Genomic DNA, 72089 nt, shown 5'->3' on the forward strand with positions numbered 1-72089 from the left:
AAACAAAACCAGATAGCAGCCCTAAGATATTTTAAAGTGTATGTTCTGTATCCACAGGTAGTACACAGAGAATAGCATGCCTACACAGCAAGAAGGTGTTCTTCCTATATAGGACCAAAAATGCTTTCACATGGGACAAAAAAAATTTGGATCTATTGGGATAATGTTTGATAGGACAATAAAAATGTTTTGATTTTGCATGTCTGCTATTATATATCAGTTCTAATGAGAGAGTTGAAATTCAAAGTGAGTGATGATTTAAATGGACCAATGTCCATTTCCAACAGCATCCCACCAAGCTATATCAATATTTCACTTCCATTGCTAGTAAGGCTGAAACTCCTATGACTATACAGTGATATTGGCAAGAAAGATACTCTGGTCTTATCTGCTAATGTATGGCAAGAGTGTTTTTCATTATTTTTATCATAATAAAACAAGAGATTCCTATATAAATGTAACATATTCCCAATCACAACAGCTTTAACATCTTTATTGGTTGCTAAATCATAACCAAAATTCCAATATTTTGTAAATGGCTTTCATATCCAGACATTATTTCATTCATTACACTAATGAACGTGACAGTGAAATATTTCATTCAGCTTTTTACATCACTATTGAGTGCAAACCTTTTTCAGCCAGACCACGTAAAAGGTTTTAAATGTGTCAAAACAGTTTCAAATAAGTTTTCTCTTTCAACCCGGAGTTGAAGTTTCTGGATAAAGCCCTATTTTTTTTTCAGCTATATTGTAAGCCACTATGCTTTTTTCTTGCTCTACTAGATCAAGGTCATTAAGTCACAAGAAAACACCAGAGATGGAAGTAAATCTGTTAAGCAGGGTTTCACTTTCATGCTCATATGATAGTTCAAATGAATGTTCAGGAAAAAAACCTTGCATTTGTGAACACTTTGGAAAAAACGGCAGGTATTTTTGATAGCTATATCATATCAGAATGGAGGTAAGAGATCATATTCACAAACCATATCATTACAGAAAGTTGAAAATACATGTAACTTCATCGGTCAAGCTTTGATAAGGCCAATTCTCTTCATTGCAGCATTCAAAACACTTTTTATATAGCCCGGCATTCTCCTCCTCACAGTGGGTGTTTTTTTTTTGTGAATACTACAAAGCTCTTAGGAAATATTAGTGACCATTTTTTGAATTCAGCAAGACCAGCACAGCAAGACTTGTCGACACTGAACATGCACCATCCGTGAAATTCTGATGCACTGGCCCTAGTCCGTATCATTTTCCTGTACAAAACTATTACTCACATTGTCTGTGTATATAAATATATATATATATGTCCACACTCAAGTAGGAAAAGGGTGACAATACAGACATAGCTTCCAATGACTCACATTTTAATTTTTATTTAAATAATAAAATTAACAGTAAAACCTCTATAGTCTTATCTAGCTGCAAAATAGAGTAGAGATTATTTTAATAGTAACTGAAAACAGTATCTTTTTGGCCATGTCTTGAAAATACTGAGTATTGATATTATCTGCAAGAGCTATTAAATTAGCTTGCTTGAATACAACTTTTTATCCACCATAGGAATTTCCTCTTTTCTGCTGCAAGGTAGTTACTGCTCTCCTGTGCCTTTGTGATCTTTTCTAATATTCATAATTTGGTGGCTCATACAAAGAGATTATTTGAGTGCTTCTGTATTCACAGGAGCAGTTCAACAGGAAATTTTTTCCCGTTGTCATTTTTTTCCAGTTCATTCAATTTATGCTTGAAGGAATTATCCCTATTGTCTTTGAAATTAAGGTGCCTTCTTTCAAGGAAGGGTTAAAGATCAAATAGTTTCATTTTTCCATTAGCAAATACTTCGTAACACAGCTTTGAAATTACTGTTCATCAGTTGACACAGTCTAAGTAAAGCCCATTTAAACATAATTTAGTCTATATGACCTGGTTTTCTTTTAGGGTTCTCATACCATTGATCTTTTTGCTTTTAATAATAATAGAAGTTCAGAGATTATTTCAGGGTTTTTTCTGAATAGTACTTACAGCTAAATGTTCATTGCTAAAAGACAGTAAAAATGAAAATTTTCCTCATTATTCCTTTCTTTAGCCACTGGCCCACTGTCAGTCACAAGATGAACAAGCAGAGTTTTTGGTGGCTAAACTACTGGAAGTGACTCAAAGCTGACAGCCCTGTTATAATAATAGGAAATATATAGTTATATATTGAAATACAAAGAATTATGTCTACTGCCATGTTGTCATTAGTGCCAGCCAAATAAAAGAATAAATAGCTGAAAATGTAGAAAACCATGGCTACGGTCTCTTTGATTCTAACCAACTCTGTAACTGTACCTCAAAACTGGAACAAAATAATGGTCCCAACTCAAAGCTGTGACAACTGTGTGACAAACCAAGAAAGACCTGCTTTTCTTACTACTATCAGAATTAAGCCATTCCTCTGGATTGTCCCTTCCTCTCATGTGACCCAACAGTTTTCTGATTTTTAAACCAAAAATAATTAAGCAACTTTTCAGACATGTCTTCTGAACCCTGGAGGCACATAAAGTGTCATTTTTTAAACTGGATGAGATACTAATGCAAATTTGAGATGTGATTGAACAGCAGAACTATAGAACATCTTGTACAATTTCATCAAATTTCAGATAGCCAAATTTTTATTAATCTTCTACAGATTCCTAAGAAATATTCCATGGGTTTTTTTAGATTCATTAACAACAATTTGAAAGCTAGAGGACTGTATGAACCTTTAAAGTACCCTCTAGTTCTACTTTCATATAATTCTGTTATTAACATTTTCCTAACTTAACTTTACTGGAAAATGTGGCAGCAAAAATAGGTGACTGTCTGCAAGTCAAAACTGGTTTTGCAGGATATGATAGGTTTATTATAGTGATGTCTGAGAATAAGCTGTAGATTACTCAACATTACCTCAGATAATATGCCGTGAAGTCTGGGTTTAGGCATATAGCCTACATACTGTGGGCTACTGGAAATCAGTGTCAGAATAATAAACAGATATTGAAAGCCTGCAGGGTGAAGTAGTAAGGTATTTAATGTCATTACCTTGCAGGAAGAGCACCAAAGACTCACTGACTGACACCTACTGATAACTCTATTTAACAGACATTTCAGATCAAGAATATCTGTAATATGAGAAACTGTATTAGCTGAATTGGAAATTTACACATGTTTAAAAACACAGCTGAAGGCAAACAGAAGTGTCAGTGTAATGTGGAGTGCCAGGAGCTGCTATGCACATGATTTATGTTCAGTATGAGACACAACATCAGTATTACCATATGAAGTTATCCAGCTGCCTTATGAAATGGTCAACAAAAAAAGTACATAATAAGGACTAATAGAGGAAAAGTGCTTCACTTTCCAAAAGACAGGAAAAGAAAGGCTCTTGGCACCATGGCAATATATTACCAGATATTGTTATAGAAATCCATAAAAATAACTTAATTTGCATTACATAAATGGCTATTATTCCACAATATAGCAGAAATCCATTAAATAATTCAGTGATTACTATATATTACATAAAGCACAACTACAGAGATGACTGCATAGTTTTTCCCATGAAAGAAATTCTTATGTGGGACTAAACCCTTCCTTCTGCAATTCTAATACACAGGTTCGCAAAATCAGCAATTATTACTTGTAGAAGATAAGCTCTGATTTCTCAGGACTTCTCAGTACAGAGTACAAAAATCACTTGAATAATTTTATGACCAAATTGTTTATCTATGAAATATTCATTAGAAACATCAAGATTTGTGAAATTCTGGGTGCTCATATCTCTATAAATATATGTTTACATATATATACACACATGCATACATATATGACAAACCTATGTGTATATATTATGCATATGTGCCTCATATATTTTTTTTACTTAAATTGGTACATTTTTAGACCTTTATAGCTTAATGAGAAATAATAATAAGGGAACTAAATTATTTCTATATGAAATTTCTAAGTTACCTCTTTATGCCATGCAATGTAGACAGTGATTCCAGTATGTCTGACACATCCAGAATATTTTCCATTCATTGCAAATTAGTCACCTTCCTGAATTTTAAAATCAATCAAGGTCAATACACAACCTGGAATCTATCAAGTTCTAAGATGTGCTTAACATAGCAACAAGTTAGCGAATTCTTATTTAATCAAGTAGCTTAAGAAGCATAATTTCCTATACTGTAGAGACTAATAGGTACGTCTCACCTTTAAAAATAATAAAGGAACCACAGTGAAGAAACTGGCATGGCTTCCAAAGGTTAGGAGATCTTGAGGTGTAATGGAGGACAGGGAAAATTAGGAAGTCAGAGCTTTGTCATGGGGTTAAACAAAACCCACTGGAATTCTTGTTGTTGATTTACTTGAGATTCATGCCTTATCATTCCAGGTCTGTGCTCTTCTATGCCTCATGCTGTGTTTCTGCTTCACAAATCCTCTGCTGTCATACCAGGTCTGCATATCTCTGTGCTACATCATTATCTTAGAGTCATAAATATCTCATTCTACATACAATAACTGCTTTATCTATATAAAACTATGTTTGGACCATACAAAGAGAAATAAAACTAAAACACATTAGCTGTGGACACCTTGCCAATTAGAGAAATTGCTTTCACAGAGAAACCAAGTAAAAGAAAGCTACAGGCAGGTCAAGAAAAGTTCAAACAGAGCAAGCCTGACAAGTCTCAGTCCTGAGGCCCTCAAAAATCAGTAAAAAGTTTATGGTTTGTTTCTAGCAATGGCAATATGCTCCTGTATTCCATAATACAGAATTTGTTCTACTCTCTGCTGGTTTATTTCTGTTTCTACCCATTTGCCAAGTCTGTTCCATCTGATCTTTTTTCTCATGAATCATGCACTGAGTAGGGCTAGCAATTTGCAGAAAGAATGTCATAGTGTATAAATATTTGTTTTTATCAACAAAGCCTATGAGTGTAACAATGTCAATCCAACATTCATTATGATTGGTAGCACACTTTTAAAGCTATGTGCCATATGTTCCCTTCCATTAAAGAGACAGGGAAATTCCACTAATCCAATGCAAATCAGGGTAGGATATAATCATAGTAAGCCTGCAAAAAGGAGCAAGTGACACCAGGTGAGAAGTGATTGCCTTGAACATGTTGTATCCCTACTAGTATTCATCCCATGGTAACACCACTTGATAGCTTGTCTATAGAGGAAAATATGAATAGTGGGAGAAGGAAAAAGGCATAAAATATTACCTGGGAGGCCAGAGACTGTTATGTCAGCTTTACTGACAGTGTTCTAAAGACAGGGAAGGGTAGAAATTCACAACTTTTTCACAGGGTTAATTGAACAACACTGGGATTTCCTTACAACTCATTCCTTGAATATTTTTTCTGCTATGCAGTCCTTCAGCTGTGGGTTTTTTGCTTTCAGAGCAATAGTACAGTGGAACTCCCCAAAGCTTCACTGCAGGAGTTCTTATTCTGGATTCAAATAATATAAAACTTCAATTTTACTTGGAAGAACTACAAAAATTTACATGTGTTTCTGGTGAAACCTTCTTGAAACCAACAAAATAAATTTCCTCTGTAACCAACCACTTTATTAGAAGTGTGAAGTATTAACTTCGCAACCTCAATATTTTGAGAGTTTTCCTAATATGCAATCTAAATCACTGCTTACTTTAGTTTCATTCATTTTTATGTTGTTTCTGTGTGAAGAGGTGTCCTTACCCCTGTGGTCACTGAGATGATCAATCCTTTGTATCTTGTTTTACATTTCATAAAATTGAAGCCATATCTTTTCTCAACCTCCACTCATCTAGACTCAACAAATTAAATTATTTTTTTGTTTCTTATAAATCCAAGATTCTTTTCATATTGGCACACTACTCTAGGTTATTTTTTGGTGATATCACATTGGCAATATCTGAAATTAAATGGTGTTCTACAAAAATTATCATAAATGCTTAAAATAATAAAATAATAGTTTTCTGTTATCTTATATAAGGTTGCTTCTCTCCAAATTATTTCTTTCTTATGAAGAATGTGTGTTGTTTCACAGGAAAAACTGCTCAACTAATGTGATTCAAATCAAATTTAAGGAGCAGGCCATCCCTGTGTGCCAGAAGACTGATCTGGATGCACAGAGAGATTTGGCTGCAACTCAGGAAAAAGAAAGATGTTTTATGAGCTTTGGAAGAAGACATAAGCAGCTCAAGAGGACTACAAGGATGTAATGAAGTTATGAGGGAGAAAATGAGAAGAATCAAAACACAAGTAGAACTTGACTACTGTGGTAAAAGACAATTAAAAAAGTTTCTATAAATACATTCACATAAAGAGGGTTAAGGAGAATCTCCAACCTTTCTTGGATGCAGGGGGAAACAAAGTGACAAAGGACGTGGAAAAGATTAAGGTATTTAATGCCTCCTTTGACTCACTCTTTAATAATAAGACAATTTGTTCTTGGTGTATCCAGCCCCTTGATCTAGAAGACAGAGATGGGGAGAAGAATTAAACCCCCATGATTCAAGGGGAAATGGTTAGGGACCTGCTACACCATTTAGACACACACAAGTCTATGGGGTCACATGAGATCCACCCAAGGGTACTTAGGGAGCTAGTGGAAGTGCTCATCAAGCCACTTTCCATTAATTATCAGCAGCCTTGGTTAAGTAAGGAGGTCCCAGTTGACTGGAGGTTAACAAATGTGACACCCATCTACAAGAAGGGCCAGATGGAGGATCTGGGAAACTACAGGCCTGTCAATCTGACCTCAGTGCCAGGCAAAGTTATGAAGCAGATCATCCTGAGTGCTGTCAAATGGCACATGAAGGAAACCCAGGTGATCTGGCCCAGTCAGCATGGGTTTATGAAAGGCAGGTCCTGCTTGACTAATATGATCTCTGTCTATGACAAGGTGACCCACTTAGTGGATGAGGAAAAGGCTATGGATTTTGTTTACTTGGACTTTAGTAAAGCCTTTGACACCCTTTCCCACAGCATTCTCCTGGACAAACTGCCTGTTCATGGCTTAGAAGGATGTAAAATCTTTTACCTCGGAAGGGTAAAAAATTGACTGGATGACTGGGCTGAAAGAGTTGTGGTGAATGGAGTCAAATCCAGTTGGTGGTCTGTCAGAGGTGGTGTTCTCCAGTGCTCAGTGTTGGGGCCAGTTCTACTTAATATCTTTATCAATGATCTGGACAAGGGGATCAAGTGCACCCTCAGTAAGGTTGCAGATGAAACCAAGTTGGGCAGGAGTCTTGATCTGTTTTGTTACGATGTGGACTGAGAGACCAGGGAGTCATAAAGGTTTCATGATCCCCTCAGGTTAAATTAAGGTGAAATGACATCAAATGACTGGTTAAAATGTTTTGCTTGTGGTAGAAACAGTTTAAAGTTAGGAAAGGATAGTAAGCAATGTGGCCTCTTATTGATAAATCTATAAGAAAGAAAAGAAAAGAAGTAAATGAAAAGGAAATGAGAGAAAGAGAGTCAAAGAATCTGGATCACCACCTCAGGTACCAGTGTTGTCTCTGATCTAGTAATCTTGGGTGGTGGATGCACACCCAGCAAAGTTTTGTGCTGCATTTTAAGCTCATCTTATCTGCTGATTTGCATACTAAACAAAGAGAGACAGGTATTCCATGAACTCATTTGCATGAGAGATGAGGAAAATGGGGAGCATGGGTTCTGCATGTGCCTTGAGAAGGTATAGGGTGCATTTACCCTTTTGTCCAGTTGAGTCAGTGGCCATTCTCTTCCCCTGCCACCTTTACCTTTTCCCCAGTTTTTATTTCTTGGGCAATTCTCCAGACTTTGGCTTCATCTGATACAGGGTATATTCCTTCTTATTAATCTTCTAGCTCTTCTTCAAGGTTATAGTCGTAAATTAAAGTGTAGCCATTAACCCAAACATATGAGTTACATAAGAGTGTCTGGAAAGCTTCCCAGCAGAAAAAGACCTGGGGGCATTTGTCAACAGCTGGTTGAATATGAGCTGAGGCCATGATGCTGCAAGGATCATTCACAAAACGACAGCACCAAAAAATATTCTCACCTCAGCTGTGTTTCCCTTCCTCTCTCTTAACACTCAAAACATTTTTCTGCTTCTGGTTTGGGGTTTTTTGTTGTTTTTTTTTTGTTTTTTTTTTTTGGTTGGTTGGTTGGTTTGGTTTGGTTTTTTGAGCTGATTCTTTCTTTGTTTCAAAACTCCCCTGGTATCCCTTGTTACTGCAACCTTGTATGGTAGTACAAGCATCCTTCACTTATTAGTGAAGCATTCTTCTTTTTTTAGCATCATTCACTTTTGGCAAACCATCAGAACAGAAAGGTTTGGGTACTGTATACAAACACACTATGTAGATTCACATTCCCGTTGTATCATCTGTTGTTATCTAGTACATTTTACCAAGAGGGGCAGATATGCAGGCACCCCCACAGTATAAACTGTTGTTTCGTAGTTGGTTTGTGGTCCATTTCAGGCCTCTTATTCTCCATCTCATACTTCTGATATTATTTCTCTTGAAACATTGTGCTTTTTAATACTGTTATTACATTTTGTCTTAATTTTAGACCAGCATTTTAGTTTGTCATGGTCATTGTGCAATTCGATTCTGCCCTGTTTCTTGCCTTGGTATATGAGGAAACAGAACTATCTTTGTGTCATCCACAAATTTTATATAGAGGTTTCAAAGTACCCTCTCTGAAATGCCCAGTTGACTTAATCAGGAAATGTTGACACAGTACTATTATTCAACTAAATGTGTACCATCCTCCAATCAGTTTTACTTCTAGCTCTTATTTCCATAGTTTCAGGCCATTAACAGATAATTTCCTATCCAGTTTCGATGTTTGCATCGTTGTGGTTTTCCACAAAACTATTTTATCTAATACATTAATTTGCTTCAATGCTGTATTTGCAGTATATAAAACAATTTTCGTTGTAATAGCTGACTGATTAGAAAGTGCCTATTTTGTCTGGGCTGTAACTGTATTAGTGTATGAATTAGAATAGTCTTCTTCACTAGCAGAAAATCTCATTACTGAATTCTCTAATATTTTTCCATAAATCAGTATGTGTAATAGATGCCTATAGGAAAGTAGAGATTGAGGCTCATTAAAGCTCTTGCTGAGAAATATGGACAGAGCTTAATTATTTTCCTTCAGGTTCCCTGAATAATAAAATCTCTTAAAAATTTCAAACTCTGAGAAATTAATCTGCTGTAATTTTTAGTCCTAATTAGTAGTTTGGGAATATTTTAGTGTGTTCCTGGTTCAGATTTTTTTTATTTTTTTTTTTTTAGTTACAAACTTAAATTGATAGGGGTTTTTTAATTATATGAACATTGAAAACTATAAAATATGAGAGTAAATATAAAAGGGTAAATTAGCATCAGTCCTGTGTTATCATTCAGACTATCGTTTGTTATTCTGATGTACAATTTGCATAATAAGAATGCAACTGAACGATAAATTGAAGCTTTTACTGATCATCTATTACCTACATTATGAACTGAAGATAACTCTTCATAATGCTTTATAAAGTAAGACTTTTCAAACATACATAAGTAAAAATAATAAGAATAATTTATAATAATAATTTCACTTGTTGATGCTCAATGCAATACAAAGAAATACAGATGAAAGCATAGCCAATCCCCTTCAACCAGAAAAATGACAGTCCAAAACTGAGGCAGCAGTTTTCTGGATCAAACTAATTACTGATTTATATAGTCAAACCTCATATTTCTAACTGGCATTCCACATGCTTCAGTGGAAAATGCATACAATTGTTATGCACATAATTCCTAGAATACATAAGGTTAGTTTTAGAAAAATTGCTATGCATAATTTAAGTAATATTTAAGTTTATTATTTTTGCAATCACAATGTGTTAATATGTGTGTATATTTATATATTTTACAGTTGTTTCTTTGTACAGTTTTCATTCTTAAACATCAGCGACAGTATTGGGAGGAATAACAGAGAAGAAGAAAAGTAAATCAAGTTTGCAGTAGAACCTCTGTAAGACCAAGAGCTGAATAATCAGGTATTATATCCCACTAATTAGTCTAGATGAGTAGTAACTTATTCTAATAAAATTTGTTGCATTTATTATATGAGATTTTTAGGAACAGAATGATGTTAAAAAACTTAGCCTTTTTTAGTTTAACTTAATTTCTTATTTATTATCATCTTTTAAGTGTTGTTGCTGTTAACTGTTTCACCTCCAAGAAGTTTCAGCCTGTATAATGACTATACTCTTGGTTGTGACTCACACTGTAACATATAGGCAACATTATATTCACTGCAAGATTAGTTAGTTGAACTAAAATGGTGTAAGGGCAAGAACAGTCAGAAAGATAGCCTTTGAATGAATCCAAGAGAGAGAGATACTCACTGAGGTTTTTTTCTCCTATTCACCTAACTTTCTATCTACACATCCCATATGTGACTGTATATTTCCCTCTTATGCACTGTATTGATGAATAAATATTCTGAAGACTGATAACTCAGAGGTTTCATAGTGTATGTGTAGGTTTAAGAAATTAAATTAAGATAATCTGGATACACTCAGGAGAGAAAATAATGGAGGCCTTTATGTTCACCATTAGCCTCTCTCCCATTTTCTTGTTGTTGTGCTTGGACTATGTGAAGAATGGAAGTAAGTGTGTGGCTGCAACTCTGCTCAACAGTCATGCTGACTCTGTTTCAGCAGCCCTCCATTTCACTCAAGTCTGGTTTTGCCATGCAGTACAGACAGTAATCACTACATTGAGAAGGTTCCTCTCTTCTAAATCACAGTTGGGTTGCAACTGGACTTGAATATATTTTTTCTTAGGACAAGTGTTTCCATAAATTATTTAATCTTAAAAGTTGTCCCTTTTAAACAATTGAAACTGAATAGATTAGCAGTTTGTTTGAAAGAACTCCCAAATTGAGTAGACAGAATAATCCAAACAAGAAATCTTCAAGCGAAATAAAAGAAAATCCATGACTGGTATCCACTGTCACCAAACGGTAGCAGAAAGGAAAATGTATCAGCCTTGAAGTTCACGGATCACTTAGTGCTCTCTATGTCAAAACCAATTATGTGAACTTCATCCTGTAGTAAATACTCAGCTAGTGCAAATGGCTTTGTAACAATATAATGTACTAATGTGCTGAGCAAAATGTTCACTTATAAGGCATGATGATGAAGCAAGTATAATTGCAGTTACTTGATGGATATCAAGCACACTCAGGTGTACATATGTTGGCTATCCAAAATTTGTATGATGACACTCTTAGGCATCACCATTAGTGTAAAACAGCTCATTGTATTGTATCAGAATCAAAAAGAGAGAAAGAAAAAAATGTCTGTCTTGTTGAAGTACTGTAATGAAGAATGTTATGTTTATTAGAGATCTTTGCCACTATGATGAATTTGCCAAGGGACATGTAAGGGTGTTTTCTTGATCTGACAGCACATTTTTAGATTTAATGGCAATATGTAAAATAACTTACCCAACAAATAAATAAAGCTAAAATCACAAATGTTTTGTCAGGCAATAGGAAGATTACTAGTAACTCTCCCAGATCATTTCAGGATTTATGGATTATACTACACTCTCATACTGAACCTTATTGGAAGTTTATTGTATAGTGAAGTACAAAGTAATACTTCATATCACATATGACCATCAAGATGTAGAGAACTGAGATGACAAAGGTGCTGATAAAGGTGCTGTAATGGAAAGTTATACCTATAATTTATTAGGATACATTTTTTCTTTTATTTTTCAAACAGTTTGCTATTCTCCTTTTCTATATATTTTCTTTGCTCTTAGTGGTTGTGAGTGCAAAGTAACTATTCTTAAACCCACAAACTGTAAATGTCTAGTAATTCAGATATGGACATAAATGGATTACAATTTAAAAACTTCTATTGGGAACAAATTTTTTAGTTACTATTAGCTATCTATCAGAAAAATAAAAAACTTAGACTATGCAGACATATACATCTTCCATGCTCAACCTAAATTAGATAAAAGCATTATTTAGTACTTTGATTGATTTAAGCACCTAACTCAATTATAGCTCTGGGTATAGGAGAAAACTGAAGATAATAAGAAGTATGAAGGTAGATGGATGTGACAGGAAAAGATTTGGAAAGATATGGGAGTCGAAAAGTTATAGTTTACGTATATCTGTGACAGTGTGTGAATACAGGAAGTAGAAAGTTAGTTTAAATCTGTGTGATAAGACAGGATCTAATGATTTTCGGGTGAATGTTTGTGCTACAGGAATGTAGCATGGATGAAATTGCAAGGATGCAGAACAAGAGACATGAATAGTACTTAACAGTAGAGAAGCTTGAGACAGTGTAACAGCAAATTGAGACAAAATTTCCATAGTAGGTAACAGCACTATAACCAGAGTATTCAAAATATTTTATCCATAGGGTCTTAAGAATGTTTTTCCAGGAAAGAAAATAAAACACAACATTATGGAGGTCTCCTTTTTGCTTTTTGTGTTAATCAGAAGTCCTTAATTTTTCTCTCCTTCTCTCTTATTCCTTGAATCAGCCTCAACTGACAGAAATCAACATGAGAAATATATTTCATCAGTCTTAGTTCCAACGGTTCTACTGGTTGTTCTTTCACTGAAAATTTTTTACAACGGAAAAATTTTCATGACTGTTCAAAAATAATTACTTTGAATCATCAACACGCTGTCTGAACTCTTTCAAACAGCTGATTAAAACAAACTATATCCTGTTTTTCACTTAACTGTATTCCAATAACAATGATGTTTAGCTTCTAAATTTTGCTAACACATTTAGGTCCATTTCAGTTAATCTGTTAAATATAATCTAAAACATTTTTTAAATCTTCCAGCTAAGCTGAACAAATTCCTTTTTAATCAAGAATGCTGGAAATGCTTTCTCCTTTGCTCCTCAACGGACATTTACCAGATATGCATTCTGTTTAATCCACCAGTATGTGATGCTATAGATACATAGATTGTTATTATTTTAAAATCTAATTTTCTTTAACCTTTTAATGATTTTTTTATATTACCTATATGTCTAACACTACCAGATGTAATGTCCCAAACTCTTGGGAATCAGCACTGCTGACTGCATATCTTCTAAGACAATATACATAATATGAACATGTGCAGTTCACTCTTGAATAAAGTATAACAATTAAGAACAAATTTTATAGTCATTGAACAAAAATATAAGACTGTATTTGTGACAGAGATATTCAAGTGGCTGTCTGAAAGCTTCAGCTTTTCAGGAAAAGTATGGCCATGCCTGTTCTTAAGGTTTCTCAGATTTGGCTAGAAGGATTAGATATACTGCAAAGTGTGAACGGAGATGGCCAGCCTCAAACAGAACACACATAAGCCCATATCAATGTCATACAAAATCACAGAGTAGGTAATACAATTGGAGTTGTTTTCTGCCAGTTGTCTGTGTCTCTAGGTGAAACAACTGCAAGGACAGAAAACCCATTTAAGAAATCGGGAGGATAGAGAAGCAAGCATCAGGTGTGAGAAGCTGCAGTGGAGCAGAGTTGAGAGAGAGAGGAAAATTGAATATCTCTGTTCCAGAATTGACAGTGGAAAGCTGTGTTTGTGAGGCTTCCACATTCTTCAAATGTGGATAACTACAGGTTTGTGACACATTATAAAAGTGGATTTAGAGAAATTAATAAGAATAGTGATGTACATAATAAGTCTACAAAGATAATGGGGAGAGGTGTGTGCAGGTTTGTTTGATTGTTTGTTTGTTTTTTTAAGAAATTTATATAGTTGAAAAAAATGGAAAAACTTGTGCTATACAAAATTAAAATAATACAATTCTCCATAAAAAATTTCTTGCAAAGAATATGTGGAGGTTTTTCTTCATTACTTGGTTTTGACCTGAGAATAGATGATACAGAACATCTCAGTCTTGTTTGTAACTGGTGCCATAACATTTTAGTTGTGCACACTTGAACAGATAGGTATAATAGAGTAATTTGAAATACTTGTGACACACATGGATAAATTACAGTTGCTGCAGCTCACCTGTTCAATATACCTTATGATAAAAACATTACTCGTGCTGCCTAAGTCTGTATTTAACCATGTGATAGAGTGAATATAAGCAAGAACAGTATACCTAAATCCTAAATATTTCATCTTTGACTAAGAATGTATACTAGGACTGTCTCTTATAAACACACATTATAGGAGCCCGTGGTGGAAGTGGTTGTGGTCTCAGTGCTGCCTGCTGATGAGATAGAGTATAGGTGATAAAACCTTACGACATCATTAGGAAATGCTCATGAGGAAAAACACTTGAACAGATTACATTATCTTCTTTTATGATTTTCCAATACACTATAAACAAACAGATGACTATCAGCAGTAAAACCATGTCATAGGAACACTTCTTTTAAAAGAATTAAATCTGAGAAGTTGTTTATAGAAACAAATCAGATACACAGAAAATCACATTATCTTGGTCTTTCTGAATTATATGACATATTTTATTCAGCCTAAGCTAGCTATAACCTTTAGTGATTCCGAGTAAACAATGTAATGAAAAAATATAGATGTGATATTAGTCTGAAGACTGCTGAAGATATATATTTAAAGATATTTTCACTAACCTGCCTCAACTTTTTTTTCAACAATAATATAAAAACAAACCTTTTATTCTTTGTTTTCTCCTAATATTAGGCTCACTATTTATCTTTAAATTCTATATAATTTATATGGTAACTCCCTGAATATTGTTCTTACAGTTCGTTGACATTTTTAATAATTTTTTTGTAGGCATAGATGGATTCAAATTTAAATACTAGACTGGGAAAAACTCAGTTCAGCAGGAATTATTGATTCTGGCTTTGAGTTTGTTTATTTGTTTGTTTTTATATTTAACCAGGGCTGTCTTAAATTTCTTTAACTGTGAATTATAATATGTGTCCTATTTACTCAGAAACTTTGGGAAAGATGGCTGCAGATATGAACACAGATACTTCAAATGTGTGCACGTGTATATGTCATTTGCTTACATCAGAATTTGTGTCATTATTTAAAAAGGACATAACGACATAGATATATAATCAGTCCAGTTATATATAACATACAACTTTATGTAGACTATACTAATATGTGTACTTTTTTAATTAAAAATGCCTTTAAGGTATCAAAAATAATGTAAGTAATAATCTGATTTTGCACATCATTCAAAAATTAAAATATCCAGAATAATAACTTTTTATAGGTGGACACAGCATAGAAAGAAAGCATTGTTTTACAGTGACAACTGACCTGTGGTAATAAAAATAAAGTTTGTGTTCTGCTACCAAAACTCATGTTGAATGGAATTATTCTTCCAGGAGTGGTGTAGCTGAAGGTAGATCAAATAAGGAAAATTTAATCTTTACTCACATATAAACATACCAATTTTTAATTTTTGCTAAAGTCAAAAACCATAATGAGAACCAGAGAATTAAAATTTCTATTTAATGGACCTATACAATGACTACTTACCTCAAAATATGTTTTAATGACATAGGAATTGTGGTTTCATGAGAGAGGATTTTTACCAGTTGTCGATCTAAATATAAAATAAGTTGATTTATTTTAATTTTATTTAAATAATATAAATTATCTCTGGTGTTTAAGTGGCTCAGCAGAAAATTTCTCCTTTTTGTATAATGCAGAGAGAAAAGAAAATAAAATGATCATGTTTGATATTATTACGGATGAATCTGTATAAGTACAGGTTTAAATCTGTCAGTCCTGCACTAATGAGACAAAACACTGTTTGCAATGAAGATGCTGTTAAAAGCAAAATGAGTGCTGCAATGTTCTTTTAGCTCTAATTGTATTGTGCTGACATTTGGTGTAATTATCTGCAGTTGAGTATAATTTTATCTTTCATGCCACTCAGAGAAATTCTGGAGTATATTGAGGTAGCTATCTGTTTTCAGATGAATTTGTTCACTTTATTTTACTTCAGTCTCAGAATTTAGTTAGAGAGGTCTGAAACCCAGTATTTATCATAATCTGCTTCATTTGTTCAGTCCCCATGCGGCAATACCAATTAGAATTTTATCAAAGTCATCTTTACAGCAATAATGATAATCCTTTAACATCTATATGGATTAGGTCTCTGTTTTATTCTACTAATGAATACTCTAGAGGGGTCTGGGCAATTTTACAGAGCAAATTAACCTTAGAGCATAGCCATTTAAAGTGTTCATTATACTGGACACCTGCAAATTGTACTGGGCTTAAATGCAATTTAATAGACCCTTCTAGGCCTGTTTTAAAGTATCCTGAAGAGAGTATGAATAAGATGATATTCAAATTATGATGGTTAGAATGTTTTTTTCTATAATTTTCAATAAATATCAAATGTGCTATATATGAAATATCAGTTTTGGAGTACATCAAACTTCATCATGTATTTGCTGCCTTTGTAGTTTAAAAGTTTCAAAACACTGAAATCTGGAATTAATTTGTCTCTTCAAATCCACCTTTGTGTATTCTATGCTTAAAATGAATGTCTTACATGTGATACATTTTATTTCTTATTCAAAGACTTTTTATTGCAAAAATATTCTAACTGTAATTCTAATATATGTCCGTAATGGAAAGAGACTGGGGAAGAGAGGGCAGAAGAACAGAGGGAAATGGAGAAGCTAATTGGTATTCTCTGTTTTCAGCTATTCATATCCCCAAGCCTCTCTAAATTAAATAAATAAATAAATAAATAAATAAAGCACAGAGTCTCTTCATTATCTCATTATGCTACAATTATAACATACACCAATGCCAAGGCCCAAGAGTCATTCATTTACATTGTTCATCAGTCTAAACTTTTGCCTCTAGAACTAAATGCAAATCTAATCTGAACACATCAGATGCTGCCTGTGTGGCTATTAATGTCATATTAATTCAACAGGCAAATAATTTGGCCTTTATTAACAGTCATAAGAGTTAAATAAATAGAAATTATATTTGAATATTTTAAGTCAGCTTCTAAAATCATGAACAGCTTTTTTCAGACATGACCACATTGTGGCCCCTCCACGTTATAAAGCTTGCTGGCAACACTACATTGCAGGAAGACTTGCTATATCCTTGGCTAGAATGAGACACACAATGCAAACAAAACCCAGAAGCAAACAGCTTTGCATATCTTCTTAATTTATTTCAGAGCATAAAAACTTAAGCAAAAATGTAAGTATATATTTAGGTGTGGAAATGTATGTGTAAAATTAAGCCACGAAGTGTTTTCCTCATTGAAATCCCAAACAAGCTTATGTGGTAGAAAACAGTGATGAAGCTGAAAGCACAGAGAAGGTTAGGTTTTCTAAATTCAGAAGGCACTGGTGGGCAAACAGTAGAATGCTAGGACTGAGAATTTCTGAAAAAACTGATACAGTTATTCCAAAAATTCTGTTGGTATTTTTGCTTAGACCTGAAAAGAACTACTGTGATCTCACAGAGTTTTTCTTCATCCTATTAACAAATTCTTAAACTTTTGTTTATATAGAAAATACAAATTTTCCCTGTGTTTTTTTTTACTTTTTTTAATGTGTTACATATTTTAAAGAGTATTTTAGCTATCAATTAACATCTATTAATCTATTTCTACCATTTACAGAGAGTTTTCTCAGTACATTCTCAAAGATTGTTTGCATCCTCTGTCGATGCTGAAATCATGAAACTCTTCTTACTTCTTTGATCCACGCAGCTCACAGTGATGCACCAGCCACTAGTCTGCAAAGTAAGAATGTACAGAAATCTGTTGCTAATAAGATTTGGAGTTTCAGTCAAGTTTATAATTATCTGTGCGTCTTTCTTGTAACTAATATACATGTAAAGTCCTAATATAGGCACAGATGAGTTAGCTCAGGTACTGTGACATGCAAATTTGACTATCATGAAGATGAGACAGCAGTGAAATGGCTGTGAGTGCTGTGCAGATATGTCATGGGGGGACATAGAGTGGGGTTACAGCAAGAAAAGAACCACATCACTCAGTGACATAATCTGAAATTTATTTATTAATCAGGATGGGTTTACTGGGGGGATACTAATGTCTATTATATAAAGTTTCTAGTATATGATTTCTGTTCTGTGGCACTCACATACAACTTGTGAAGGCTCATGTCTCTCCAATTCAGTTTAGACAGCCAGTGTAGACCCAGGGAAACAGTTTTACTGCTCAACAGTTTAAGACCTGGCTAGTATCTGGGACACTACATATTGTCCATACTTGGGCTGGATGTCCATGCACACAACCCTTTTCCCCTGTCCCAGGGGACTATTATCTTAAAAATACATGTCTGTTAAATTAGATTGTCAGCATAAGCTATTAATGGTCATGCTACTCTTACAGCTTCAGGCCAATTTCTTTGGCTTTCCCTATAACTAAAACCAACTAGTGGTTATTTTCCAAGTTATTATCACCTGCTGGTTTCCTATTCCAAGTGTGCTACAAAGATGTCAAGTCCTGTGTTTCTATGCTTTCTCAGTTCATATCAGAGTACAGTGAGCGTGCCTTTACAGTTAGAAGTGGACAAATGTGATCTTAATGTCATTTGATTTCATGATACATTCAGGAAATTTTTAGTCCATAACAAACCATATAACAAAGATACCATCAAAAGTAGAAGGCAACAGAACCCAACTTTATACCACAGCTGATCTATGTATTTTCTGTAATAGAAGAGGTGTCATACATGTGCAGAGAGGAATTTGTAAAGTTAACATAGCTATGAATCTCTCCCTCTTTGTATGAAAATTACTATGACTTTGTCTTACTCGAGCATGAGGGCTGCTGTTTCGGGGCCACATTGTCACACCACAACTACTGTCTAAAAATAAGACTGAAAATTTTATCTAAGGTTTGACATATTTGAATTTGTCCAGACTAGGGTTGCACCATTGTTGGCTGTTTTTCATTTCCATGTAATTAAAAATACCATAATTTCCATTTCATTTTGACCAAACAATCTTTCTTACTTTTCTAGTTCAGAACTACTATTAAAAAAAAAAAAAAAAAAACAAAAAACAAAAAAACAAAACAAAAAAAAAAAAAAAAACACAAACCCACAAAAAACACATTGCTTTCCCAGCTGCAGATAATACTTTAAAACTAATTTCTTATGAATTACATTCTATGAAAATACTGTATAGATCTGACTAATAACATTCTAAACATACCAAGTATCCAGGTTCTGATTTTCTGAGATGTAAGTAATTAGTGGGAAGTCAGATACCATCCCTTCCTTGGTTTTGATCTTAGTACACACTAGAAATACATAAGGCTGTGCTAGGTTTCTGTGGCACGGTTTTTAGTAGCAAGGGAGGGGGCTGCAGCAGTGGCCCCTGTGCGAAGCTTCTCGAAGCTCCCCTGGCTCCAAATCAGACCCACCTGTGTGCCAAGGCTGAGACAATTAGTGACAGCAGCTGTGCTTCTACAATAACATATTTAAGAAGGGAAACCTAAGAAGGAGTTGGGACTTGTGAGGAGGAGTTACAAGAAGGGTATCTATGTGAACAGGGATAGAGGAAGAAAGAAGGAGGAGGGGGGGTTGTACTGGAGAAGAGAGTCCCCCTGTATTCCATGGTGAGATAGCAGGGCCAGCCCCCTGCCACTCATGGAGGTCTGTGGTGGATCAGCTGTGGACCTGCAGCCTGTGGAGGACCCCACATCAGAACAGGCAGCTGCACTTAAAGGAGGCTGATACCAAAGACTTGGAGAATTTAGCATACAAAGAGCAGGACCACTTTGTGTAAACTCTGTAGACAAGATAAGCAAGTTTGCATGCCAAAGAGCAATCCAAACTGTGAGTTGTGACCATATATTAGCAAAATGAGTTAAGGTCTATGCTTCAAAATCACCACCAGAGACCCTTCCTCAGTTCAGTATGGTTGCACAGAGGTAGTTTTATATGCATTAGATTTCCTGGAAATAGGTGGGCACTTCTCAGAAATTATATGATTTTTCTTTTTTTAATGTGCATGAGTGTGATTTTGTCCCTCTGTGTACATGTTGCAATGAGAGATACCCCATGCACCCAGTGATGAAATAAACCAATGTCAGCTTTCTAAAACATCATTTGGTTTGGGGAGTTTTTTTGGTTACGTTTTTCAGTAACAAGGCTGGGACTCTGAGGGAAGAAGAAGCCCCCGATGTAATTAGGCACTGGGAGGACTGCAACATGTAGGGGTCACCGACACAAAGGCACTATGGGAATGGCTGCTTCCCATTAGAAGGACTCATGCCAGAAAGAGTTTATGGAGGACTGTCTGCCATGAGAGGGGAGCCATGTGGAGCAGGGGAAGAGTGTGCATTGTTTACTCCATCCCTCCCAAGAAGGAAGAAGCAGTGAACAGACTGTAACTCCCACCCCCTGCACCAATGCAGGGGAGGAGGTAGAGAGATCGTGAGCAGACCTGAGCAAGAAGGAAGGGGTGAGGAGGTGTTTTCTGGATGTGGTGATGCTTATCACACTCTCACCTTGTCTGTCAAGTGTTGGTTTTGTTAGTGTTTGAATTAAAGTGATGTTCTTTTTCTTCCCCTAAGGAGTGTCTTTTGCCTCTGATTGTAATGTGTGAGTCATCCCTCCCTGTCCTTATCTCGATTCCTGAGCCTTTTAACTAATTTTCTCTTTCCAGCACTGAGGGGAAAGGGCATGTGAACAGCTTCATGGTGCTCAGTTGCCCTCTGAGCTCAAACCATGACAAAGGACTACTCAGGAAATCAGTATAATATCTACAATAGCAGTACAAAATTAGGTATATCTCACTTTTCTTTCACACTTCATTTTCTTTTTCTTCATACCAGGTATTCCTTCTTCTCTCTTCTGCAAGGGTCATCAGGATCATTACCCTTACCAAATTTTCTTGAGCTTGAAGATATTCCACTACCCATGTGACAGTTTCTGGATGGTACTTTGATGGAATACAATGGCTTTAGCTGACAGTAGAACTTGTCCAATTCCCACTGTTTCTCTAGGTGGCAAATTAGTTCTAATATTTTTTTCCTCCTCATTTCAAACAGTTTACTCATTGACCCTGGACAGTGCTTTGACTGTAAATCTTTGTTCCCCAGTACAACAACAACAACAAAAAAAAAGTCGTTTTGGAAGGACTTTTGCTGATATTCTGTGGCCTGATTTTTGTGGTCTCAGTTTGGGACATGGTAAAAGAGACTAGCTCTCAAGTGGTGGACACTGAGTGTGGAATTCAATTGCTTAGATATAAACTACCTGAGATGCTCTAGGGTATGTGAAGTGAGGCTAGTAGGTATGACACAAGACCTACAGGATAACTGTACCTTTCTAAGGTAACAGATGGAGGCCTGATGGATCTGGAACATCTCAAGGTGCACTAGTTACCTGTGCTTGGGCAGCTAACTGCCACACTCACATGGACTGAAAAGCCGGTACTTGGCAGTTGTCCTGAGCTGAATGAAAAATGAGTTGTAGGAAATCATTACTTAATAACTTATGAGTATTCTGACCAGTGGTTTTATTTAGTTTTTATTATTTTTCTGTAAATAATAAAAAAAATATTAGAGATAAACATCACAGAAAATGTACCTTTGTTATGAGAACGCTGGAATAGGACTTCTTTCAAGTTTCTTCACTTACACCTTGAGTTTTCTTAAACACTCTGCAGGTACAGTGCTAAGAGCCTGTCACTGCATTTCATCAGTGACTCATTAAATAATCTCATCTGCTTAAAGCAATAACTACTACAGGAATAAAGAGATTATCCATTGTTGCCTGATTTGTACCTCCTCTAATTCTAATGAATTTAAACACACTTGGTGTAAAATATCACCATAACATTAAGTAGCTGTCATTTAAATATGTTCATATAGTATCTCAAATTCAAACTATTATGTTCTGTGATATAAAATCTGGTCACTTAATGCAGTATGGAAAAACAATTTGAACTAAAATGAAAAAAAAAATAATGTTGATTTTAAACTGACTTGAAGGTATAGAGGGTTGGTAATTAATGAGAACACAATCACTACTGGCCTGAAAGTTATTTCACATTGTGCATACATAGTGGTGGTGAGCCTAATGTGCAGGCAAAATTGTCATTAAAATCATATAACAAAAACTAACAATTAGACTGTAACTTTAAACCTACAATACTGTAACTCTAGATTCTCAGAAACAGCACAAGATAAATGTTGCCTCAGCCACTTAACTTGTATTTATATGAGAGTTAAGTCAGTTTATTCAGGCATTAGATTGCACATTCACTCCAGAAACCAGTTTGAAAATGCAAGTTTGGGGTTTTGTCCTGGGTTTGAGTGAGTGGTGGGATTTTTGGTAGCAAGGGAGGGGGCTACAGGGGAGGTCCCCTGTGAGAAGCTTCTCAAAGCTCCCCCAGCTCCAAGTCAAACCCACTTCTGTGCCAAGGCTGTGCCAATCAGCTGCGCCTCTGCAATAGTGTATTTACAAAGGGACCTGGGAGGAGGAGTTGGAGTTGTGAGGAGCAGTTGCTGTGTGAACATCAAGGTCAGTGGAGGAACAGAGGAAAAAAGGAGAGGGAAGGTGTGCTGGAGAAGAGACCCCCTGTATCCTGCAGTGAGACAGCAGGACAGCTCCCCCCTGCCACTCATGAAGGCCTACAGTGGAACAGACACTTACTTATGGACTGTGAGGGGCTGACTAATGTGTCTACACCCAAAGGAGGCTGGGATCCTGTGGGAAGAAGCAGCCCCCACTGTTGTAGTTCGGTGCTGGGAAGATTGCAGCACGCAGGGGTGTCCCATGCTGGAGCAACTCATGAATGTCATGGCAGGGTCACAAGTTGGAGAAAGTTGGTGTTCCATGCTGGAGTAGTGCAAGGAAAACCTGCGGCCCGTCAGAGGGACTCACATCAGAGAAAGTTTGTGGAGGACTGTCTCCTGTGAGAGGAGGACCACACTGGATCAGGGTGAAGAAGTTCCAGAAGCTTCCCCCCACCAAAGATAGAAGAAGTGGCAGCACTGACTGCACCCCCTATTCCCTGCCCCTGCGCTGCTGAGGGGAGGAGGTAGAGATATTGGGAGCAGATCTGAGCCTGGGAAGAAGAGAGGGGTGGGGGGAAGGTGTTCTCAAGATGTGGTAATGCTTCTCACTGTCCTACTCTTTTAAGTGGTGTTGTTGTTAGTGTCTGTAATAAATCTATGTTCTTTTTTTCTTCTCCTAGTGAGTCTGCCTTTTGCTCATGACCATAATGGGTGATTTATCCCTTCCTATCCTACCTTGGATCCCAAGTCTTCTGCTTTGTTTTCTCCTTCTCAGTGCTTGGGGGGAAGAGGGTAGTGAGTGGCTGCACGGTGCTCAGTTTTCCTCTGAGCTCAAACCGCGACAGGTTTTTTGGCATCTTACTTCCTAGTAGAAAAAAATAATTTATCTTCCCAGAATACAGAGTGCTTGGTTATGTTCACTTAAGTTCTTGGTTTACACATCAGATAGGGTCAACTCTAGACATGTACTCTTACCTGCTTCTACACATCCATTTTGTGATCCAACAAGGATCACTCTATATCTATCCAAAGACGACTTTTAGGAGGAACAATTAAAGTAATTGTCCAGATCTCTAGGCTGCAGGGTGGAAAAGTGTAATTTCACTGCAGCAGTGCAAATCAAGTGCAGTAGCAACGCACATTCAGCCATGTCCAAGTCTGAGAAACAAGTGATGAATATCTGACCTCTGTAGGACAAGAGTAAGGTAGGGCAAAAAATTGGTCATTATCTTGCATTATTATTACTGTTCTTCCAGCTGAATGAATTATTCAACAAATTTTTAAAACAGGGTACGATATAGTGAATTGCCATATAATAATAAAGAGCTACATAGTTAATCATAACCTGTGTTCAATATAACAGCAGCTAAAGTTGGGATAAACCTCTTTTATAAACTCCAGCAAATGAAATATATGCACAAAATATTTACTAAGCATATATGTAAAAGGAATACAAGGGGATTCTTTATTACCTGGCAAAACACTATAGATGAACTCAAGAAGAAAAAAATTTAGGTATCAATAAAATTCTTAATTTACACATCCAAACATATCAGAAAATTTGCCAAATAGGACAAATTCCTGAAAAACACAGCAGAAGAAAGACCAGCACAGACATCACTATTTTTTATTCCAAGGACCAGGAGCTTGTCTCTGATCTGCCTCCCTCTAGCATATTTATTAGACTACTAATATTAATAAAAACACACTAAAATCAAATCAAGACACTATGTATAGTGTTCCAGAAGCTAAGATGAGAAAACAAGCAACAAGTGAATGATATTAATCATCTGGCTCAGTATTTCACTGGAAGATTTTTAGATCCTGCCATGATTATTAGTAGAATAGGCTACCTAAAAAACAAATAAACTAAATGCAAATTTTATTTTGAAGATGATTCTTTCAGTGATTCATAAAGTCATCATAAAGATTTTACTTGTCTATCTGTCTGTCTCTCTTCCTATCTTAATGGGAAACTCATCTCCACCTTAATTTGAGTTGAGAGATTCTGTGTATTTGCTGTTATGCTGGTTCAAACTCCTGTACCCAGGAGTATTCCACAGCAGGGTAAAAAATAAAATGTTCACAAAAATTACACAACACTACACTACTTTTCTGTACCCACCTATGAAACTCTTACTAAATAATCTCTCCAATATTTTTCCAGAAGATTTATAATTACATTTCAGTCAATGCTTTAAACAGTGCCTGAAAACAGTCATTTACATTTTCTTATCAGTGGCTTTGAGTTTTAGTTTTAGTCAATTCTTATATAGCAGCTGATGTGCTCTTGGAGTCAGAATTACATTTCTGACCAAAACACAGAAACATCAAAGTAATGTTTAAAATGCAAGAGGACTTTGTCAATCCTAGAGAGACACAATAGAACCATGTATTTGTGAAGAACTTAAAAATTTAAGGAAAACAGTCTACCGTCTAGCACACTCCAGGGTAATATTATTTATTTGCTATAGACTCCATTTTCAGCAAGTAAATGTTATTCAAAAGATGGAGTAGATAAAGGCTTTATTTATAAGATAACATTCTGGCTTTCAGCAGTTGCCTTCCTTATATTGTACTCTGAAGATGGTGGAAACAGTAATGTTACAGCATAAATAAAATGTTTCTTAAACCTGCAGAGAACTTTGAATAGCATTTTTTCTGTTAAAGAATGGTACACGTGATAGTATTACTTGCAGAAAATGAACTTGCTGCAGTTGAATTTCAGACACAAATCTTCTTCACAAAAGGGAGTGAAGGAAAAAATTTTAATATGTATTTTCATTGTATGCATAGAAAAACAGACAAAGAGGACCCAAGATGAGACTATTAAAAATGCACATTGAAAAATATGCATTACTCTCACAATCATATTTTGCAGAAAACCCTTGATTAAACTAGTTTGGCACTGCCAGAAGCTACTGCTTAGTGATGTTATTAGTGGCTGCCTCAGTCCAGCACAATAACTGGTGTTTCCATTTCTTTAAGTTTCATGTGTATTAGTGTGAGATGCTTTATAGTTCTTCCTTTCTGTTTTCCTCAAATTACCATCTTTTTGGTCACCAGACTGCACACATTTGTGCCTTGTCATGGCTAATTGCAGTGGATGTTTCCAGTCACCCAGAGTTAGCCCAGTATTAATTAAAACATTGTACTAGTCTATTATCATTTTTCTTCTTCATTGTAATGGATCTTATGCTATTTTTAAAATTCTGGTCCTTTCAGATATAAATAAATCCTAGTCTTACATTCCTAAGCAGAAATAGCAGGTTGAATTAGCAATCTTAGTGCCGCTTAATGAAGTCCTTACATTAATCTTCCCTCTCCAACCCTTATCATCGTATTACCCTTTATCTTTAAACTTCTCATAATATGAAAGGAAAAAGTAGAGCACCAAATTAATTGTTTGTGATATAAAATGCAGATCAATTTTCAAAACACCTAAAGCTAACATCTGTACAGAAATAGCTTTTGCAAATCTAAATCTGATTAAAACCCCAGTTGATCATTTAGTGCTCTCAGAAGATACCTGGAATGGCTGTTATTCCTTACAAGATCATGGGTCTCATTACTGACCAACATATTCTTCTAATAAAATTCTTGTTAAAGAGTAGATTTCCTATGAAAAGTCACTACTCAATAATTGTACGTTCTAATATATCCCACTAATTCTCTAGCCATATCAGACCAAGGTCATGCTTGCTTATCTTCACGACAATAATTAGAGTTAATCACTTATTGCCTCAGTTACAATACAAAAGCAGATGAGAGCTAGTACTGGGACTTATTCTATCTGGTACTTTAGTCCCTTTACTCCGCATATGTGGAAACAGAGGATTCATTCTTATATGTGTCAGTGATGCAATTATTTGAAGAGATTGGATCAAACCCCCTTTATGTCAGTATAGTCTGAATTTCATCATTATTAGTCAAAATCCATTTTTCTGTAAAAAAATTAACAGCATAAAGATGTCTAACAGGTCTAGGTAGGTCAAAAGTTGGGGTAGACTATTGCACTATATATCTAGTTTGTAAAGAGATAGTCATGTATTACTTTTTATGTTCCAAGTCACTGGAAACTCTTGAAGAAAAAAATCTAGAGCCCCTAAGACATTATAGAATCATTCCTGGAGGGAAAACATATTTTAGATGTGGATTTTCATGTCTCTTAGTACAGAAGACAAAAGAAGATATGTGACTTGGGACGACTGAGCCTTTAGAACCTGCACTATTCCACTCTCAGAAAATTTATGGTTTTGTTCAAACACATCTGTGTGCATGGATGTTCTTGTACCCATATGTTTACAAAATGTATGTACCAGCAATATGGAATTCACTATCTTGCAAATACAACAAGATTTACTAGTGTCACCAAGTAATAAAAAGGGAAAAATACCGTTGATGACCCTTGCTTAGAGTGATTAATCCCTTCAGTGTTGGAGTTCACTGCAGAATCTGCACTTTAGCAGACCATTTACAACACCATTCTCTCTAACATCAGTATCTCAGTGAGACTTCAAGTGTGAATGTTTTGCAGGCATTGGCCTTCAAATTAAGCTATTAAGGGCTATGGTTGTGAATTAGCTGTAGAACAATGTCATGTACCTTGCTTAGTAGAGAACACAAAATTGCTTAAGAATTGTTTAATTCAGGTTAAACCAATTTTGTCATTAGCAGTTTGTAAAACATGAATGGAAGAAAAGATGTCTGAATAAAAACCAGTTTCTATGCAAGAAAAATATTGTTTCTTTTATTTTTGTAAAATGCTATAAAAATTGTTTTCCTGTGAAATTCCCATTGAAACAGATCTTAGTTTAGCATTTCTGTTATACAGCTCCACTGTCAATGTGTACTATTTAGTACTGCAAATATTACTTTAGAAATCATCTAGAGTGCTAGTCATCTTTACAGATTTTTCACCTAACCTCATCTGCTCAACAAGCTATAATTTTTTTAGTAGTTCTAATAAATTTTGCAATACCCCCCCGCAACAAAAAACAAAAAAACAAAACAAAAAAAACCAAAACATAAAATTATTATTTTAATGCTAGCTTCCTGCAGTATTAGTTCAAGTTTTGAACTTATGCTTTTAGTGTGATATTTTCTAAACTAGAAAACTGGTAGCTCAGAATACTTTATTTTTTTCTAATGAAAAATTAGTTGCTTACAATTTCAATTCTTGTTATGAATACAAAGAATTCATATTTACTATTTCTCATGATTCTAAATTTTTGTATAAATCTAATACTACTTATGTTTGGAAATTTCCAACTTTTCAAGAGATATTAGCAATTAAAAATAATTAGTTTTACTAACTGACAGTAGTGTTTTCAATTTCTAGTACAAAAATAAGTTTGCATTCATTCTGGTTGCCATGACAACAATATGGATTAGTTGTCATCCCACAGAATATTCTTGGATCCTTTTATCATTTTGCAGTTTGAATTTACTTGATAGAAAGGGTCAGTATTTTGAATTCCTTAGTTCTTTATTTTGTTTTTGAAGAGACTATTTTTATATCCTCTTGGGAAAATGTAGTTTGATATAAAGAACCTAGTGAAAAATTAAGACAATTTGTGGCACACAACCCGTAAGCATCAACGTTCTGTTCTTAAACAGTTGCATTCTAGCAATATGGCATAATTATCACTGTATCTTTTAAATCAGTGGCAAAAGAGGCACATTCACTGTCATACTCATTTTAATCAGATTTGTTAGAGAAGTTAGACTTTAAACATGGTAATGAATGTCTCCTTAATTGAAGCAGCCAGAAACAGAACATGACATAGGCATCAAGTGAAGTGCTCATTAAAATTTGACACACACAAAAAAAAAAAAAAAAAGTCAAAACTGGCATGAGTCTCTATAACTTAAGGATTTAATGTGATATATCATTTAAGAGGCTTTAATAAATTAATTCAGAAAATATGAAAACTGTTACTTTCAGTGTGCTTATTCTGTACTCATACAGCCAATTTGGATGCGTTGACTGTATTGATATTAAGAAATTTTAAATTCTAGAAGTAGATCCACAAAGGTGTTGGCATGATGGTGTTAGAAATTGTGCAGAACATCCTGTAAATTGAAAGGCCAGTATATTACATGGAAGTTTTAAGCAACACAGCAGGCATTTACAACAGATTCCATATTGAACTGGTCAATAGAAAATAAGAAAGCAGAAAGGACCTTAAACGCGATAACTTTCATGGTCTAAAAACTTAATTCTGAGATGTAAGAAGAGGTTATTGTCAGACTTGGATTTCTATTCTGAGATCCTCTTCTCAGGTTAGATATGTAACCCTCTTCCTTTTGTAAAATGAGAAGAGTCTCTCTCTTAATACAGTTGGTGGTTGTGCCATTGTCTTTTAATCTATCAATTCAGAGATTAGACCGGTGAAACAAGAAATAAAATACCTGGCTACTATACAATCATCAGCTTCAGAGAATTTTTACCCATTGTTCTCAAATACTTGTGATACAGGGCCTAGATAGGAACAGGGGATGTAAGGGTTAATATGGGAATAGCAAGAAGGGGATGACGAGGGAAATAGTCGAGATAAGAGTTTGCCTAGCTTGTACGAGGTGTTTGTGTTGCTCGACCACTATCTCCTGTTTAAGGAAAAAGCCTCCTCCACCCCTGAGTAAGTGAAGATTACCCCACAACCGGCACAAACCTGCTCTGCGGGTCCAGGGGGTGACAGAGACTGCGCAGGAATTCGGGGTGAAAAGTTCAGCACTGAGGAAGAGGAGATACTTCCTCCCACGACCACCACCCAGTCCTTCACGACCCCTGCCCAGGACCAAAGGAACTCACTGCGCAGACTCAACTGGGAGGAGATCATGGAAATGCTAATTTTAATACGAAGCGGGGATAGGTGATGCATATGTATAGGCGTATTGCGAAATATTATGAATATGTAATCATTTGTTCTATAAATCTAAGGCAACGGTGCCACATGGTAGCACACATTAGGAGGAGTGATCCCCTGTGTGCCCAGCGCTGAATAAACATACCTACTTTACAATCTATCAGATTGTGGAGTCTGTTTTCCGCACGTCACTTGAAGTGGATTTAATCTACTCATGGTGCCTTGTCCCCTGTGCTGCTGAACTGTGCCTTCCTGGGATATATTTCAAGACTTAAGGGATCAGGAGGAGAAAAGAATAGGAAAAAAGAACCTAGAGACCTGAGACATAGGCCTGGTAGAACGGATCTGGCTCCAACTTTGTCAAGGCTGTTTTATGTATTTTCTTTAATAACTGCTTAATGTCAGTTGCATTATCTGAAACTTCTGTTCTCATGGATAGTTTCCAAACACAACAGGGTTTTCACAGTGCTTGGAGGCCAGATAAAAAGTATTAGCATTATTTTTTAGCAGGAACGATAAGGAATATAAGTAGTGATTATAAACACACACACATAAAAAAAAAAAAATAAATAAATAAATAAAGGAAGAAAAGGGAAGGGGGGAAGGGGAAGGAGGATATATTGCTTGTTATCAGGATGGAGAGTTGCTGTGGCAGCCCATAGTACAGCAGTGTCTACCTGCCTGGAAGTAAGTAATTTTACCAAAAGAAATCATAGGGCTCCTTTATTTCAACTGATAAACTACTTTTATACTCTTAAATCTATTCCATATTGGCCATGTTAATTGCATACTGTTTGCACAGTTCATATGCCATGTTTTACAACTGAATTAGTCTGAATGTAAGACAATGCCTATAATCTATTTAAGATTTCTTTATTTTCCTCCAAGACTACCTTCTCCATTTCACTACAGCTATATTTATAACTGCTGATGCAACATTTGATTCTAATCTACGAAACAATCTTGGAGTAATCAATCTGAATAGAAAAAAGTAGTCTGAGGTGTTGCAGACCTGTATGCAGTACCTGTTGGTAGTGAATATCTCATTTCCATCATATGTCTATTTAAAGATGGAATTTTAGAAAGCTTGTTACTGTGGTACAATCAGTCTTGATGTATGAGCACAGTTTAGCTAAATGATTCCCTCACAGACCTGGAGCTGTGGCCATTAGCTGAACTTGAGCTACAAATGTGACACTTCACATATTAGTTAAAAGAATTACAACAAAATAATGTTTTAGGCAATTAATTTTTTACTCTCACTCTACATCACCAAGATTTCTACAATTTAAAATCCATTTGTTGTCATGGAAACATCAATTTAATTAAAAATGGATTAAACTAATTAACCTAAAACATATCATACTATAGACTGTTTGATTTAGAATACATTAGAGGAAACAGAACATTTTTCATTATCATTTTGTGTCTTTTATCTATTGAAAATGTTTTACTTCCATGAGATTTTGCATTCTTGATCTTCGAGCTATCTCCCAAAGGTAAGGATACTGTTGACAAGTAATGTTAAAGATTCCTGTTTCAGCAAAGGTGGACCCTATGTGCATATATATTGTCTATCCCTCACGATAGTTTAACTTTCTAATTGTCCATCAGACAGCACCATGTGGCATGTCGTCTTCTTTTCCAGCTGCAGATTTTATTTCAGATTTGATGTGCTGACACACCAGAAATTGATTGGGTTAAACAGAAAATGAAGATATAAAGTAGCAAAGTGACCCATACTCTTCTGCCAATTTGTTAAATTACAGTATGACAGAAGAAAAGAGTAAGTATTTAGCTAATTACCTTCCGTGGAGAAAGGAGCCTTAAAGATTCAGATCTTCTTTCCCATAGTTGCCTTATTTTCCTATAATCCCATCATGCTATATGATCTTCCACTTGTATTAGAGTTAATAAGCAGTTGTTTCTCATGTACAATTTCTTTTACATTTGAATGGCTTCAGATAGTAGCCACAGTTTTCAAAAGGAGATATTAAAAATTTCATTCAGTGTCTGACATTACATCAGTGATTACATCATAATTACTTCATGGATCTACATATATTTCTTAGTGTAATTTTGGCTAGATTCTGAATTACTCACTATTAACTTCATTAGGAAGGTCAACTCTTAATGCAGTCTGCAACCTAAGCTTCTTGAAAACAGACACTGTAATGACCTGGTTGTCAGGCTGAGAAATGAGAGTGCAGGGTCAGATTTGTGAGTTTCAAGGGATTTTTCATGATTTTAAATAAATGAAAATCAAAGGGTGGTTGAAGATTTTATTTTTTCTAATATGAAGCAACAGCTCTGTTTAATAGAAATCCTGTAATCCAACAAGCAGCTGCTGCTTCATTCAAATGCAGAGTTTTGATAATGTAAAAATGTCATATCTATGGCATGTACCATGACTATAAATGTGGAATAAAAACCTCAAATATCTTAATGTTGCTTGAATTATTGGATTTCACTCCTCAGTTCTCCTTACTTTTCTTATTCCCAGATGGGGGCTGAAGGAGATAGAAGACTGCAATACCATTTAAAAAATATAAATATTGCAGTACTCTCTTGGGTGGTTATAGATGCTTGTCCTGAAACACTAGGGTTTCATTTTTTGCAGGATGTGAAAGATCTATTTTATTGAGCAACTCAGTGTCAACCTTGCCATTCAGCCCTTAATATGGCACATAGTGAATGCTGCTATGCCTAGCAGGTGGCCTGAGGGTTCCCTGTCAGCATTTTTGTCATGCACTTCAGGAACAGTAAAACCATTCATACAGTTCTGAAAACTCCAAATACTCCAATATTGCTCTGAGTTTCCACTTAAAATACAAATATCAGTGACCTTTTAGGGATATTTTATTTTAAAAATACCTCATTTGCATGACTTGTTGGTGAAGAGACATCCATACTCAAGACAGTTTAAGGCTACCGTTTTTCTTTGCTAGCGTGAGGTTTGTTGGCTAGAGCATCATAATAATACATCAGGGTCAAAAATAGTATGCAAGTTCAGTGGCATAGCATAAACATTTGACAAAGAAACACATAGTAAAATCCAGTGTGTCCAAGCCTTTGAGTGGTTCAGATGAGGCTTCCAACAAGAAGACAAGATATCTCACACTGAGTGCTAACACAAGTAAAGAGCTGAAAAAAATTCTAGACACTCATACTGCATGCTCAGCTGAAAACCTGATTGTGGCATACTGAGGAAAAGCTGAAAGCTTCCGTGCCTCTGTTTTGAAAGGAAACCCAATCTCTGAATAAGAGTAGATAAGACTGAGTTCCTTTTGTTAAAAGTTATGGCAAAATATCCATGCCTATGTGACCTAAAATTACGGCTGTGATTTTAACATGAGAAGTGTATAGGACCAGAAGGGAAAAAACAGATTTAAGTATCTAAGGAAACAGATAGTAACTTAACAGAATTTCACAAGCATCTTGAGCACCTGGATACCTAATTCCCACATGGAAGTGCTACATTCTATGTCACACTAACATATTTTTATAATATGATTTAAGCTTTGATAACTCAGAGACACTTTTTACAGTTTATTCTAATCACCTTGCTAAAATATCTGAGAAAACGATTATTTATGTCCTAAACCCATTCTCAAAACAGAGCATGAACCTTTTAGGTGACAAAAAAAAATTTAACACTAATACTAAATGTTGAGAAACATTAGGGATTTGGTAATGTTTTGTTCAACACCTGTATCCTTAACAGCATATTTTAAAAATGTCACTGCACTCATTTATGTCACTGTGTATATTCTTAAGACTTTGGTCCTCAGGGGAAGAAATGAATTGTTTTCTTTTATAGCCTGAGAAGTATCTGGTAAATAGTTAAATATCTGTTACTTTCATTATAATATATTTCCCCAGGTAACAGAGACCAAAATTGCATGACCAAAATTTATGTCTGTGTAGCCAGCTTCTTCTGCAGATGGTTTGATTGTGAGCCATATTTTTATGTGGCATGTTACCAGGCAAACTCATTCATGTAGACTGTTTGGCTTTTTTTTTCACCAAACAATTTGGGATCAAATTTCATAAATAATGAAGTAGAAATGACATAAATGAAAACTTCATGCGAAAGCATCAATAACAAAAAAAAAAAAAAAAAGTAGCCTAATTTAGCTAGGTTTTTACTACTTCAGAAGCCTTAAAATTTGGCTGAAACATAAATACCCATATTTTCTAATAAAATAATTGGTTCCCTTTCTCCTATAAATCCTAATTTATTAAGGAATACTATCATACCTAATCATAGTTATGTGTATATGTATTTTATGATTCAAGGTTACCCATTTTTTAAAGACGAAGTCATTCTTGGAAAACATGTTGAATAGATACCTAAGGTCATGTCTATGACTTTAGGAAAATAGCTTAAATATCTATGGTAATATAGTACATTCTGTCTAAGATGTGGAGCACGTCTTATTTTGATACACATAGATGGATAGATAGATTGTACTGGAACCAGAACATTCAGTCATTTGTGATGGAGTTTGGTACTATAAACACAAGCAAGCTGAAATTTACAACCATATAAAGCATATTGCACCATTCCTTTAAGTTCTTGCAGCTTTTGTGGTCTTCATATGAAGATGATAAGTGTAATTGTTTCAACAACATTTTTGTTCATCAGCCCAGCACAAAAAGTAATTCCTTAGGCTTTTCTCAATCCCTATAAAAAGCCACTAGAACTGCAGGTGTCACTTGGGTCAAAGATATTGTTATTGGTAAGACATTTTCCTTAGATGAAACCTACTGTCAATCATGAGGTGGGAAAAAAAGACACAGTTACTGCAAGTGCTCAATTAAAAAAAAAAAGTTGACTAGATGGGAATATTCTATACTTGTCAAGGGTGGGGGTGTAGTATGTTGCAGTCACACACTTCTCAGCACTAACAGGAAAACCTGGGAAGCATCATGTCTCCTCCAGATTTCTTTCTTTCAGTGCTAAGTATTTGGGCACAATATTTTATTTCAGCCAGATGGACATTTCAATTAGTTATTACTTTGGTTCATAAAAACAGTGTTTTGACAAAACATTTGTCTTACATCATATTTGACGTTTTTAAATGAAAATATGAGGTGGGGTTAATATTCCCATTTGAAAACGTTAACAATCTTCTGAGAACTTTAATTCAAAGATTAAATAAAACCACTTGCATATGTAGGAACAAACTCTGGTCTCCATGAGGAATCAAACCTCCAATGCCATCCATGGCAATATAATTTAATTCTCAGTCACTTAGCTATGGACAGGAAACAGAACACAATAAACTTAAAATTCAATTATTAATCTGTAGAATCTGGTCAGAATCTGGATATAATGCACATTGCTCTTTTTGAGGTGAATGATTTGCAAAGACAATGCCAAGGAGAGGACACAATTTTGCCAGAAGCTCATGATCTGATGTCAAAGCAAATTTTATGTTTTATATCTGTGGCTGACAACGTTCCAGCTTCTGCTGAACAGGCTACATTTTCTACTGCCGTGTGCCTCTAATAAAATGTCACTGTGCAGAAGGAATAGAAACATGCTTAGAGTCTTTTTTTAAGGGATCAGACTCCTTTTAAAATAAATTTAAAACACAAGGCTGGACACGGAATTTTTTTGTTTGTTTGTTTGTCAGCTTGCTTGCTTATTTGCTTCTTTAATAATCACTTGTGTATTTGTTGTGTGCCCGCTCCCATGGTTGTTGTACACATTCATATTTTTGAGGAAGACAATGAGATGATCAAAAATATCCTAAGTCAAGTGTAAAAGTTCACACAACCCTCATATTGGCTTTGTTATTTGCTGACATATCTGACCATTATACTTCGATTCTGATCTCATCATAATTGTACATTACTTTTACTTCAGTAGCATTATGCAAAATTCACAAAGATCTGAGAGAAAAAAATTAATTATCTTGTCTGTTCAAGGAATACTAACAGAAACACTTACAATAAAAATGTAAGAATTGTATGCTCCAAAAATTGAAATAATGCATACATTTCACAAGTAGAACTGAATTTCAACAGCATTTATGTTATTAAAATTGCTGACGTTTTATGATACAAAGAAGGACAGATAGATATTTCTGCTTCTCCTATGATATAATTTGCAGCTTACTGAAATTAATAAGCAATAACTTTTAGAAGGATATGATGATCTTTACAATCTGTTGTAAAACTTTAGTATTCAATGAGTAGGTATGTTATCTATACAGTGATTTGGCAATATACACTATGTAGGCTGGAGTTCAAAAGCAGGTCTGTTTTTTGTGTCTTCTTGAAGATTTACATTCTGCTACTGATTTTTGCTAAGTAGTTTAATAACTGTAAAATGGCACTAGAGTCACATGCTCCTTTTTCCTCTCTATTTGTGCTTTCAAAGGGAAAATTAATCACACAGAGGAATAAGCATTTAGGAAACTGAGACTATATCCACATTATCAAGTAGTGTTCTGTGAAAGGAGCAGACCTGCAGAGTGAAGCAGCAAAATTTCCTTACATTTTGTAGTGTTCTTATTTCCCAGTTGAGCCAGGAGGACAGTTTTCCTCAAAGCACTTAAGAAGAACATTTCTTTTCACAATGACAACTGCTATACAGCCTAGTGATCAAGAACAAAGAAGCACCTTAAAATTGTAGGTGCATGAACAAGTGAAAAATTTATAACATCGGGGAGATTATTTTCCAGCAACTTTTTTAGGGACCAATGCAGAATTTCTTACATACTGCACTATTCAAAACCCTAAGGCAGAGAAAGAGATATATGCTGATGTCCCTTTTATGGGATGCATACTAGTCACTATATCTGAGACTGGATTCAGACATAAGTTTCTTGTTCTGTATATTCCACATCTCCTCAATTCCATTCTGGTATTTTCCATATTATCTGAAAGGACAAGGAGCGGAGACGGGGCAGCCCATACACAATGATGAGTATAGAGGCAGACTTAATAGTTATATGGCACTGGGATGCACTAGATATAAACAAAATGTCTGTGAGTTTTCCCCCATTCACTGTGCATTCAGCACAGTGGGTCTCATTCTCGCCTGTCTTGATACAATATGCACTCTACAGTTATACTTACCAAATTTGATAAATAATATTCTACATAAGCTGTTACTGTAACTTTAAAATCACAAGTAGATGAGATAATTAATTTTACTGCCATGTCTACAACTTTTAAAATCCAGTTTATTCAAGATAACTTCTTTTTAATTAGTTCCTGGCAGACACTGCAGCTTTGATAGTAATTCTAAGCCATATTCCAGTGAAGTGTTTCAGCAAGTTTCTGTACCTTAAAGCTGTAATATAAAACTTGCAGCAAAATCCATTGTCCTGGTTCTGTAAAACTATCTCTGGTGGCTAATCTGCCAAAGATGGGGATCATGCATATGTGCAGAGTTTTGCAGGATCATGTTCATAATTTTAGGTACTAATTGCAGGTATTGAGATGCTTGTTACATTATTACTTTGATTTCAACTACAGCTCAGATCTTTAATAAGTAGAAAACATACAGAAGTAGATTGCTTGTTGTGCATAGTCTTTTGTAATTTGCTGTTTGTAGGAAGCAAGTATACTACTAGCATCTTACCCTGGAAATTGTTCTAGTTTTCATCCCCAAAGATCAAATCTGCTTTAGCATAAATGCTGAATCTGGCCTATCAGAAGCATAGACCTGCAATTCTTTTGTAGATATATACCATAGTGAAGCAGGACTCAATTGGTGTTGGATGACTAGAGGAAGTGTGGGAGATTTCTCTACCATATCCCAGCTGAGAGATACAGACTTTATAGACAGGAATTTATAAGATCTAAAATACAATTGCAAGCCGCACAGAGCACATTAAAGCATCATTCTGTACGAATTATTGCGTTCTTCTTCAGGCAGTGATGAAATATTATTGTCACAGTTGGGATTTGATTCTGACTTTGCTTAAACCAGTTTCTATACCGAATTAGAGGACCTCAAATTCACTTTTCATTGTGCAGACAATCTCTACATTACTGGGCAAATCCACAAGTATATGAGATACTGAGAAGGTTCATTCATTTTGCTCATGTTTCAGCTTCTGCTAGTGGTATCTTCTGCCTCTCCACCCAGAAAAAGATGAACTTGACAATTCATGATTTCATTAATTCTAATTCCATTCCATAGACAGCCAAGAAAATAAGATCATAAATATGGAATTTTACTCGTGTGGTTATACTTAATCTGAGAAAATCCTAAAGAGCATACTTGAGTAACACCTGGATAAAAATGTTCCTGCCTTTTAGGAGCATCTACACATGCAATTTTTGCACTTTTCTGGTATATGCAAGTGCTGTCCTGTACACTCCAAATCATATGTTAATGAAAGCACACTAATTTGCTAGTAAACATCAATCAATCAAAATATATACCAGTTATTTTGCACTTCTACTGCAATCAAAATGGATTGCCATCATTCTTATTTCTGCTCATATAGTATGATTGTCTTTTCACAACAGAAACCCAACAGTGCAAAGAGTTATTGTCACTTTTAGCATAGATCTTAGTGGTGAATGTTTGTATCGATGAAACTTGCCAAATTTGATCAGTTTGCTTCAGTGTTCTCATTCTATTTGTATGACCCAATTTTAGCTCATTGATGATAACACATTTTGATTTAAACTCACTTTGATGTCAAATCAGTTTAATTCAAAAACCTTGTTGAATTTTACTCATTTCAGTTTTCCTGATGTGATGTTCTTGTACAACAAGTATATGAATTTTTTCTTTACATTTTTCTAAACTAGCAGAGAATGGTTACCCTTAAAATTGCCAAACACTATAAAATTTTTATCTAGCCATTTTCTGTTCACTGATCAATAATCAGCTTCAATCCTCTCATGAGACTTCCAATCAGTTTTAACTTAGTTCTTAACTTACCAAACATATTCTTTAGTTCTCACTTTCATTTTAATTCATTCCAACATTATCTTCTGACAAGATGCCATATTATTTAGACACCAATTTCTTAACAAACAGAAGGAGAATATGCAAACATGATGTGCCAAGAATGTATGTTAGTGCCCTGAAAACTGCCAAATTTCATAGACGATTTGCCTTGTTAATTATTTTGACAAGACTATCCATTGCAATAGACTTGCCACTATTTTTTCTCATTCTTAGATATCCTTAAAACTCACACCTAATATTTTCAGATGAATATCAAGCTCTCTTCTGTCTTCTACTGGCAGAAATATATGGAGCCTAGGGCCCTAGGATTGGCAATGAATGAGATAGAGAAAGTTTTAGTGTTGCAAATGTTAGTTGTAACCTTTACCACGTTAAGTCTGAAAATGATCAAAACAGTTTCTCAGGAACATAATATTTTGCATTAAAAATCCTGTTAGACACAGTCAATAATATTTCTTAATGTTTTTTAAAATGTATATACCTGTTGGAGAATGGCTCAGAGATAAGGGTCCTGAGCCCACCGAGCAATTGTATGATCAGAGCCTGCTCTAGCTGCTGATGCTGAGCCTCACTAGGGTTTGCCTGCAGCTGCTCACAGCTGCTGATACAGGAGGAATGTCAAGGACGCTTCAGCCCTGTGTACCGTGGTGTGTCGAAAACAGGTTAAGGGGAATTAGGAATAGTGGTCTGAGAAACTCAGTGTTATGATAACGGTGGTCTGAGAAACATTGTGTTACAGTACTGTCGTGTATCGAAAACAAGTAGCATGAGAAACTTAGTGTTATGAGAAGTTTGTGCTGTTAGCTAACTGCAAGTAGGTGGACCGGGCGAATACAACCTTTAGAGCTTAAGCCAATCAGCTAGTGACTAGTAGGCATAATAATTATCATTGTCTGTATAAATATATGTACCCTGGACCAATAAACACACACGTTGATTGATGCTCTATCACCCACACTGAACCCGTCTCGGCGTGTCGTTCGTCCGCGGCTCCGCAAGATGGCACCCGAACAGGGACCTGCATAGAAGAATAACATAGACGGAGCGGCGGACCCAGAAAAAAAAAAAAAAAAAAAAAAACAGCAACGACCGAGGAATTTGAGAACGGACCCGGAGAAACACCAAATACAGCAGCGTCCGGGGTCCACGAGCTGAGACGGAGAGGTGCCGGCCCCAGCAGCCCCGGGGGAGTACGCGGAGAGAAGCCGGCTGGACCGGCCCCGAGAGCCGAGGTGGAGCGGCCCCGAGAGCGGAGGCGGAGCGGCCCCGAGAGTGGAGGTGACCAGCCCCGCAGAGCAGAGGCAGACCGGCCCCGCAGAACGGAGGTGACCGGCCCCGGAGAGCGGAGGCGGAGCGGCCCCGAGACCAGAAGTGAGTGGCCCCACGAACGGAAGCAGAAAGACACCGGAGCTGACGTGGTAATGAGCCGACTGCGGCAGCCCCGGGGGTGGACGCGAAGGGACGCCACAGGTGGACACTGAGAGGCCCCGGGGGCGGACGCGAGGGGGCGCTGGAGGCGAGCGCAGGGTGGCCCCGGAAGTGGAAGCAGGGGGGTGCCGGAACTGATGCAGAGGGGCGACGGAAGCTGACGCAGAAAGGTGTTGCATACAGTGGCGGCAGAAACAAACGCTGGGAAATATCAGAGACAGCAGCGCCTAGCCGAATCAAGAACGATCGGACAGTGGGCCTCTGACAGGTCATTCCGAGGACCTGAACCGAGATAGAGGGTCGCTCTCTGCAAGGGCTGCTGGCAAGAGCTGCACCTGGTGCCTTAGTCACGGAGCATCAGCAACATATCAAAGGGGGTAGTTTTTTAGTGCCTTAAACAGGGAGCACAGGCCGGCAGGAGTATTTTAAGTGCCTTAAACAGGGTGCACAAGCCGGTGGGAGTATTTTTAGTGCCTTAAACAGGGAGCACAAGCCGGCGGGAGTATTTTAAGTGCCTTAAACAGGGAGCACAAGCCGGCGGGAGTATTTTTAGTGCCTTAAACAGGGAGCACAGGCCGGCGAGAGTATTTTTTAGTGCCTTAAACAGGGAGCACAGGCCGGCAGGAGTATTTTTTAGTGCCTTAAACAGGGAGCACAGGCCAGCAGGAGTATTTTAAGTGCCTTAAACAGGGTGCACAAGCCGGTGGGAGTATTTTTAGTGCCTTAAACAGGGAGCACAAGCCGGCGGGAGTATTTTAAGTGCCTTAAACAGGGAGCACAAGCCGGCGGGAGTATTTTTAGTGCCTTAAACAGGGAGCACAGGCCGGCGAGAGTATTTTTTAGTGCCTTAAACAGGGAGCACAGGCCGGCAGGAGTATTTTTTAGTGCCTTAAACAGGGAGCACAGGCCGGCGGGAGTATTTTTAGTGCCTTAAACAGGGAGCACAAGCCGGCGGGAGTATTTTTTAGTGCCTTAAACAGGGAGCACAAGCCGGCGGGAGTATTTTAAGTGCCTTAAACAGGGAGCACAGGCCGGCGGGAGTATTTTTTAGTGCCTTAAACAGGGAGCACAAGCCGGCGGGAGTATTTTAAGTGCCTTAAACAGGGAGCACAGGCCGGCGGGAGTATTTTTTAGTGCCTTAAACAGGGAGCACAGGCCGGCGGGAGTATTTTTTTTGCCTTAAGCAGGGAGCAAAGGGCCGACGGTGCCTTAATCAGGGGTGGGTCGGCAGTAACGGTACTGTGCCTTATCCAGGGAGCACAGGACCAGAGGTGCCTTAAACAAGGAGCACCAGGTTGACGAGATGGGACAGGAGGTAGCCCTGGATTTATTACAGCGCTTTTTAGAAAAGCGGGGAGTGGATTGTATAAAATCACTCGTGGGTTTAGTAGCATTAGGATGGGTCAAAGGATGTTTTCAGGACCCTAATTCTCTTTTTGATGTCGAGGAGTGGAGACGATTAGGTGATGTTTTGTGGGATATGGTAATAGACGAGGATAAAGCTGCAAGGAAAATGATGAAACCATGGCGGGAGGTGGTGAATAATAGTGGGCGATGTCAGCTTGAAAAGAACCTTGCAGCTGTGGCAACTGCAAAGTTGGGGGGGGAAAGTTCCACTGTTACCCCAGATAGTGAGGCATCCAGATCTATGCTCTTTGACAGTGATCGTATTCCTGTACCATCAACAGGAGGGCCAGTTACAGTTAATGTGAATAGGGAAAGTCCGGAGGCCAGCCCCTCCCCAGTATCTTTACAGTCATGCCCCCCCCCCCACCTCAGAGGCGGAGGGGCAGAGGGATGATGGCCCCTCGCTAATATGTAGCCAACAGGAGTGGCGCGAAGTAGGTGATTTATTGTGGGACGAGACTATCACTGGAGGCAATAAAGGCAGTGAAGCACGACAGCAAGGGGTGGTCTGGCGAACGATCGTAAAAGCCCTGAGGGAGATGCCAGCAGAAAAGAAAGTAGCTGCTGCTGCTATTGCAGCTATCGGCGCTGTACCATCCCCACCAGTAACTGCTGAAACCACTTGTCCGTCACGATTAGCCACCTTCTTCGGGTATAATCAACAGCTCTGCTCTACTAAGGACATGTCACCAAGTATTCCTGTTTGCTCCACCGCGCAAGAAGCGGCAGAGAAATCAGGCGGCGTGGGGGTACCGGGTGGAGCGGCGTGCCACCATAAACTCTGCCCGCCCCCCCCACCCTTCGGATGGTTCCGCCCCTGACGGCGCGTCAGCGTCTGGCTCGGAGAGGAAAGCGGTGGCTCTGTCCGAATTAAAGCACCAGGGTCACACACCGGTAAGGGACAGTGACAAAGTCCAAGAACTTGAAAGAAAATTACAGAAGTTGAGCTACAGAACAGAACTCTGCATTTACAATTACAAGAAGAGGAAACGCTGCCGGCAGCCCCCACCACACCCACTCCCATCACCTTTATCAGAACTAGCTCCGCTTTTAGCTCAGTCCCGATGGAGTGGGGTGATTCGTGATGCCTTGTTAAAAGGGGACTGGCATGCTGCTGGAGCGTTGGCCTGCCCGGTAGTGACAACGAATGGGGGACACCTGGGAACTCAAGATCACAAGATTCTCCTTGTGGGGTCTGGAGACTCCATATGAACTTTACAACTCTGAACTGTCATTTGGGTGTTTCAACGTCAACACTGGTATCAAAAACTTGTTCATGTAGTATCAGATTCATTGTATGTTGTGGGTTCATTGCAGTGTTTAGAACATAGCATGGTGAAACCTGTATTACATTCTGTATTGCATACTCTGTTGTTACAATTGCTGACACTTTTAAAACTGTAAGGATGGTTTTCTTGCTACATAAGACTGCATAAGATTGGAACATGGACTGACAGACTGGTTACGAGACTTGGGAATTTGGATAATGGACTGATGATGGTTGCAAATCTACAAAACTTGGAAATTACTGGGTGGCTGAAAGCTTTGTTGATGCATAGACTGGCAATGCTGATTGTCATTATGATTGTCATGATGTTATTGGGGTCTGTGTGGAAATGCTTTATGAATGCTATGATTCAAACGTTAAAAGGAGTCTGGATTGTCCAAAAAAGAAAAAGGGGGAAAACCTGGTAGGAATTTTTTTTTGGGGGGGATCAGGGTTATGCACTGATCCTACAAGGTTTGGACAATCCAGGCTGGGTCTCTGAGCAGAAAACTGCCACGTGGTAATCCTGCCCTGGAGGTCACCTGGAAGGGCAAGAAGGAGGAAGTCAATCTAGTGCTTCCTCCCTGTTTGAATGCCTGGATGCACTAATCACAAAGTAGATTTAGTTTGTTCACGCGTACTAACGATGCAGACCTATCACAGCACTTCCAGGTGCGTGATAAGTGCCTTTAGCCAACACATTGTAAGCTTGCATGCTTAAGTTGTGCCTTCTCATGTATTAAGAAAATCTTTGAACAAACGTTAGGGCAGGTTCTGCCCCTACAAAAAGAAAAAGGGGGAATTGTTGGAAAATGGCTCAGAGACAAGGGTCCTGAGCCCACCGAGCAATTGTATGATCAGAACCTGCTCTAGCTGCTGATGCTGAGCCTCACTAGGGTTTGCCTGCAGCTGCTCACAGCTGCTGATACAGGAGGAATGTCAAGGACGCTTCAGCCCTGTGTACCGTGGTATGTCGAAAACAGGTTAAGGGGAATTAGGAATAGTGGTCTGAGAAACCCAGTGTTATGATAACGGTGGTCTGAGAAACATTGTGTTACGGTACTGTCGTGTATCGAAAACAAGTAGCATGAGAAACTTAGTGTTATGAGAAGTTTGTGCTGTTAGCTAACTGCAAGTAGGTGGACCGGGCGAATACGACCTTTAGAGCTTAAGCCAATCAGCTAGTGACTAGTAGGCATAATAATTATCATTGTCTGTATAAATATATGTACCCTGGACCAATAAACACAAACGTTGATTGATGCTCTATCACCCACACTGAACCCGTCTCGGCATGTCGTTCGTCCGCGGCTCCGCATATACCATATTCAAGATTCTGATTTAATAGAAAATGCCACTCAAGATAATATGAGGAATATATAACACTTAGAAGATAAAATCCCTTTTTAAAATAAAAAAAAAATCATCTCTTATTAGAAAATTGATAATGCATATTCTTCAATTTGAATCAGAATTACTGTTTGATTTTTTAACATAAGAATTTTATTTTCTGAGCAACTCAGTGTTTTACATCTAGTTTGGGACAAGATAGTCTACCTTTTATATCAAATACATGCTATCTATTAGTATGGATCCAGTTCACTTAAAACATATTGGCTTTTTAGAAGAAACTGAAAATGGAGGCCTCACGAATCACAGTCCTTACTGGACTAATCAGTAGATTTCATATTCAGAAGGGATTATTGTCATAAAATCTGACAGCCTCTATTCTGGAATCATAGGACTGTTTCAAATCCAGTTGATAGGGTTGAACTGAAATGATATTTTTTATAAAGTCTGTCATATTAAGACATTTATTATGATAAAGTTAACACACAACTCCTTGGATAGCTCTAAAGGTATCTCTGAATGTTCTGTTGCCTGCTTCTATTTTTTCTACCTGTTGGACCTCACTGTACAGTTGTAAGTGATTTTGAATAAACTGTGATTCCAATTTCTTTTCCTACATGCTAAGTAAATGATTCAGTTGCCTACATATAGCCTTCTACTTACCTTCAAGATGCTTTATGTATTCCCTATGGACTACAGTTCACAACAGTATTATTTCAGAGGGCTTAGTCTCCCACAGGTCCTGTGATATATCTATCAGCACTGTATGGATCTTTTGGACATCCTCAGCTATCTCAAGGAAACAGTTGAGACCTTGCATATGATGATAAAATCATGCCTTAAACTCCAAAGTCATGGTATTTTCTTGGCAAGCTAAATAATTTGAAGTTTTGAAATCTACATTATAAGATTTTTCAACATTTTAATCATTCTTGTTGTCCTTTGATACAAGAAGTCCCACTTGCTATGTTTCCTCAAGTACCAATATATGGAGTCTACTTTTCTAGTGTAGACAGTAAATGTGTGACCTTACTCCTACTGTTTGTCCCCTTTAATCAATAAAGATTCTTTCTAACAGTTTGGAGTGCAGAACAACAGCAGAGTTCATCTGGGTTTAAAACTGTTGTATTTCACATGCATGTTGAAATTGGTTTTGTCACATAATCCTTGTTTCACATTCATTCTTTTTGACAGTGATTTCTTCAGTGCTAGATAATGACATTAAGACACAGATTTGCACTGGTTTTATTTTTGAGACTTTTACTATGATTTCTTGTTTCTTGAAATGTAGTTGCAACCTTGATCCTAGGTAAATATGTTGCTTGTTCTCCTTCCAAAGCTGAAATGGTTCTCAAGATTTAACACTACTTCTAAAACAAAAATCTTTAATCCAAACTCAGTATCCATGATATCCATGTTTGTTTCTAATCTCATGTAATGTGTTTGTTGTGACAGCAATATCTCTTTAAAAGTTTCAATGGATGTATTAACTAGCAATGAATTCAGATTGTGCAATTGCTACTTAATATCAAAGTCAGTTTGTCAGAAAAAAAGATCAGTGTAATAGCACTTCATTTAATATTTTAAATTCTAGAATTACAATCATCTGCATGAACATCAGTGTGTTTTTAAGCAAAGATCTGGATCATACCATCCTGTGTTTTAAATATGACATACTTACAATATACTGTATAAAAATATTTTTAGGTTATTTTTATTCAATGTGTATAAAATCCTTCTCCTTATTAGATGTTGCTACAAAAGTATTTTCTTCTAGGATTCAACCTTAAAAGGTACACAGCCTCAAAAAAGTCCTACGACCTGCTACAAAAGCCTCCAGAACTTCTCACTGAAGTTAATAGTTAAATTCACTTTCCACTTTGATAATGATGAAAGAGTAAAGCAGCAAAACACTGAGAAATCATTTAGCCTATAGAAGGATATTGGTACAGATACTCCAATTCCCCTCTGTCTTCCATCAATACAGGATAATACAGTATATTCAGGATTCTACTATCCTTAGCATAACTCCACTAACATTAGTGGATTTGTAACAGTGGAATAGCATTCTACCGTAAGATATTCTTCAGTAAGTCTGTGTAACCAGGAATTAGTTACAGTTATTGATCATTAATTTGTTTGTGCTGCTGATTTAGCTGTTAGTCATTAGTCATATGAGTAGTCAGAGTACTGATTTGTGCTGTTAATTCTGACTCTCTTATTTGATATATAGTAGATCAGTAGATCTGTTGATCAGTAGAATTTAAGATATGGCTGTGTATTGTCCAGTTGCCATCCTTATTAAAAAAACCCCAGTTGTTGTAGTGTTATTTGATATGTCTGTCAAGTGAATTGATTTACTTTATTGGTTTTTCTACATAAGTTTCCAGCTTCACTGTGAACACCCCAAGTCAGTTCTTACAGTTTTTTTAAATGTTTTCAATAATATGATTTTGCTTCTTCTGAAGTTTCCCATGATGCAGTGTTAAGTTTAGTGGGTTTCTGGAGTAGGAGGAACAGAGTTCCCCTAAACTTCACCAGAAGAGGACACAGAAACATGGAGTTGGGGAGTTCAAAGAAAACTACAAATCACAGCTGAGACTAAAAGGTACTAAAAACCAAGATTATTTGCTGGAATGCTGCCTTCTTCTGGAAAAAATAAATAAATAAATAAGTAAAAATCAGAGATTATCATACTAGCCTTTAACAGATGGTCAACCAAAGGGAAACATCTGCTTTATGTTGGGTATACCTAGGATATAGGAACATCCAGATGAAAATAAAGAAAACCAGGTTTACAGAATCCTGCAGTCAAACTCTCTGAATTCTGTAAAATGAAATGTTAGTGATGAAACATTAATAAATAAAAGCATTATAACATTATTTATTTAAGGGTGAAAATAGAACATGTACTTTTGCCCCTATCAGTTCAGGGCTGTTCCTTAATAGACTTTCATAACAATTTTTCTGTAATCACGAAACGTAACGGTTGTCACTTTGACAGAATCCATTGCTACTTAGGTTTAAGACATAAAAATCTATGGCAGAGATTTCAGACATGTAAGATTACTTAATATTAGCAGTAAAAGTCGTTAAAGTCTTACAATTAAATCTGGTTCTTTCAGTAAGGGCAACAGTGCACTTGCCTTTTACAAGTTAATCATGTTATTCTTGAGAACTTTTTTAACCTAAAATCTATAACCAGAATGACTGGAATTCTTTAGGTAATGCATGTCTCACTATCAACAAGTTAGTTATGCTCCTGAAAGAAAATAAAGTAAGACCATTCATTTTAAACACATTTTTTAAATGTATGGCAAACAAAACCCCAAAATATTGCAGTGAAACTGCAGAAAGTTCCTAATTCTGCATCCCTAAACTTGGATCATATCTTATACCTAATTCTTGTCACAAACCCAGATTTCAGCGTGCACCACTGCTGTTTCTATGTCAAATTCAACTCACTGTTGCAGCTTGAATGCAGAAGAGTGTCTAATTTTGATAATAAACAGCAACATTTTTTCCCTTCTGTTCTTCATGGAAACAGACATAAACACAAGCAGCAGAAATGAGTGAGGCAAGTGAGCTATTAACCTAATGGATAAAGAATGGGGAGCTCATGTGCTGGAGTTTAAATCTCTGGAGTATGGCTCTTTGCAGCTCTAATTTACCAATTTGTTAAATTTCAAATACAGCTAAGAAACATTATAGTCAATTAGTTCCAGTAGGGCTATAAGGCTGTATATTTAAATACCCCACTTGTACTGCTTTCCTGATAAACTGAAATATGTCTCATATCTTTCCAGGCTGTTCCACAACTGCAGCTGTTTTTTAAATTCTCATTTGGGACAGAAGTTAAAAGTCCTTGAAAATTAAATTAAATTCATTCAATTAAGCTAAAGAAACATCTAAACCAACTATTGGAGGAATTTTATTCGGTTTATTTCTGTCAAACTGGAACTTCAAAGGGACTTCAAACTATCAAAACTGCTGCCGTGTGACCTTAAATGGCTACTGTAATTTTAACTTTGTATTATCTATTTATTTATTTTATGTTCAGACATACAATAATATATATCTAATGCGATTCTGGAAAAAATAATTAATAAATAAACAGTACAGGGTTGCCTAAAAGATGTTCTGTAAAGATACCAAGTACATTTTTACTGTCCATTCATTCAGACTCTTACCCATAAGACTGTTATCTATGTTCTTCTGTCTCATATTATTTATATTTTCTGCAACTTTCAATGTTAAAAATCAGGAGTCTTGTCCTTTGTGGAATTTTTTAAGATGTATCTATTTTTTTGTCCCTTTAAAATACATCTTACAGACTTTTACCTGAATGACTTCACATTTCAAATGAAAGCATGACAGAGACATGCTTAGCATATCAAATGAAAGCATGACAGAGAAAGAGACATGACAGAATGCATAGTTGTCTTCTCTTACCAAGCACAGAAAGGGAAGATGATGAAGGCATATTAAAATAATTTTTCTTTTTTAAAATCCTGACCCCAAAAATTACTTGCACTTACATCCTTGAGAACATTTCCTCTTTGTTATTCCAGCCAAAGATACTATGTTCTGATCCAAGTCAAACATGAATTGTCATCCACATTTTAAGTTTTAACTAGACAGGCATCATTTACTACAAAACACAGATTACATACTGTATGTATTTATACATATATATGTGTATATATATACATATTTATGTATATATATGTATTTACCAAAAATATGTTATATAAATATATATATATTCATAGATATACACACTCTTGCACACACGTATGTACACACACACACATATATATATATATATATATATGTGTACATGTACCTACGCGTGTATTGGGCAACCAAATGAGCTATCCTTACTTGCTGACAGGGTTAGAGAATCTAGAAATTATAACATACAGCTTCAGGAATATTTAGGACCCTGGCTACTCTTGAGTTTAAATCATCAAAGAATATCTTCCCAAACTCCTTGAAGGATTTGAGAGTCTCTGTTTTGCACAAGATAATTTTTTTTTTTTTTTTTAGCTGATTTTCAGGGACCTTCTTTGATATCAAAACTAAGCAGTTTTTAAAACCCCACCCCAACAATTGCATCCTTCTGGAGTTGCTTCACATTGAACTGTAGTGTTTTAACAGATTTCTGGATCATCCTTTTTCACAACACAGAAAAAAAAGCTAGAGGGATGTAATTCATATGTGTTTTCTGTCACCAGAGATTCCTTAGTCAAGCCATTGTCTCAGGTCCAAATCAATACAGAATGAGAGGGAGACAATAAAGGAATGTTAGGACAAAGGAGAAGTCTGCTGCCATGTAACATCACCGAAGTCCTTGAAGAGAGAAAAAAATAGACACCCAAGAACCAATCTCAAATTTGCATCTCTGACAAACACATTAAGTGTAATAACTGCATTTCAAACCTAACACACCAGAAGAGAGACAGATGAGGTTAGCTTTACTTATACTGCTCTTGGTCAGTCATCCCACACTCTGGATCTATTGTTCTCATGAGAACTGAGATAATTAATATCTTCTCCACACATCATGGCACAGCAGGGGCTGGCGGCTTCCTGGGGCCGGGATTTTCAGGGAATCCCCGAGGTCAGCAAGTCAGGGGCCTCCCCAGCCAGGCCCATCCCACCACTCCTGCCAGGCAGGCCGGGCAGGCGGAGGGGCAGCTGGGGACAGCCCCAGCCCTGGGCATCGGGCACTTCCCCGGGGATGGGGACGGGCTTAGGCTGGGCTGGTATGTCAGCCTGCCTGTGGGAGGCAGGGTCAGGTCTGGTGAGGGGAACCAGCGTCAGGCACAGCCCAAGATGTCCGGGCAGGGCTGTGAGGACAAGGGTGGACTGAGGCCAGGCTGGGACATGGGCGTGCAGGCGGAGGCCTGAGCCTGGATCAGACTGCAGCATGGGGGGCTGTTGCTCCAGCTGGGGCCAAGCGCTGCTGCCTCAGCCAAAGTCAGACCGTGGGCAGAGGACTGCCAGGCTGGTACGGAGCTTCAGGGTATGTTGCAAAGGCCAGCTGTACTCGTTTCTTTTCTACAGACAGTAGCTTGATCTGAATGAAGCCTTGGATGATGCAACTGAAATACAGAGTCTCTAAATCCTTTTGTGATCTGGAAAAATTAATTACATTAAATACAGAAAGACCCTAATTAGTTTTTTATCTCAAGATGGCATACTTAATACAAGAAATAACAACTGATCATCATGATACAGATTTCCAATACTCAATTTTTTAATCTTGAGAAATTTGGTCTTCAGTTTATTTTAAATTTTACAAAATTATCTCTGGTGCCTTTGATCTTCTCCAACTGTAAATGAAGGCAGAGCTTTGCTCCAAATCAAAGAACAAAACAAGCAGTAATATCTGCTTCTGTAACAGCCGATTCCTACTTGCAGAAGAGAAGAAAGAGCTTCCTCTGACAGAGCTTGCTTACAACGTAGCCTCAGATAGACTGAGGACTATGCCTGCCTGATGTAATTACATGTCAGCTGACAGTAATTACATGTATATCTTGTAATAGAAAAAGGAAGCATATGAGAAAAAGTTATGTTTAGCTCTTCTCATCTTTTACCCTTCTTTTCTTGCTTTTTCATTTATATGAAAAATTTTATGTGATGGACAAATCCACTGTGGGTAAGGTAACCCATGGCTGGTTGAAAAAATAATGAATAGAGGTAGGTTTTTATTAAAGAAGAAAGGGTTGTGATGATAAAGAGAAGTGAAAGAAATATTCTCTAAAATTTGTTCCAGTTTTTGTTTTCTATAAAATCTTGAGGTTATCAATTTTTGAGCTCTTAGTTGAAAAAAACTGACTAAATACTTCAATCATTCAAGAGAAACAGTTACAATGAAACTTCCTGAAACATTTTTAAGTTAATAAAGGAGATGAGTTATTTCAGATCTAATAAGTAAAAGCATGGATCACGGGGAATGAACGACACTATGTTTGAAACAGATCACAGACGGGATGCACTAAACATTAATTTGTAAAACATGGCATATCTTAAGTGGACCAAACAGTGTGATTTCTACATTTCTATATTTGAAAATCTGTTCAAATACTACTGAGAAGGGGGAGGGGGGGTAGGGGTGAGGGTGGGGTGTGTGTTGGTGAACTTGTATCTTTAGCACAGTCTTAAAAATATTTATTCGTAAAACCTCTGCTAATATCATCAGATTTTTTTTTTAAGTTTTTAGTCTTCTAACCTGGATGTTACCAGCATGTTAAATCACTAGATTAGCAAAGTGTGCATGAATGAGCAATTGACAAAATGTTACAGTAATTAGATGCTTGGTAATACATATGGAATTTTTCATTTGAATTTTATTGGCCTTTATTACAGTCATTAAATGTGTGCTCAGAGAGGAAATAAATGCTATGAGTTTACCTACAGACATAATGTAAAGTAACCATTACAAAAATCCATATCTACAAACAAAGAATTATAGGAAACCATTAGCAAAAAACAGTGTTCTGTAATGGAGTTGTAGCTCACACATAAATTGAGCTTAGTGGTGTCATACTGTCCTGGTGTTCCTTTATCCCCATGACAGAAGTACTGGAAATTCTCCTTTTCAGTCTTCTTTTTTCTATACTAAGAAAAACTTGTTCTCACAATTTTCATGGCTAGGTCACTTTCATAAGACTTTAATATTTCCTATTACTGTGCTTTGACTTCTGTCCAGTTTGTCTCAATGTTTCTTGTAGTGTGCTGGTCAAAACTAAGCACCCTATTCTTACTGTTATCATAGTACTACATGGCAGGACTTAGTAATAAATCTCTGTATGCTAGGTGACAGTGTTGTTAAAATTACATTTTCCTTTCTACAAGAGCATCACTAACTTGTGATTCTTTTATAAAATCTATCCATTTGAATGTTAATGTCTGACTAATACTTCTTATTTTATATTTGATTGTGTGATATTTCCAAGCTAAGTGTGATTGTGTACTTTGTCTTTCTTGCATTTCACAGTCTTTATTTCAGACTGTTTCTCTGAATTATGAAGATCTTCTCAAGTGTTTGGAAAACCTCATGGCTTTGTATCACTCATATAGCTTATACTTGGATTCTCAATACCATCATGTCAGTCTCTCATGAAAATACCAAATAATGCTCGATCAAGTACAGATTTCTGTGATGCATGTCATTTATAATGGAATTTGATAACACAATATTAATAACAGGTCTTTGTGAATGTTTGAGGTTTCTTTTTGTCTTGTTGTGTTTTAACTATGTCCAAATAAAACGTAACACTAACTTAAAGAATGCACAGATTTACCTTTTCTGTGCTATTGTTCTGGAGATAATTTCTTTCTGTAAGGCAAAATGCGCTGCTTGCACACACCAGGAAATGTTTTAGCCATATATTAATGCTAGTGTCTCAGAATGATTCCCTTAGCAATAATTGATTATGCAATAGTAAAAAGAAAGCATTTCCCACTTACTGTAAGAGTTAGATATTCCATATAATGTGCTAAAAAGATTTATCTTGAATTTGTGATTCCAGAACTCATGATAATGCTACAGCTTGTAAGTTTGCACTGAGAAAAGAGAGCAACTGGTAGTGGAATAAATTCAGAACATGATAGGTAGAAAATTAACCTTATTCTACTATTAAGTTTGTCATAATCAATAGCTTTCACAAATACCATAAAGTGTCCCTAATTTCAATCTACGTGTCTTAAAAATTTATATCTGGAATAAATTACTTTTTTATTATTATTATTATTGTAGGGCACCTTCTTGAAATTACTGCTGAGGTCACATATAATAAAAATATGTCTTTAAAGTACGAAATGAGTTTGATAAGGAATGCAGAAGCCAGAAGGTAATGGTTCCAGATAAGCCTACATTTCAAATATATTTGACATACCAGCAAATTGTGTGGATAGTTCACAAACTGCAAGTGCTGGGTAAGTATTTCATACTGCAAATTCATGGCCTTTTGCTTGTTGAAACATAATTAATGACATTTCTATAGATCAGATACACATTGTTAAATTTCACAAAGAGGCTAATAGTTTCTTCATTTACAAAAATAGGTTGCTTTAAAATGCACAGCCTGAATCTCATTTTACATCCACAGTTTCTTAGGATCCATTCTCTTTCAAACAACTTTAGGCATTTTTTCAATGAAAGACACCAGGACTACATCAATTAAAGAGTAATTTAAATATATATGCACACAATAGAGAGACAAAAGGAGAGGAGAATCAACTGTGAACAGAATGGAGTCTTTTCATCAATACAATACAATACATTATTTCTTACAGGATAAAATTCACTTTACCCTAAAAGCCCAAGTTATCATTGTGTGAGAGAAAATGTCTGAATGGGATGAAAAGATAAAAATCAGACACTCCTCAAAGTAAGCTAGGGTAGGGGGCTGTAGCAGAATTTCCCTGTGATGGCTATAGCAGCTAATCCAACATAGGAATTAGGGCATCATTCATAGCATGGCATTTAGAGAGCTTGTTGCACTTTCCTAGGTTTTATTGCATGGTTTTTAGGCAGGTCTGCTCAGACCACCTAGGCTGCTTTTCTTTCTGACTTAGGCTTCATACATCATAATATATCCCTCCTGCCCAGGGCTCCCTACTACTTCTTTGTGCCACAATTACAAGATCATATTATACGGGTTTTCTATTTTTGTAAGTTATGTTTCTCTCTATCCAGTTATAAAACTAGAGGTTCAATTTAGACTGGATTTTGAGACTTCCAAACCTATTCCCAAGCAAATGGGACCCTCTCCTTTAATAAAAGTTAATTCTGATTAAAGATATGTATATTCTCTATATACTTCATATGGGAAGATAACATAGGTAAACATGTTAATTTACAAGCCAGATTTTGCCTTGGAGCTGTGAAAGAAAAGTAGTTATCTAATGTCTCATTTTGGCATGGCCTTGTTACATAGATTGAAATATCACTTACAGTTGTTCAGCCAAATGCACAGCCTTTGTGTTTTACCTATTAATTCCTATTAATTAATATAAAATGTGACTAATTAAATTTAGTCCATTAGGATAAATCAGACACATGACAACTGTAGAAAAAGAATATAATCACCAAACTAATATTGTATGTAATAGATGTTTGTGAAGATTCAGTCTTCTGCCAAATATTGAAAGTTTGTCCACTCACCACTCCTTTTTTTCTCCTTCATTTTCTTTATTATTCCTTAAATATGTATTTGTGAAGAAATCAATAACACACAGCTATGAGATGTCATCTTGTCATTGCAGCTCAATGCTTTCTTGCAAAGTGCTGTTGATCCTTATAACATTTGATACATATCTGATACTGAGTACATGTAATCCTCACGATTACATTTAAAAGTAAAGTTCAGTTGCTTTCTAATAATCTCAGAAAAGACTTCTAAGCAATGTTTGGGTGTAGATTACCTGTGATCAAAGCTAATAAAAAAGACAATGGATTTTTAAGAAAGGTAGATGACTGATGTTTTCTTTGACTAGGAAATTTTGATTTGGTTTTGGTTCAGAGGACTTCTTTCTCCATATTGCTCAAGCTATGCATGCTAAAAAACAGGCTTTTGACCTGTGTGAATTACACCATAGATTGTTATAGACAAAGATTGGCTAGTGAGTAACTGCATGTTCCATCCCTGCGTACTTACTTGATTTCTTGTTCTGGTACAAATGAGAGCCTTTACGAAGTCATAATAATGACCTTTCTAAGGAAACCTGATATTGAAAGAGCATATAATCTACACTTGGATTGGTTTTCAAGTTTTGTTCTCAAAAGAACACAAACTGCTGTGAATTGACTGTAAAAGAATTTGGCATATAACTGACAGGAGATCTGACACATGGAGGAAAAAGATAATGGCAAGAGTAAGAACACTAAGCCAAACAAGAACTGGAATATGAAGTTGTATATGTTATCTGAGCAGACATTTCTTTATTAAACAACCAAAGACCATATATTAGACTGGGTCTCTGCCATGAGACACGGATATAACATGTCTGTTGTTTTTCACTCAAAAGCACCCTGAAAAACTTACTGAATCAATGGATGACATTAGTAGCCCTCTATCTGTTACTATGTTGAGAAACGTTGCTGCAGGTGTGCCATCCATGACTGTGAGGCAGTAAGATAGGATTTCAGTAATTTCTGTGTCTGCCTATCTCCAAAATCATTCTGTAGTGGAAAAACATGTCTGTTGAAGGTACTTCCTGCAAAACTTTTGCACTTCACAAGCCAGTGAAGGATGTGAAACAGGTGTGAACAGCTATACTGCTGTTTACTACTAATGCGCACCAAAATTTATTTTGGCTGCTAGCACTTTAAAATCCTAGCCTATGATTCCTTGCCCTTTAATGTACCACCCTCTGTCTTGCTAGGCATAAAATCTAATATTTCGATTTGTTGATTGGTTTGTTTGCCTGTTTGCTTGCTTGGTTTTTTTGTTTTTTGATGGGATTGGGAGGATGTATAGGATAAGTTGTTTCTACAAAATACTTCCAAATATACTCAAATCTGTGTTCTACATTATGAAAGTGCAAAATGGTGTTACATTTGATCTAATGAACTAAAGAGAACAGTTCAAATTTGACCTTAATCATTCAGGATGATAGCTAATATTAAAAAGAGTAATTCAGAGGTTTAGGGAAATCTCCCTCTGAGAATTCAAAACAGGAAATTTTCTTATCTGATACCCCTTGATAGACTTTTTTGATTACTTTTTTACAGACAGCTATACAACATCCAAAAGGTATTTGACAGTCTAATATGGAGGTATAACTGCTGCTATCATGTGACTAACTTTCTTCACCTATTGATTATGTCTGACATAGCACATTTCAGAAAGTCACAATGCATGCAAATAACATGACAGAATAACAGTACTTACAGTACTGCACTTACATTTATTAATCATGGTGTAACTTACTGGTAATAAATTATCAGCAAGTGCAGCCAAAGGACATTGCTGTTGTATTAGAGAGACTCTAAACTGTCTGAATAAGCAAACAAGATTAATTACTATTGTTATTTTTACACAGAAAAATACTTACTTTCAGTTGGACTATATAAAAATGCTTTGGCATTTGCTTGTGTGTATTTTTATTAGCATTCATTAGGATTTTATCCTTTTCTTTAATGAAAGATCAACACCAGATGCATACTGAGATAAATAAAAAAAATGTTAACTATAGTGCTTGAAATTTGTTTCACTAATCGTAGATAATTGCAGAATATTTTTCAGTCCCTATGATTTGCATTTTTTCTGCATGATTCAGGGGACAAACTCCAGGGATCACTGGAATAAAAGAGAAGCAATACCACTGAGCATTCCCAGCATCATATACAACAGATCCACCAATCTGATACACAGAAAAATAAAATTTCAGTATTTAATATGTAACTGAACAATCATAACAAGCAATGACATTTGAGAATATATTAACGTACACCACTGTTAAATAAAGTGTATCATACACATTATGTGTATCATATAGTTTATCTTAATATTATACTTATTACTGAAGTGCTATCTAACCTACTCTATAGTTTTTAGCAGACAATTAAGAGGCACAAGAGAAGGAAGAAATAACAGAAACAGACTGATGTATGTCAGAAAGCATTATGTAGGTAAATTTCCACCTGAATTTTAATTTAATAATGTCAGTAAAAATTGGTGCAATTTCTTTGTTTTCAAAACAGCAATTGCTGCTGACCAGAAATGATGAAAAAGCTCAATGAATAATGAAAAGACTAATTAATTAAAAATAAGCATGTAAGATAATTTGTATACATTTTTGAATTGTCATTAATATCAACTATAGTTGGAGGGTTTTGGTGTTTTTTTTTGAATCAGAGAATTTCTATTAGAAGAGAGGATGAGAGAATGTGCTCTCATTTAAAGAAGGAGTTCTGTGGATGTTTCTCTACAACGCCGGCAGAACACTTCTTGTTCTGTTATTTAAGGCCAAGAAGGAACTAGCAGTTTGGAAGCCAAAAAAAACATCTTACAGCTGTCATAATAGGCCTAGTCTCTAACAGTCCCTGATCTTCCCTCTAAATATTACTTGACAGGGTAAAAATATTTTGCTGCTCCTGGGACAAGAGTTCTAAATATCTTATGATTTTAATTACACCTTACATTCATTTGAAAGTAATCATTGTTCCATGGTATGGTACATACATAATCACTTTAATGGTAAATGTAATCTGTGTTCCAAAATTGAGAATTTAAAGTACATTTAGATATGAGGGAAAAGTACCAGAAAATAAATTCATACAAAAGACTCTTCAGCAGTGTAACTACACACAGAAGTGTGTTTAACTCTTTTCAAATTCCCTGATTTATTGTATTACCATCTTTTTAAGAATGAATGATACTTGGTGGCAGGAGTGGTAGATTGTAGTGTGTTGTGATAGATTTGATGCTTACAGAAATAATTTTTAGTTCCAAAAATCTATAGTTCCAAAGTTCATCCCACACTAAAATCTAGCACCTTGGTCTTCCTGACCCCATCCCTATACCACTGGACATCACTCCTATACTCTTCCCAGGACACCTGTCCCTGCTTCCACTGCCTGTGCATTTTCTTCTCGCTCTTTAGTTTAACCAGCAGGTCTCAACTCGTTCATGCTGCCTCTTGCCTTCTTTTCCTGATGCCTTACACATGGGGATCTGTCCTGGTAGGGGCTGGACTAGAGTTCCTGTTGGTTTGGCAGCAGGAGGAGCTGCAGCACCCTGAGACCCCAGGGGCTCCCCAGGTCCTAGTGCCCTCACCTGTGTGCGGGGGCGGGGGGAGCACAGCTGGAGTGCTGGGTCCCGATTGGCCAATAGTCCGTGCCATGTGACATTATGCTTACTATATAAGGGAAGGAGTGGGCTGGGAGAGGCTGTTACTTCTGGGAGTGTTGCTGTGGTGCCTTTGTGTTTGGGATCTCCAGCTGGGAGCAGGTGGGTGTTGGTTGGTGAGCAGCTGTATGGTACATTACCTGCTGATACTGCTGTCAGTGTGTTGTTCTGTTACTGTTATTAAACTGTTTTTATCTCAACCCGCGAGTCTCCCTGTGCCCCTCCGACTCCCTCCCCATTCCCAAGTGGGGGGAGGGTGGGTGAGTGACTGTGTGGCAGTTAGCTGCTCAGTAGGCTCAAATGACAACAGGATCAAGAGCTCTTGCCCTCTGTTGAAAGCAACCTTAAAGATCTGCCAGCTCTCTTCTGCTCCCTTGTCCCTGAGGGCAGTTTCCCTTGAACAGCTGCGAGCTTGCTTTCCTAAAACTCAGGGTCCTCACCTGTCCTGTATCTCTCAGGATTGTAAAATCCACAAATGAATGATAACTGCATCCTAGGCTGCCTCCAATCTTGATGTCTGTGATTAGCTCACTTGTGTTTGTGACCAACAGGTCCAGTAATGCATCCACTCTGGTAGGGCTGTCTATTACCTTGCTTAAGATGTTATCCTTCATGCACTCCAGAAGTCTCCTGAATTACAGCCTTGTGAGTTCTGAGTAGAATTCTCTTTAGTATCTGAGATACTGAATTCGGATATCTGTCAAAGGAAGAATGTCTATCCATTCTTCTCCCACTATCTCTTCATTCCAGAAAACAGTTTCAAATGCAGAACACATTTCAATTTGAGATTTGACATAATTTTCTTTTATAGACTAATCAACCAAAGACTCCTTACTACTTCAGAAACTGAAATTGTTAGAAAGGGAGACGCAGTTAATTTGGTATTAAATATGTGCTCATCAGTACTGGGGCTTTTTGGCATACCATTCTAATTATTTGGGGTCAAATATTGCTAGTTTTTCTAATACAATGAAACTTCTTTTAACAGTCTGCTCCCCATCAAAATCATGACATTAGATTCTCATATATATTTCTGTACTTCCTCTGTACTTTTGCTATAAATAATGACATTTTCTTTAAATTTTATTGTTATTTTTAAGAAGTTATTGTTCATTAGAAAATGTTTATTACAGTAGCATGTGTAAAGAAAGAAGATGGAGGTGTTTGAAAGTCTATTGTTCTTCCAGTGATGGAAAAGCTACTGCCTTTGAAAATAGAGCAGAAGAAACTGTTTTAAGGATGTGGCTTTCTCCTTGTATCTACTTATAAATTTTTTCTTTTGCTTTTTGCCATGTCTTTGGGTGCCATGGAAGGATTCAGAAGTGTCCAGAAAGTGGAATTTAGGAATGTTTGTCAGGTAGGGATCTTTTCGACTATCTGAGTCCAATTCTTCTCTATCATAGGCCTCACAATGCATTTTAGTTTTAACTTTTGTCTCTAACACCAAGTCCACATATCCTCATCTACCATCCACCACCCCATGCTCTGTAGCAGACTTAGGTCCCACAATTATATGCACAGGATCAGAATTCTAATTTGTCATTAAGAAGCAGCAGGAGAGATGAGGAGCATTCCTGGTATACTAAGTTCTTCCTTTAGCAGGAAATTTATAAGACAACCAGATAAATCAATGAAGCAGTTAATCTCCCATACTACAGAAGAAAGCACGTGCAAAATGTTCAATATCAATAAAATAATAGTCTCTGTCAGCAAGAGAAGAGGAAAAATCCCTCTTTTAACTCCGAATCTGGAGATTAGTTTAACAGTGGGCACACTAACACTGTTGCGATACAGTAACAGGCTACCTGGTATATTTTATTATTATTTATAGATCAACTCACTCCTTTCCGTACACTGTCTCTAGCAGAGGCTTATTGTCAGGACTTCATAGCAAGGTAAATTCTGAGTTCCTCCATGATCTTCACTGCCCTTGTGTGCATAAAGTTCAGGTTAAGCTGTTCTGGGTTGAGTGAGTGGTGGAGTTTTTTGGTGGCAGGGGAGGGGGCTAACGGGCAGCCCCCTGTGAGAAGCTTCTCGAAGCTCCCCCAGCTCCACGTCAACTTCACTTCTGTTTGGAAAATTAAGCCAATCAGTTGCTCCTCTGCGATAACGTATTTAAGAAGGGACGTGGTGACAGGCAGTCAGACTTGTGAGGGAGAGTTTCTGCAGCTGCATGAACACCAAGGTCAGTGGAGGAATGGAGGAAGAAAGGAGGGGGGAGGTGTGCCGGAGCAGAGACCCCCCTGTATCCTGTGGCGAGACGGCAGGGCGGCCCCCCCCCCGCCACCCATGAAGATCTACGGTGGAGCATACATTGATTTATGGCCTGTTGCTCCTGCTCAGATAATCAAGGTTCTGTGCCTGAAGAAGGCCGGGGTCTCATGGAAAAAGGTAGCCCCACTGCTGTAATTCAGTGCTGGGAGGATTGCAGCATGCGGGGGAGTCCCACGCTGGAGCAGCTCGGGAAGGGCTGCAGCCATGGGAGGGAATCCAGTCGGAGGAAGTTAGTGACCCATGACGGAGCAGTGTGGGGAACGCTGCAGCCCATGGGAGGAATTCATGTTGGAGAGAGTTTGTGGAGGACTGTCTCCTGTGAGAGGGGGACCACGATGGATCAGGAGGAACAAGGTCCAGACACTCCCCTCACCAAAGATAAGGGAAGTGGCAGCGCTGACTGCACCCCCCATTCCCTGCCCCTGCACCGCTGGGGGAGGAGGTAGAGATATTGGGAGCAGAGCTGAGCCCGGGAAGAAGGGAGGGGTGGGGGGGAAGGTGTTCTCAAGATGTGGCAATGCTTCTCACTGTCCTACTCTGTTATGTGTCGTTAGTGTCTGTAATAAATGTATGGGTTTTTTTCTTCCCCTAACGAGTCTGCCTTTTGCTCGTGACCATAAAGGAGGATTTTTTCCCCATTCCAGTCCTATCTCAAACCCCAAGCCTGGCTCTCTGTCCCTTCTTATTGCCAGAGGGGAAGGGAGAGAGCTGCTGCTGCATTGTGGTTGGCTGCTAACCAGGCCTAAACCACAACATAAGCATAGACAGAAACCCTAAAGTATGGATAAACTTTTATTTTTCCTTTCAAGAAATGAAAAATTATAGAGGACTTTCAGGAAATCTGAATAGCAGCTGCACATTTTTGGGGTACTCATTCTCTATTGCTATCTAGTCCAGATTCCTCTAATAACTTAATGTGTAATGGTACCTCAGACGGATTAGATATCTGAATGCAGAATTGATTCATATCCTTCATGTGCCAGCTGACCTCAGAAAAACCTAAAGACTGCAGTGGCTCTAACTTCTGACACTGAAGGATCTTAGGCCCCTAAAATTCCACTCCCTGTATATACTTTCTGGTGTTTAGGGTATAATTTACCCTGAGGACCATCAGACATCATAAAGATATTTTGCTGCCTGTCTTCTATTGATAGGGTCTGATCTGATAAAAGTGCTCTGAGAATATCTCACCATAGGGCTTCTAAAAATATACCTCCTTCTTTAAACATATTATGATTCCTGCTTTTATACAATACTTTAGCTTCAGAATATTTCTGTAGAATCTAAAAGACATGATTTCTGTCTCTGCATCCGAGGGGGTTCAAACAAATATGTCCAGTTTTTCATTATATCCAACTGTAAAACATAAGATGAAATAAATTCAGGAGTGAGCATGACTCAAATTTATAGCTTAGTGTAGTCCTTTGGGAAATGCAGGTTCAGTCTTTTCACAAAGCATACAGGATTCAAGTTTTGAAGAGAAAGAATTTAAGCAGTGCTCTGTCTTTTGGGGGTTTTATTTACTTTTTCAGTGGTTCCCTATTTGGCTTATCACAATTTTAAGCACCTAATTTCTACCAACATGGTCAGTCTAGATAAATGCCTAATCTGGATGTTGATTAGCCATTTTGGCACACTGTAACATTAAGAAAGGACAATCATAAGTGCAGGGGACTTCTGACATTAATCTTTGGGGAACAAACCAAAAAGTGGTGTTATGGACCAATGTTAGTGTTGAAGTATGATTTGCTTCCATCATGTTTTCTAAATCTCATAATCATTGGCATTTCTGGGGTTCCTTACTATAATCTGAGAACCTTAATTAAAAAAAAAATACATTTTAAATTATTTATAATAGTGGGAATGCAGGGCAATAGATTCTAAAATAAAATGCAATCATACTGTACTAAGTTGATCACAATAAACTGTCCTATTACAGATAATGGAAGATGAAGAATGAGAGGGAGTATGAGAGTAAACTAGAGAGACTATTCAAAAGCAAAGAAAAATATACATCCAGAGTAAAAATCAGTTGTGATTTTGAAACTTGACTGAATTCATTATAGTTTTTTTGTTGGGGGCAGACGTTTTCCCCCAAATGCAAGAGCCATTGTAAAAAAATATCACTGTCATTTAGAAATGCATTAATGAGCTTTTCTTATCCTGGGTTACTTTTATCAAGTATGGTATTGAAATCTCTATAGTAATCTAGAGTTTAATTGAAAGACTTAATGCATCTTAGTGGATATTCTCTTAAAATAAGCTGCACGAACTCCTTTTCAATTTATATAAGTTATGTATCATTTATACTGTTGTCTTTTTCCTCCCTATCAGCTTCTTAAGTATGATGAATCACATGGTGCTTTTTTGTTTTCTCAGAAAACCTTAAATACCCAAGGCCCAGAGATTTCATATACCAGACCTCTATCCCCTTAGGTTTAGGTCCTATTAATAGCTGTTAGATGATCAAACATTCACACAAAAGAAGCAACATAGTTGTTTCAGACTAGTATCAGCAACTAGGTTTGTACCTTATATAGAATTTTACATGCCTCTACCTGTCTCTCTGATTTTCTTATATTCACTGCAAACTTTTCACTCTAATAGCAGGGAAAGGGAGAGAGGAAAGAAGAGGCAGAAAAGTATCTATTACTGCCCTGTATATTATCTCAAAATTGCATGCTGAATTAGTAGGAATGGTTCAAAAACAGTGTTTAGAAACTGAAGTGATGTCTAAGATGTCTGACGTGCCCTATTCATATAGTATTTATGTAAAACAAGGTTGCTACCACTGCATATTTGAACAAAATTCCATTTTGTACTAACAGCTTTCTCTTCAACAGATAACAGAAGATGACAATGTGCCCTCCTAGCCATACAGTGTTGTAAGCTTCTTTCCTTTCTGTCTGCTCTCATCTTGCACAATCAGTATGACCACAGCTATTCTGAGAGCTGATTTGCTATTCCTTTCCTTTTATTTGTACCTAGATTTTGGCCAATGAAATAAGCCCAACTTCCTGTATCCTGTGCCAGCTTCAGAGGTTATGAATGCTTTTTCTCTCTGCATGTCCATTCTAGAGGCTACCAGAAATTCTCACAGAAATCAGAATTATGGGTTTTACCCTACTCCAGATGAGAAGGGAATTGAATTTATTTTCTCATTTCTTGATCATCTGTACCTATATATCTGTACCTCATAAAGCTATCTTATGTAAATGACATGACCCTCCAACTGTGTGTTTCTTTGGAAGCATTTTGTGGTGGGTCCAGATCCTGTTGGTATACACTGACTTTTTCTTCCAATAGACTACTTTTGCAGAAAGAAGTTTTCATTTTATATTTTTATGAAATTGAGATAATGAGCTAAGCAGACTAAGGCAGTTCTGGGTGTGCACAGAAGAGCTATAAAAACCAATAGAACTTTACAATCAAAGTCTGATGTTCCTAATGTGTCTACACAGCAGCTAAGAGGATGATGGGGGAGACTGAATCATTACTTCAGATTCACGTTTCTCAGTTATCACTATAGACATATGGAATTCTTTTACTTACCTAACTCTTTCACTGAAGTGCCCTCCTGCAGAGAGAAAGTTTGCTACTGTGCAAGGCAATAAGAGTTTTTATTTTTAATGATTAAAGATAAATTCTGGCTCTAATTTTGTGTTCTATTTCTGTATGGTAAGTTAGATTCTAAAAAATTCTTGGTCTTTGCTTTGGGGGTTAAATATTAATTTTGAATCTGCTGAAACTGAGACTTATTTATCTACACTTTTTTTGAGATACTCTAGGGTAAACAAGGTATTTTCATGGGTTAGCAGATATTACAATGTCTGTAGGAAACTTATACACTCCTAAGGAGAGTTTTCATACTGTCAGATGGTATTAGACATCTATATATGACCAAGTGACTCAAGTCCTAAGTGTTAAATAATATTTTAATGCATTTTTATCCTAAGCAGAACAATTGTTTGCAGTTCCTCTTATTACAAAGAACTAATTTAGAATAAGTCTCTCCTTTAGCGAGGAATATATTTCATGATGAACAGTTGTTAGTTTATTCATGTTAGAACTAAAATATTCCCTGTATAATGTCAGATATATATTTTCTTCTTACAGACTTAAATAGTATTGCGTTGGGTGAATATGTGAAAACTGTTGAGCCTTGAACATGTCATTTACTGTTTCTGACTGGTAAAGTAAATTAAATAAACTGACCGTGTTTTAAATAATTACAGTGTATGCTTGTACTGAGGAAAGTGTGATTAAAGACAGGGTGACACTTCCTTTCTCATTTCCTTTCTACCTAGGGATGCCTTAATTTAATTTTTTATTTTTTATATCTACTTATTCCTTGACTACAGGAAGAGAGGTATTCTCCACAAGGTTCTCCAACAACCTCTGTTCAACTAGTTCAAACAGTGGCATTGACACTAACATGAAGCACTACCTGTTGCAGAAAGTGTTTTAGGAAAAGCCTATCTATGTAGGAGTTTTGGAAACGTGTTGTCAGGGACCAGTGATTCAAGTTATTATTAGCCAGAGTTACTGTCTGTCATTTGACTGATTTGTGCTGAATATAACAGAGGAAATTCAGTGCTTTGAGCTATGAAGCATTTACAGTTTCTTGTGATTATGAGTATGTGCTTTTCCATTATTTGATCAGTTGGAGTCCTGTAGATATCTTCAGTGTGGAATATGAAAAATTCTCAGACAGGAAGGTCCCCCTGTTTTTAGTGAACCTGCATGTGGAATTCAGCACCATGGACTCAGAAGGAAAAAAGCAGAGCTGTCTCTGTATAGTGTAAGACTGAGTAAATACCACCTTTCCAAAATGATGACAAGTGCTTAACTGTAATTACATATATTTCTAATACATTTTTTATCTGCTGCAAACCCTGGTGCAAGGTTTTTATTTTTTTACTTATTGTAAATCTTGGGCTGAACTTTTCTCCTTCCTACAATGTGATAACTTCAAACTTATCCTCAGTGCCTTGCTGATATCAATTCTGACCCAACAGTATCCTGCCGAATTGCATGAGGCCCTGCAAAGTAGCTTTTATGTTTTAAGGTACAACTACCATAATCTCTTAAACTATCTGATAAAATTTTAATCTCTCTGCCTTTCTCTTTTAGAAGTCTGCCCAGGAAAGATGCCTTGACAGCATCTTATTTTATTTACTTTTCCTGAATCCCTATCTCTGCCATGTTTAATCATTTATCTTCTTCTTCCAGGTTTCCTCCCCCTCACTCCAATCTTTTCTTTCCATTCAATTTACCGTGGCTGAAGTCCAGGTTTGCCATATCCTAATTATTGTGCAGACTATATTCCATTACCTAAACACACTCTTTGCCTCTTAAAATGCTCTGTACTTTATCATTAGACTCTTTCAATGTCATCACTACTTGTGCTTTTCCTGTCTGGATTATTTGATCATTGATGACAAAAAGGATGAGCCACAGTCTATTAGATTTACTCTGTGGGCCATGTTGTTGCTAGGTGATAGCCCCTAGCCACTGCTATGTATAATAATCTTAATATTAAATTTCCTTGTTATTTTTCATTTAAATACTGTAAAACACCTGAACTTTGATGATTTAAAGTATATTATACAACTATTTGGATTAAGGGAGAATTCTGATTGGCTACTAGATTATTTCTAAGGGATGAATTAATTTGTTTCAAGTACATGGTTCTGCACTGCTGTTCAGTTTGTACATTTCAAACTGCTAACCTCATCTTTTTTCAACAGTCTGACATACCCTTTTATCAGGATAGAACTGTTAGGGGAGAATAAGGCACAACTAAGCAAGCTATTTAGTAATCATGAGGTAACAACTGAGAAGAGATGAAAATATGAGACTATGCTGGGTTATATGATTGTCCTATTTTAATCACACTCCTTATCTCACCTTGCTGCTTAATATTCATCCAACTAAAATTAACTTCATGATGCTAATTAACTAGTGCATGATCCTGCAAATGTTCCCGTGTGAAATACAGTACCATGAGTGTACTATGCTAGTTGTTAGGAGACTGTCTGCATAAATTCATAGTCATTTTAGTCTCTGGATTGTTTTGTAATTAGGAAGAGATTTACCTGGTTTAAATCAAGATTTTTACCAGAAACAAATAAGTATGCAAAAATTGCATGTACTTATAAAAATTGAATGACTAATGACTTTTCTATCATTTTAATATTTGGAGATCTTGACTCTAAACTTCAATCAATCAATGGTGAAAGCTATATACATATATATATAAGCTATATATATATATATACATATAAAGTCTGTTACTCTTAGCTCATTCCATCCTCTGTGATTAACAATTTTATCTGTTGATTACTTGTGATTGATTTAATGAATAAAACCTAACATTACAGTAGCATTTCATGTTTTTTATCATTTACATTAGATCTTATGCTATATTAATTTTTCACAGGATACCTGTTCAGCATATTCCTTCTCATTTCTGTTATCATCAGGAACTCCTTGGCTGTTTCTTCCCTGAACTTTGTTGTTGTTCACTTTGTTGTTTCTTTCCTGCCACTTACCTGTTTTCAAGGGCAGAAAACGTATCATGTCTATCACATAGAAAGCAGAGTATAAATATGAAATATGATGTAAATAATGCTTTCTACCATTAGAAAAATAGATATTTTAAAGGCAAAAAGAGGTTAGGAGACCAAAATTTGTGAAACTTGTCTTACACATTTTCCAGCATCTTTTCTGCTATCAGAGGTTGCAGTAGTGCCTAAAATTGCCAGAGCTACCTAATACAATTAAGTCTTCCATTTCCTGTCTCAAACATCTGTAATTGGAGGGATATTTGTAGAACAACTGTTTCCAAAGCAGTCAATCGTAGTCTGGGACCATCAGTTACAAATTCATGATGAAAAAGTTTCATCTATTTTTTGTTTGAATTGGGGCAGCTTAACTGATACCACCTTCTTTGTCTTGAATAAATGTCATGGCCAAGAAGATGAGACTCAGAAACCTCAAACTCAAAATTAGATTCTAAAATAAGCTTTGAAATATTTGAATCCAAGACATGGAAACTGTCAGTGTAGGTTTTCCAAAGTAGTAAGACTGAAAAGGCTAATATTTCTTTTCTGATTTTTTATGACCTTCTTAAATGAAAATCTCTCTCAAAAGCTTCACTGCTGCTATCAAAATATGATTTATCTATAGCTGAATTTACTATCTAATTTACAATATATCCTATTTCATTTCCAAAATAACTGAAAGAGTTTGTATTTCATTTTTCTTCCAATTATCTAATTACAGTTGATTGGAAGAAATGAAAGTAAACAATGCAAAAGTGCAAACTACTCTGTGACAACATCACAGATATTTCTGTTCCTTTACTCTGATATTCAATTCTAATTTCAAAACATATGGGTCTGAGAATGAAGTCTTATTTCAAATATAGTGATCACAGTACATAAAAATAAAGAAACTTAGCTACATCATCCATTTAGGAATTTTTCAGTTTCCCTGCATTTCATAATATTTTTATTTTGGTGAAATTCTAGATAACATGTTCAAAATTTTAATGATTGTCAGGAGAGAGTTCTCAGAATAAATTTTTAGAAAAATTAAAATAGTCATAGATGTAATTTTATCACAATACATTTGTTATGGTCAGATATTCAGGGTCATTTACATCACTGAAAGTAACTTCAAGGAACTTTTTCTTCTAAAGAAAAGTATGTAACTAGATTGTTTCCAGTGAGGCTTTTTGTGTGTGTTATTGCAGTAAAGCTGAGTCTACTCTCTATAGGCTCCATTGTGTGGAAATAAAAAACTGTATTTTGACTTCTCAGTCATTTTAGTTCCACTTTTTCTCCAGTAAACTGTCTCTTTCTGAAATACTTTACATTTTGTTTTCTTTTTCTTATCTGACATTTTTTATTCCCTTTTCTTTAGTTCTCCTCCTCCTCATGTCTTCTTTCATAGGACTTCAAACCTGCTTGTTTTGCTACATAGGTTCAATACATGGCTATGAACCAATTTGTGCATGGAAAATGAGATAACACATCCTGTTATCTCAGAAATACTTTGACAAATTGCTCTTCTTCTGAAAAACTCGTATATGTATTGAATGAAGTGTCTCAAAATCATGATGAATTTATTTATTTAACCTCAATGGATTACACATTTCCAAAGTCTTTCAATAATTATAATAAAATATTATTATGTTTTATTATATTATTAATTCTATTTTTTGTTCAGTTTTATTTCAAAATCAAGCTTTTAATTTTTATGCAAATAGCTTTTCCACTATAAGATTTTCTTTATTATTATTATCATCATCATCATCATCATCATCATCTTTCTGGTTGCATAGAATACAAAATACTTTTATTTAAAAAAATTACATTTGACTGACTTTTGGGTCAAAATAAAAATAAAAAAAAAAAGAGAGAATATCTACATACTGTTTCTGTGGACTGCTAATTGATCTTACTTTTAAATATTTGTCATTATTTTCAATGAGGATAAGTTCAAACATGTTTTGCTTAGGTCTGTGTTATCATTTAGGTTAAATCCTTGTTTCATAACTTGTCAGTATAAAGAAACCATAAAATAAACATGTTTTAAGGACAATTATGTTGGTACAGGAAAATAAAGTAGTCTTTTAGTCTAAATAATAAGTGAGTTTCATGTCTGTTTCACCTAGACCCCTCACTTCAAATATATCTATTTTGTCCTTCCTACTTTGCCTTCTGTTCTTGCCTAGTCCACTTACAAGCTTTTGAAATATTACTGAAATGTCCAGTTTACTGTGTACATTATTAAAATATTGTATAAATAATATTGTATAAATAAAATTATTTCCAACTAAGATACATTCAGTGAAAAGGGGAATAAATATTACAGATATTTAAGGGTTTATAGTGAAGACTGTGGATGAAATCAATGTGAATACACAGAGACAAAATCAAATCTGGAAAATTTTAATTGACTACACAGGGGCAAGAAGGTAGCACATTTAAAACAGAAACAATCTCTATATTAGTTTTATTCACAATAACAAGACTGTTCACAACATTCAAAAACAAGCATGAGAAATACAATAGAGAGGAAAAAAAGTTTGTAAAAAGAAGATAAAATTGATTAAGAGGAGTTAATGGAAAGTTTTCTCTGAGGTGAGTTGGCCCTGAATTAAGAGACATAAACTCTGAAGAAATTGTTCAAAAGCATAAACGGTCTTCAGGGGCCAAGCCACAAATGAATGAGGCAGACATCCCACCAAATATATTAAGTAAGATGTATAGCTTTATTCAAGTCATTTCTGAATGCTTAATCGTCACTAAAGTTGCAAATGTAGAAAAATACAATTACAGAAAAAACTCAGACATACACTTTAAAAATGAAGAAGGAAATAAACTGGAAATAAATGTATAAATTAATGAAATTCAGACCTTAGTAGAGCTTAGCAATACAGCAAACCAAAGTATATGAGAGAAGCCTGCAAGATGAAGAAAAAAATCTCCCCAAAATGACAAAAAAAAAAAAAAATGGAAAAATATAGCATAAGAACAAAATATCTCCATGTTTTTATTTTAGTTTACTAAAGAGAAGGCTGAGAATTCATTTAATTATGGTGCATAAGCATTTCCACGTGGGAAAAATAATAACTGTTAAGGGACACTTAACCTACGAGATGAATATACTTGGTATAAAAGCCAGAAACATTCTAATAAGAAACCTGGAAGAATTCTTTAACACTGACTGTATTTTATCTCAGAAAAATTTACTAAGAGAGGTACTGAATTTTCTGGCACTTGAAGTTTCTATGTATTTGTGTACCATGTAACCTGAAGTTCAACACAATTTATTAGTCTCAGTACGGTGTAACTGAGTAATATTCAAGGACCTGTCTTAATTTAAAGGTCAGACAAGATGATCTAGTCACCATAAATACATCTATATATACAGTCAGGAGAGAGCTTAAAAAATGACATCATCATAAAATAAGTAATTAGATAAATACCAACCACCCCAAATCTTTAAATAAATTTGAAAAATCAACAAAATAATAAATAAAACAGATGGGATAAGGCACAAGCACAACAAAATTTATATCCATTGCATAGTGCTTGACACTTTCTGTCAGGGATTAGAATCCCACTCTACTGGATGTAGCAAAAAGAAATAACACAGGGATAGAGATTGTCCCAGATGATGGCTCATATTTTAAATAATTGACAAAACACAACCACTGAACAAACAGGGTCTGCAGGGAAAGATAAGGTTACTGTCCAGGCAGGAATGTGTGAATAAATTAGACCTGATAGTGGCTCAACCATCATACATGGTCATTGACTTAATCAGTGGCAACATACCAATTATTTATAGGAATATTTTGTTACATATTTTCCCTTACATTTAAGACAGTCAGTTAAATTAATTGTATTTGTCTATATCCCATGCACGTAAAAATAAAATTTCATGGTCATGTCTATTTGTCATTTTCATGTTTACTAATATAAATTAAAATTCACAGATCAAAGGATGACCTTGATTTCCACTATTAGATTTTCCCCTGTCATTGCTTTAATGTTTCAGGTAAAGAAATCTACTGATCACCAATACTTCCCTAGATTTGTTGACCATAGGTTGACATTAGAAACCCTTAACTCTGATGGACCAATTTGATAACTAACCTCTGCATTTGTTATTCGTATTCTCACTATAGATAGGCACGTGTCATCTTCAAAGCCATCTCTTCATTATGTCAAAATATTTCACCTCAAATATGCAATATAATTAATACTAATGGGACCTGTTTGTGGTGAGATCAACTTTTCACCAAGGGACATGACAGAAGAGACAAAACTTCTGACCAACTTGTTCATTAAATAGCTTTAAAGGCAACAACTACCCTGAATAGATTTATAGTAGCTAGGCAGAGTGAAAAATAAGAAGCTATAAAACTGTAACAATAAATATAACAATATACATTAATGACTTCAGAATTAAAGTTTATTTCTCTATAATAATTATCCCATAAGCTGACAAACCTGGAATTCTGCTTCAGGGTTTACTTAGCAAAAAACATAGTTATCGCCCCATAAACAGGTAGTAAGCATTCTTAACCTATTGCCAAACAAATGATATGTCTAAGGAGAAATTTCAGACAGAAAACAGAAATGTAATAATTTCAGCATTTTTCTACTTCATAAACTGCTATACCCACTCAATAGATTACTATTTTGATCAAAGTTTTTACTAATGAGCAATAATAAAACTCTAGAATCCCTGCCATCCATGGTGTGACATCAACATAAGACTGAAGATTGTATTTGTTCATCTGAATAGAAAGTGTGTATGAACAGTCTCTTTCTTACCTCTATTTTACTCATATTTATTGCAATATAATAGGATGCATCCACAGGCTATATATAAAACCAGTGAAGTAGTTCATAAGGCCTTAAAAGTATCATTAGTGAAACAGTACATAGAATTATAGTCTTTGATACCTCTGAAGGTTGCAGTGGTGATTTGAATACACATTTTTGTTTTAAAAGTAATAATCTAAACATGTTACAGTTATTCAGATATCACATGTATTTGTGTATTCTTTCTGAAAAACGGTGAGTACTTTTTAATATACAAGGCTTAGTTTTTAATACAGAAAGTTTTAAGGCACCATAAAAAGACACATTTAAAGACAAGATAATTTACCCATACAACAAAAAAAGAAAAAACTTGTGATGACAATTTCTCCCAGATGAATTGTATACCCTAAACAAAAAATACTGCAAATTACTGTGTTATATTCAATTCTATATTTTGTAAAAATTTCATGTTATATAATTAAAATATTTATTACTTTTTTTAGAGCCAGAGGCATTGGTATTCATATTTTCAAATTAAATTAACATGCTCTGTTTCATCATAGTGTATTTGTAGAAAATAATCACAGTTCTATTAAATTTTTATTCCTCTACATACAAGATCACCATTAGTTTCTTTATATTAGGGAGTTTAACATGCTTTACTGTTTTGTTAAAAGAATGTTAGGGCATTAGGGCCAAGAAGATACTTAGATTAGTATTTCCTCTCTACATAAGAAAGCATGGATAATAACATAAAATAAAGAAGTCATCTATGTCCTTTTGTATG

The sequence above is a fragment of the Tyto alba genome, unplaced genomic scaffold, assembly GCF_018691265.1.
Source record: "Tyto alba isolate M040663 unplaced genomic scaffold, T.alba_DEE_v4.0 Super-Scaffold_6, whole genome shotgun sequence".
NCBI classification, from domain to species: Eukaryota; Metazoa; Chordata; class Aves; order Strigiformes; family Tytonidae; genus Tyto; species Tyto alba.